Source organism: Gossypium hirsutum, chromosome D01 (assembly GCF_007990345.1).
Source record: "Gossypium hirsutum isolate 1008001.06 chromosome D01, Gossypium_hirsutum_v2.1, whole genome shotgun sequence".
Lineage (NCBI taxonomy): Eukaryota > Viridiplantae > Streptophyta > Magnoliopsida > Malvales > Malvaceae > Gossypium > Gossypium hirsutum.
In genome coordinates this window covers 61,839,442-61,911,530 of record NC_053437.1, presented here as the reverse complement: position 1 = coordinate 61,911,530, position 72,089 = coordinate 61,839,442, and the positions used below count along the sequence as shown (strand labels likewise).

General features: G+C 29.8%; 4 protein-coding genes, 1 long non-coding RNA gene, 1 other non-coding gene and 1 pseudogene across 8 annotated transcripts; 4 read left to right on the top strand and 3 right to left on the bottom strand.

The window, feature by feature from the left end:
* The first annotated feature begins 22,404 nt into the window (after positions 1 to 22,404).
* Positions 22,405 to 24,832, top strand: LOC107928168 (HVA22-like protein j). Of its 2 annotated transcripts, XM_041087622.1 has the most exons (8): positions 22,405 to 22,523; positions 22,612 to 22,695; positions 22,817 to 22,895; positions 23,018 to 23,116; positions 23,882 to 23,938; positions 24,023 to 24,086; positions 24,169 to 24,378; positions 24,465 to 24,832. In XM_041087622.1, the coding sequence occupies exons 3-8, from the start codon at positions 22,864 to 22,866 to the stop codon at positions 24,600 to 24,602; spliced, it is 600 nt and encodes a 199-aa protein (XP_040943556.1). In that variant the 5' UTR covers positions 22,405 to 22,523; positions 22,612 to 22,695; positions 22,817 to 22,863; the 3' UTR covers positions 24,603 to 24,832. The 2 variants fall into 2 exon arrangements, with proteins under 2 accessions (XP_040943556.1, XP_016714838.2); XM_016859349.2 differs by having other exon boundaries at positions 22,421 to 22,695.
* Positions 24,242 to 25,761, bottom strand: LOC107928137 (uncharacterized). The gene has a single exon (XM_016859324.2). It carries the CDS (start codon positions 25,479 to 25,481, stop codon positions 24,960 to 24,962), a length of 522 nt encoding a protein of 173 aa, XP_016714813.2. The 5' UTR covers positions 25,482 to 25,761; the 3' UTR covers positions 24,242 to 24,959.
* Positions 25,762 to 42,602: 16,841 nt separating this feature from the next.
* On the bottom strand, positions 42,603 to 45,720 carry LOC107928192 (cytokinin riboside 5'-monophosphate phosphoribohydrolase LOG7). Of its 2 annotated transcripts, none has more exons than XM_016859371.2 (7): positions 45,478 to 45,720; positions 44,642 to 44,739; positions 44,256 to 44,286; positions 44,066 to 44,165; positions 43,890 to 43,960; positions 43,144 to 43,287; positions 42,603 to 42,998 (listed from the first exon to the last, which is right to left on the bottom strand). In XM_016859371.2, the coding sequence occupies exons 1-7, from the start codon at positions 45,583 to 45,585 to the stop codon at positions 42,903 to 42,905; spliced, it is 648 nt and encodes a 215-aa protein (XP_016714860.1). In that variant the 5' UTR covers positions 45,586 to 45,720; the 3' UTR covers positions 42,603 to 42,902. The 2 variants fall into 2 exon arrangements, with proteins under 2 accessions (XP_016714860.1, XP_040943555.1); XM_041087621.1 differs by lacking the exon at positions 45,478 to 45,720 and adding an exon at positions 44,881 to 45,427.
* An 8,083-nt stretch (positions 45,721 to 53,803) lies between these two features.
* On the top strand, positions 53,804 to 55,389 carry LOC107928146 (probable aspartyl protease At4g16563). The gene has a single exon (XM_016859333.2). The coding sequence runs from the start codon at positions 53,901 to 53,903 to the stop codon at positions 55,305 to 55,307; it is 1,407 nt and encodes a 468-aa protein (XP_016714822.1). The 5' UTR covers positions 53,804 to 53,900; the 3' UTR covers positions 55,308 to 55,389.
* Positions 55,390 to 59,464: 4,075 nt separating this feature from the next.
* Positions 59,465 to 63,190, top strand: LOC107928147 (uncharacterized). The gene is made up of 2 exons (XR_001692562.2): positions 59,465 to 59,754; positions 61,288 to 63,190. It is a non-coding gene; the product is annotated as an uncharacterized lncRNA (long non-coding RNA).
* A 3,392-nt stretch (positions 63,191 to 66,582) lies between these two features.
* Positions 66,583 to 66,654, top strand: TRNAM-CAU (transfer RNA methionine (anticodon CAU)). Its single transcript has one exon. It is a non-coding gene; the product is annotated as a tRNA-Met (tRNA).
* A 909-nt stretch (positions 66,655 to 67,563) lies between these two features.
* On the bottom strand, positions 67,564 to 68,440 carry LOC107928134 (NDR1/HIN1-like protein 3; annotated as a pseudogene).
* Between the last annotated feature and the right edge of the window lie 3,649 nt (positions 68,441 to 72,089).

Genomic DNA, 72,089 nt, shown 5'->3' with positions numbered 1-72,089 from the left:
TATTTAAAACATCCATGTAGTGCTTATAGAAACTACGAAGATTGACTACAACATCCTCTTTCCATCTCAAGCTCAACCCTCTACGTGAGCCCTCCACCTCTACGTCAGTTCCACACATGAAACCTTACCCTCGTATTTTAAATTTTTATTTCCATACCCATTAGACTCGCATAAGTCTATCTCACTAGACCCATATGGACCTACTTTACGTTTGACTATTTCAACTAGACTACTATGTTGGTCAAACATTAAACCTCTCGTAATTCTTTTCCAGCTGGCCTTTTTTGAGTTATGAGATGTACCCTCAATTGGGTTTATAAGCTAAAATATAATATTCTTAATAATTACCATATTATAATGAATTCCAATGTAAGTTCTAGCAATTATATTAGTTTGAGTCACTTAATTCCATATACGACAACATTATAACTCAATATAATATGTCTTTTAAGTAACATACATATCACATCATGGTCACAATTAGACATGTTCATGGGTCAGCTACGATAGTATTTGCTCAATCTCGAAGGTCAGTCCAAAATTTGGGAGGGTTTGGGTAAAAATATTAGGCTCGTTTAAAATATATGACGAGCTCGAACTTGAACATTCAAGGCCTATACTCGGCTTGGACTTTTTTAAGTTTGTAATGTTTTATATTATAATATTTTTGTATTTTATGAAATTTATATACTACTATAATGTAAACATTAAAAAATGATAAGATGACCATATATAAAATTTTAATATAAAAAATATATTAAATTATTAAATTAAAAATAATATAAATATTTTATTTTATTTTATTTTTAAATAATATAGGCAGGCCTAAAATGGATTTTGGTTAGACATTAACAAATATAGACGGGCTTAGGTAAAATTTAAGGCCATATTTGGGTTGGGTTCGGCTTAAGTAAGCATAAAGTGTGTTAATATCATGCCTAGGCTTTACCCATCCCATGAACACCTCTATATATCTTATAATGAATTTCATGTTTTAAATGGTTTCAAATAAATTATGTGTAGAGAATAATAAATATAAACAAGAAATATGCAAATTTTATAATAGAAATGTTGTAATTGAGCTCAAGTGCGATGTTATCATACAATATCGCCCACCAATACAATCAATACACATCCTACATACATGCATGTTCTTTCATGTTGTGTTTAAAAAGCCACCCAGTAATTAGATTTGAGTGTAATTGCATGTAATTACACACTTGTGGCATGCTTAGGTAATCACTTTAATTAGTGAGTTCCACTGAATTGAGTGTAATTGGAGTACCGCAATTACACTTTCTAAATCTTAGGGTGAGAATTGGAGGAATTATAAAAGTAATTACGAAAAAATTATACTCAAATCCAATTGCCTTATTGCTTTTTAAACATGTTTCTACATGATTTAAGTTTAAAATTTTATTTCTATACAATAACAAAAGTATTTTAATTTTAGGATATATATCTTTTTTAATATAATTATATGTTATTTTATTGATCTCGTTTAACTAATTTGAAAATTTTATTGACGAGAGATAATTTTCTTATACGTTTTAACTTACTAAATAACTAACAAAATTATATAGCATTTATTATTAATTATTTATACTTGGTCAATGATCAATTGATGATAACAATAAGTATATGTTTAATGTTATAGAGAGAATAACTTAACAAATATATAATGCTAGAGTAATTAGATAAAATTTCTTAGCATGTTTATTCTTTGTTAATTTTATTAGCAATTTTAGTGTCGAGTACTATTTTAACTAACATATTTTATACGATGGTTTGATTCTAGGTTTTGTTAGTTGTTTATAGAATTTTTTTCTCAAATATTATTTATAATTTTTATTATAATTAATGGTTTTTAGAATTTAAAATTATGTACTTATGTAATTATAATTTACACTACCAAACATAACATAGGAAATTATGATGTAATTATACTTTATTAGTCAAACATGTCTAGGGAATTATAATTCTTAGTAATTACATTTTCATCAAATGTCCAAACAACCCTTACATGTCTTTGGGTGTAAGTGTCACGGGGATAGATCTTTCATCTCGCGATCCGTGCAGTCTTAGACGATCTGTTCGAATCAAACTCGCCTAAGTTAGCCTAAACACAAGTGAGGGTTCCTTTAGAATTTCTCCAAGGCACTAATCTGTATAGCGGAATCAATTTATGCCAAAAGAAGCCACAAAAGAACAACAGAAAGAACGCGCGATAGGTCTTTGAGTAAATGCTCTCTATATTCTCATATTCACAAAGAATAATTGTAACACTCTAAACTCGTATTCGCCGTCAGAACAGGGTTACGGAGCATTACCGGACTTATACATCAAACAATTATACAATTTATATTCATTTCTCAATCCAAATATAAACCATTTAAATTCATTCATATAGTCCCTAATACGAGCCCTTGAGGTATACAATAGACATTAGACATGGTTCGGGACTAAATCGAGTACTTAAGAAATTTTTAGAAAAACACTAAATTTTTTTTTAAACTGCAGGGGACACACGTCCGTGTGGTCAGGCCGTGTGAGGCAGTGTGGGCATTCAAATTGGGGGCACACGACCATGTCCTAGCCCGTGTCCTACCTCGTGTAACTCACTGACTTGGGTCACACAGTCAAACCACACGCTCGTGTGCCAAGACATGTACCATTTGAAATGGCCTCACACATCCGTGTGCCAAGCCGTGTGCTAAGCCATGTGAAAATTGGAGGGTATACTGATTTGTGCCACATAGCCAAGCCACACGCCTGTGTGTTAGGCCGTGTGAAGCTTCTAGCTTACTATCTATAGAAATATTAGAGGACACACGGCCGTGTCATCTAGCAGTGTGTCACACAAGGCTGAGACACCCCTGTATCTCTACCCGTGTTAACAAAAATAGGTCAATTTCCAAGTCACATTTCTCACCCAACTTGATATCAACCTAAAATTTACAATATGCATATGACTATGACATAATAGGCATTCAAACCCACCTAAAATCAAGCTTAAAACATGTAACATCATCATATACAACCATTGAATTTACTAAATGCACAACCTACCTATATCAATCCTATCCAATTCACAACCTAAGTGATAAGAATTTGTTTCTTTTTATCTATTAAACAACCAGTCTATATAAATCACCAAAATGATCAATTCATTTAACCAAACATTACTTCCACTATAGCATAAGACTTCAAACATGTATTTACAACTATTTACATTTACAAAATCATATACCCTAAAGTTCAATAAACAAAAGGGATGTTAACATTAAATTTACATCCTAGGTACATGCCAAATAAAACATAAAAATGAAACATCACCAACATTGAGTATAGGATTCTTGCGGGATGTTGAGTTTGTAACACTCCTAACCCATATTCGTCGCCAAATTAGGGTTACGAGGCATTACTTAACACAACACAGTCTAACACAGACATTTATCACAATTCAAGTCTACTAATCATATATCATATACAAACCATACTTTTTTTTCCGTGCAAACCAATTTCACAATACAATTCATACACTGAAATTTAACCAAGTCATAACCATTCTACTATTCAAATTTTGAACCAACTAACATAGATCGAATCATATTACATTATAACAAAACACATCCACCAACTAAATCATTACTCAAACCGAATCTTATAACCAAAATTAGCCATAGTCTATACACGCCAGATGTCATAATATCAAGCTTTTAAAATACCAAAATGGCGATTGATAGTGTGACGATAATCCTTGACGATCCCCGAGCTCGAGCTAGCTTTATATATATAATACAATGGAAGGATGCACAAAGTAGGCTTTGGAAGCTTTGTAAGCCATAAGCAAATAAATCATCTCAATGATATTTATAATTCAATTCAACTAGGTCAAATTTAAATAAATCTCAAACACATATACATTTAACTGTCTCATATAAATTCATATTCTCTCATTATGTACTCAACTTACCTTATTATTTCGTGAAAATATAAAATTCACACATACTTGAACCATTTAGCTCAAATTCATATTTGAAATTGTTAAGAACACATGAAAATCATATAAAGCTCGTACAATGTCATATCCCAGATATGGTCTTACATGTTAACGCATATTGATGCCACTGTCCCGGACAGGGTCTTATACGATTCATATACGATGCCAATGTCTCAAACATGGTCTTACACATTTTCTCACTTCGATGCCAATGTCCCAGACATGGTCTTACACAAAATCACACCTCAGAAGTCCTAATATTATGACATCAGTATCCCATACACTTCGTAAGATTCATTCGGAGCTTTTGACTTCGTAATTAAATCAATTCATGCAAGAAACCAGTCATCCAATGCTCAAATCAATTCGGAAATATATATCTATACATATACAAATCAATTTGACAATAAATAAAACATACAAATTTGAATTCAAAAACATTTATTTACTTATGAACTTACCTCGTACGGAAACGAATAGATCGGATCAACTACTCGTCAACTTTTAATTTCCCCCAATCTAAATCTGATTTCTTTCTTTCTTGATCTATATGAATTCAAATTTAACTCATTTAATCACCTCTTCATTCAATTTCATCCAAAAGTACCTATTTGGACATTTTTTAACTTTAGCCCCTAAAGCTTCACATTTATTCAATTTAGTCTCTATCTCACAAATACACAAAATTCACACAATTCTATATAACCCATGCTTATTCGAATTACTATAGTGCCCTTAGAAGCCCAAAACTTTCATTTATTTCACATATCAACCACTCAATTTGCATATTTCACAATTTAATCCCTATTTGACATTTTTGTCAAAAATCACTTTGCAAAACATATTAATCTATCAACAATTATTCATTTTCCATCATCAACATTCAAAAACATCAAGCTATCATCAATTACAACTCACAAATTCATCAATCAATTCAAAAATTAGGGCTTGGGCTAGCTAGAACACGAAGCAATGATCTCAAAAACGTAAAAATTATAAAAAAAATCGAGCTCAAACCGTACCTTAATCAAGCTATGTGTGTGCCGAACCCTAAGTGTTCATCAATAGTGTCTTTCTTCTTCAGTATTCGACCAAGGCAGAAAATATGGACAAAATTTTAGCTTTGGTTTTATTTATTTTATCATTAATTTAATTATTTACTATTTTACCATTAAAAACATTAGTAATTACACCAAATGCCACTCCACTATCATTAACTAACTCAAAAATGGCCTATTTACCACTTAAGGACCTTTATTTTAATGTTTTATAGTTATTAGACACCTTTAGCTTATAGAACACAACTTTTACGCTTTACACGATTTAGTCCTTTTTAACGAATTAAGCATTCAAACAATAAATTTTATTTACGAAACTTTCACACATATATAATCACATGCTATAAATACAAAAAATAATATTAAAATAATTTTATAACCTTTGATTTGTGGTTCTGAAACCACAGTTCTGATTTAACTAAAACCGGGCTGTTACAGAGTTCAATTATACTATTTATCTAACCTGCAACATGTAAATTAATTTATCATTAATAAGTTCCATTTATTAGTTAAACACAATTTCAGTCACCATTAATATGAAATTCTAACTTAACCAAATAAGAATTCGATTCTTTTGATAATTCAAGTGACTTTATCGTAAGATCTATTAGCGTCGTGGCACCCGGTGCCTAGCGGTAAGCCGTAAAGAAGATTGGGCCAAGCGCTAGTCGGATTTATCGACAGTATTGAATGTGAGCCCAGCTCTAGTTGGATAAACCAACACTATTTAGACCTAGTGCTAGTCGGGTATACCGACGATAATAATTGTGAGCCTAGCTCTAGTTGGATGAACCAATGGTATTTGTGCCCAGCACTAGTCGGATTAACAGACGATTGTGTGCCCAGCACTAGTTAGACAAGCTGACAAAGATTGCGCCCAGCGCTAGTTGAATATACCGACAAAATCCATAGTGAGTCCAGCTCTAGTCGAATATATTGACTATTGTACAATTATTTACTTCCACAAATTCCTCATTCATTTTATATCAAGAGCTAATTTAGCATTAATTAATTTAAATAGTAATTAGAAGATCAAGTTCGAGTCCACAAACTTACCTAAATATAACGGATATCTACTCAGAGATCTTCTCCTTTCCACGGCTGATACTCGCTTTATTCTTCTCTTGATCTATTTTTAACAACTTAGCTCAATTAATACCATTATTGTTTCCACTAAAATTAATCAAATTTATATTATAATGCATACTTTCATTTAACAACAATTGTAATTTATTCATCTCAACTATTAACATCCAAATTTGATTGATCATATTTCCTTCTTATTTCAATAATTCATTACTTATACATTTAATTTATTATCAAACCCCAATAATCCTAAATTTAATGAATTCATACCTTGCTAAATTTATTTATAGCATTGAACTCATTTGTAGTTATTGCTAATCAATTTCATATCACAAAATATTTTATATACTTAATGGACTTAGTAAATAAGTCCCAAATTTTCCAGAATAAGAACAGTCCACTAAAGCAGTCCCTTTACTTCACAAAATTAACAATTTAAGCTATGTTATTTTGAATTTACAACATTTTAGTCCCTAGGAATTATTATCAATAAAATCACCATCCAACATTACCAAATTAGTCTACAAAATTTATACTCAAATCATCACCTCAAAAACATTTAGTATTCAACAAAATAACCCCAAACCTTTGAGTTTCTCATGCATGGTAATTTTCACAATTTCCATTCATTCTTAAAACTTCAACATGGGTAAACTAGCTCACAACATTATATCATCAAAAACATAATTTCATGCCAAGATAACTAAACATTATTTACAATCCTATACATGCACTAAACACCCATGGCTGCACAGCCCCTTCTCCCATTTCTTCTATTTTTTGGCAGCAAATAGAAAAGAAAAGAAAAGTTTACTCCATTCCCCTATCTTCTTTTCACCTACTATATCTTTTATCTCTTATTATTATTATTTTGTTTTTTTACTTTATTTCTTTTATTTATTTCCCTTACATATATAATAGTTATCCTATTATAATTATTAATGATATCATCTATATATCTATATTTTTTTTCTCATACATAACCATTAACTCCATTTAACCAAAACAAAATGGACTATTTAATTAAATAGTCCTTGCAACTATTTGTTTCTTATAATAAAATTTAAATCCCTAGCAATTAAAATTATCAATTTAATATTCAATTTACCTCTAAAGTAACTCTTAAATTATAATATTAATATTTTTAAACTCGATACTCAAAGGTGTGGTCCCGAAAGTATATTTCCCAACATCCCTTACTTACGAGATGTTACAATAATGAAACAATAAATGGAGTGAGTACAAATGAGGGAGAGGCTCTCTATTTGTAGTTGAGCTCCCCCAAAACCAACTGTCAAGATTACATTATATTGACGGACGAGAATCCTCTTGATTCATAATACTTGGCTTCGATTTTCCCACAGTCCTTTAGCCTCCTTGCTCAACAACTTCGAAAGGGACCTTACGTTCTTGCCAAGCCAATAAGTTAGAACGCAAAACACTATCAGAGTGTTGAGAATCCATCTTCCTCATTGCATTTACTCGGGTCAGCTGTCCAACTTGCATCACCACTTTCCCGAAGTTTAATGCACACCCCACCTCCCTTATGGGTGGTAGTCCCTCCAATGTGTCAATAGAAATTAGCCTTATTGATCCTAGCTTCAAGGTTTCCATCACGACTTTTCCTTCTGAATCCGATGCCAAACTCACCTCTTCCATGGGTAAAAGTCTCACCGACAACTCGATCAACTCCGTTGCTTTACTCGATTTGAGCCTAATTGGTTCCATTTTCACTATTTTCATCGTAAATTTTTCCCTTAAGTTCGATGACAAACTCACATCTTCCTCATGTGGAATCCCTCTGATGACTCAACAAGCTCCGAAGCTACCTTTTTTTTACCACAACTAACTTGGATTACTTTGGATAGTTCCGCAACTCATGCAGACCACGACACAATAAGCATTTTACTCACTTCTTTTTGCTCCTCTTTGCCCTCCCGGCTTTGAATTTTCCTTTGCTCGAACCAAGCTTCTTGGGCTTCTTATTTGCTCTATCGTCCCCTTCAATAACAGACTTCTTCGGACACTTCCGCAACTTATGCGGAATATGACACAAGAAGCACTCCACTGGCTTCGACACCCCTTGCGCTCGAACCAAGTCCCAAGGCCTTACCTACTGGCTTCTCCTTAGAAAGCGCGAATTTCTTCAACATGTGTGGACCGTCACAAAGAAAGCAGTTCAACTTGTTCTTTTTCTTATTGGGTTTCTTCTTTCCAACTCGTGGTTTCCCATTACCACAATTGTCGCCAATGCCACTGTCATCAATATCCTCCTTGTGATCCTTTTCACGTAAGCCTCTTTTGTAACAACTTGATTTCGACCCTAATCAGACATAGTGGTTTTGGGACCACAAATCCGAGTTAGAAAAATATTTTAATATTATTTTATGTGTTTATTATGTGTAAATTTGATTGTGTGAAATTTTCGTGTCTTAATTTTATCGTTTAAGTGACCGATTAAAGAAAAAGGATTTGATCACGTAAATAGTAAAAGTTGCTAACTAATTGTTAAAGTGCTAAATTAATTTGTTCTTTTAGTGGTAGGTGTTTATGTTGTAATTATACCATGAGTTATATTGATGGACGGTTATGTATATTGTATATTGTATATAAAATGTGTATACTAAATTATAAAGGTATTTTGGTAATTATATTAATTATGATAATATAATAAAATATAAAAGAAAAACATCACATGCATGTTCATCTTTAGTAGCCGAAATTAGCTAAGGAAAAGAAAAGAAAAGAAATGCTACATTCGGCCTTTGTCTTGCTCAATTAAGGTATGTAATTTGTTCAGTTTTTGATAATTTTTACGTTTTTGAAATCGTTGCTAAGTTATCTGCAAAGCCCATGTTTCAATTTTTGAAATTTATAATGATTTTGTGTTTTTCCATTGATGGTAGCTTGTGATTTTTTTTGTTTGACGGTGAAATATTAAAGATATGTGAAAGATTAATATGTTTTGCCTTTGAATTTTTGGTGAAATTGAGTAATTAGGGTTAAATTGTGAAAATAAATTTTTGAGGGACTAAAATGCTAAATAAATGAAAAATATGGACTTGTATGGACTAGGGTAAAATTCGTCCTAAGCATGGTATGTGTGAATTTTGTTTATCTTGTGTTTTATGTAATAGGGACTAAATTGCAAAAAGTGTAAAATATCAGGGGCAAAATAGTAATTTCCTAATTTATGTGTTTTTGGATTAAATTGAATGAATTAATGAATAAAAAGGCTAAATTTGAATATGTTTAGATCAAGAACCGAATAAAACAGAATTGGATCGGGGGAAAATGAAAGTAGTCGAGTAGTCGATCATGTCTATCGATATCCGAGGTAAGTCGATAAGCATTTAAATTTTGTTAAATTCAATTGGTATATAGTATATATATGTGATAAATTGAATTATTAAAGATAATGTTAGTCTTGGCCGAATGTATTTGTTAAAATAGGTAAGTAATTGAGTTCAATTCAAATAGTATTTAACATCTGTAAGCCCGTATGAACCCTAGAAATGCATGAGATTTTTTTGATAAATGTTTTCGTGTAAGACCACGCCTGGGACATTAGCATCGACTTGTGTTTTCGTGTAAGACCCTGTCCAAGATAGCGGCATCGATCAGTGATTACATGTAAGACCACGTCTGAGACGTTGGCGTTGTATAAATCTCTTGATTATTCGAGTATCCTATTTAATTTCAAACGGTTCAACGGGCAATGACAAATGAAGATTGGATATGAAATTGAATTGCATATTCAGGTATGTGCTTGTTAAATGTATGTTTACAAATAGGTTAAGTTGTTATTTATAATTATGGAAAGTATGTGAAAATGGCATTTGAATTAACTAAATCCATATATATGTTTATAAGCTGTTGATTCAGCCCTTGTTGAATTAAATGTTGTTCAATGGAAAGATTATAATTATATATAAGTTTATTTTCGATTATATAGCTTGAGTTTGAAATTAAGGTATGAAATTATAATGGATGATGTCTTTATTTATGGTATGGTATATAATATAAGTTATATTAGTTAAATGTTATATGTTATGAATAATAAATATGCTTAAGCTTATGACTTACTAAGCTTTAAATAACTTACGGTGTATTTGTTTTGGTTGCTTTTGTTTTATAGATTTTGAGGTTCTTACGAGCTCGGGATTCGTCAGAAAAGCTCATCACACTATCAAATAACTACGGTATTTTAAACTGAAATTTCTTTTGAAACTATGGCATGTATAGACTAGCTTTGAAGGTTGTTTAATTCGAATATGTGTATATTAAAGCCATGCGAAAACGGCTTGACATCTTGTTATGTTTGGTTTTGGATTGAATTATGAATTATACATGACTTGATAATAGTTAGTATTTTATGGATAGTATTTTACATGCGAATATTATGTGTGGTTTATTTGGTTGGCATCAAAATGAATATATGATATGATCTATAAATAGAAGTATATTTGTAAATGTTGGAGAGTAAAAGAATGTTAAGTGTTCGGTTGTATATTGATTTGGTTTGAGGTGTGATTATAAAATTTTAAAGGGTTTGTATAATTCATTGAGATGTATATTTAAAAATGTTAATGTCTATGTACATGTTTGTGGTTGTTTATTTTGTTTGATAGGTTAATGAGATTACCGAGAGTTATAAAAGTGATATTTGTTTGGCATCTTAGATTAGTGTGGTAATGAAATGGAATGTGGAATTGGGAAGTGAATTATGTTTGAGTATTTATGAACATGCATGAAAATGGTTAACTCGGTTATAGGCATTTAAACCGATATATGATTTATTGTTTAAACATTGGTTTTTGATAGATAATTTGATTAGTAAGAATAGGTTTGTTTTGGGCGTATAATGTAATAGTGATAACTTATATACATATAATAGGACAGATGTAATTCGGTTGTATAATTAGAACATGTATATTTGTTTTACATTAGGGAGTGAGTTGATTTGGTTACAAGATGAGCTAATTACCGAACACCGGTTAAAATATTTTGGATGTTGTTAAAAGAGATATATTTGTGAATCGACATTAGTACGTATAAGGTACTTTTATTGTATAATTTGGTTTTGGTAAATTATAAGTTTGGCTATGGCATTAGTTTCTTTTCTTGTATATGTGCATATTTTAGTTAGTTAAGAATTAGACTATAGCTTGTTTTATATATATAACATATGTGTAATCAATGACCAAATTATATTTGGCTAAACATAAATTCAAATTATATGCATTTGTAATCGGCTTTATAGGTAAGTATCAAATTGGCTATTATGTGTTTGTATTTTTTTTTCTTTTTTTCGAATAGGTGAGTCATTAAATTCGTTAATTATATGACTTAATTATATAGCATATTTAGTTATAGTATTTAATTGAAATAGGCTTGGTTATATTAACATAAAGTGCTATTGATTAAATAATTTATGTACAATGATTGAGTTTGTTTATGTAAAAAAAAATTGATGGAGACTATGAAATTATGAAAAGTTAAATTGTTTAGGCTATTGAATTTGGAAATTTTAAAATGTACATTATTTTATTTTATTTTATTTATGTTTGTTTAATTAGTTTGGATAATTGAATTAAATTATCTTATTCGTTATTTATTTTTGAAATAAGCTTAATATTAAGTAATGCTTCGCAACCCCAATCCGGCGATGGATACAGGTTAGGGGTGTTGCATCTTTTTTCAGACTTAGAAGACCCAAGCTTGTCTTTCCCTAAACCAAGCTTGACCACAGACTTCGCTACCGTCATGGCTTCCGACAGCTCTTTGACACCTTTTGGTTCTACTTCCTTTCTGACCCACGACTTCAATTCATTCTTGAAAACAAGAAATGTCTCATTCTCGGTTACATCTTAAATTTAGAGCATAAGTTCCTTGAACTCTCGACTATACTCCCCCACTATGCCCTGCTGCATTGGCCATCGCGACTTTGCTCAAGCTTCTTGTAATACCCCTTACCCGTTTCCGTCGCCGGAATAGGATATGAGGCATTACCAAATTTTACTGAATTAATTTTTCTGTTATTACGAGTTTAATTACTATTCATTTATCGAATCATGTCATGACGTCCCTTGGATGGGCCTCCGAAGCCCAAAACATACATCGGGACTAAACTGATATTAAATTGAAGCCATAAGAATTTTTTTGCAAAATCTCAAAGTTATACTTACTCTAGCCATACCAACAGCTAAGTTACAAACATTCATTTCTATGTAATATTGGTATTTAGTCTATACATGACATTCTTTCAAAATAAGTCATTTTCAAATACCAAAAGATATGGGTTGATTGTGTGATAAAGCTTCGACTAAATCTCCAACGTTCGAGCTCCCGAGCACTACAAAATAGAGAAAAAAGAACGGGGTAAGCACATTGTGCTTAGTAAGTTCATGCAACAAGAATTATACTTACCATATTATACACCTATCATTTAATAACACAAGCGCACATTCAATTCACATAAACATATACCTATCACATACAAACTCAACTTTTGCATTAGTTAAGTACACATCATATAAATTCATTACAAAATTTTTCCATATTTATCTCGTTTAATTTTTCAAAATTTCGATGGATTTTCAGGGGTACACTTTAGTGTACAAATTCGAGCCCGTCAATTCATATTCATGTGCGCACATTTCTATTTCAGAGAGCACACTCCCGCGAACCTCATCCTTACAGCGGGATTACCAGTCCAGGCTAAATCCCCTGTAATATAAACTCATAGAGTATTGTCGGGATTACCAGTCCAGGCTAAATCCCTTGCAACGACAATTACTCTAATGAGCTTGGATCTGAATTACCAATCCAGGCTAAATTCAGACCCTAATTCGGATTACCCGTCCGGGCTAAATCTATTTTCCACATATTCTTCGGGAGGGTTATATCAAAATAGGATCACCCGTCCGGGGTAGATCCTTTTTACCGTCAATTCCTTTTCAGAGATCCATCGAATTTTCCTTTCATTCAACCGGGATTTATTTTCTCTTTTCATCAAGAATATCAATAATTCATCAATTATCATACAATAAACATCTAAATCATATTCACATCAAGAAAAATATATTTCAAGCATTTAAGAATATAATTCAAGTTACACGAACTTGCCTCGACACTTGTTCGTAACCAAAAATCTACTTATCCCGAACTTTTTCTTTTCCTCGATCTTGCTTCGTATTTGAATTTTTTGGATATAAATAAATAAATTTAATCCTTAATCTAATACTTTTCATGTTCATATGTAACATTCTCTATAATTCCATTATTATTTATAGTGCATTCAAAGCTATCTCACTGAGTCACAGTCACTAAATTATTTATATCTTGAGCTACAAAACTCCAAATTAATATCCTATAATTTTTCCCGAAACTAGACTCACATATATTCTTACCATAAAATTTTCAGAATTTTTGGTTCAGCCAATAAGTACATTTTATTCTTTAAAGTTTCCCCTGTTTCACTGTTCGACAGTTCCGACCTATCTTCACTAAAATTAATTATATCATTGTAAAGAATTTGAATGATGTTTACACTTGTTTATTATGAAAATATACTCATTAAGAATTCTAACCATATAAATTATAACTCATAATAATTTTTGTACAACTTTTAATGATTTTCCAAAGTCAGAACAGGGGAACCCGAATTCATTCTGACCTTGTCTCACAAAATCTATTATATCTTATGATTTACAATTCCATTGCTTACACTGTTTCTTTTATAAGAAACTAGACTCAATAATATTTAATTTAATATTTTATTCATTCTCTAATTCGATCTCTACAATTTTTGGTGATTTTTCAAAGTTAGACTACTGCATCTATCCAAAACTATTTTAGTGCATAATGTTAATTACCATTCTTTCCCTAAGCTTTCAATAAATGATAATTCCATCCCAGATCAATTAACCTTTCAATTGAGCTGATATTTCTCAACCAACACTTTATTCTATCACTTTAAACTACTTTATAACCTTTGGAAATCAGAATTTTAGCACTAGGCTTTAATTCCAAATTTTTTCACAATTAAGTCTTACAAATCAATTTCTATTGAAATTACCTAATAAAATCATCTCATAAATAAATTAAAGCTTCAATTTCATCCTATTTAATCATAAAATTCCAGCACATATTCATAGCAACTTTCAAATTCATTCATAAAATCAAAAAATAATGAATTTAGTAATAGGATTTAGTTGTAAAAGTCTTAGAAACACAAAAATTACAAGAAAAATGCAAGGATTAACTCACTTGGTGCAAAAATTATGAAAAACCAGCTTGAAGAAACCCTTAGGACGTTTTTTGGCTGATGAGAATGCAGAAAAATAAAGAGAATTCTAGATATTCCACTTTAGTCCTAACTTTTAAAGTAAATTTTGCAATATTCCAATTTTACCCTTAATTCTTCAATTCTCCTGATTTTTCTCAGCGTATGCCGCCCAAAATATCTTTTTTTGGGCTTATTTGCAATTTATGTCCCTCCTCATTTAACAATTGAGCTATTTAATCCTTCTAGTAACTTTTACACCTTTTTCAATTTAGTCCTTTTCACTTAATTAACTACCCAAACATTAAAATTTTCTAACGAAATTTTATTACCATATTACTAACACTTCATAAATATTTATAAAAATATTTTTGACTCGATTTTATGAGATCGAGGTCTCGATACCTTGTTTTACCCAATTTCTTCAATAATTTCTTTTTCTAACTAACCACTAAATCGGTAAAATTCTTCTATCTATATTTTCATACGGTTTTCCTATCATATCAATATTCATGCAAAAATATTAAAATAAATTTCTCTTTAAATCGGATTTGTGGTTACGAAACCACTATTTCGATAACCTTGAATTTGGGCCATTACACTTCTTCCTCGATAAATTCTGGGTAAAACTGTCCATTCAATTCACATTGGAACTCTTGCCATTAGGGGTGTGCAAAATTCGAGTAAAAATGAAAAAATTCGGTTAACCGAACGAATTCGATTAATCGGTTGGTTAACCGAATTAATTTGGTCAAGGGTCGGTTAATAATTTTTTGAGTTTTTGATTAACGGTTAATTCAGTTCGAAACCAGTCGATTAACCGAATTTTTTCGGTTTAACCAAAAAAATTAATAAATAAAATTATAATATATAAGTAGCCCACTATTCACCCAAACCCAATCCAACATAAACCTAATTTAATATATATAAATCCAAGTACCCACCCCAATTACCCATCCCAATCATAAAAATTACAAATAATTTAATAAATAAAAATAAAAATCTAAAATTAAAAGTAAAAGTCTAAAACTAAAATATAGTAACAGACGACAGAAATAAATAAAAATCCCTAACTAAGACCCTAACCTTCAAAGTTCCTAATTCAAATCTTCCAAAATCTTTCTATTGTCACTACCAAGCCAGCCACCTTCGTGAACCGTCCGGCGTCTATCAGGTCACCATCACCAGCGAGTTGAGGTAGACTTTTACTCTTGAAAAATTGGGCACTATTTTACTACTTGTTTATTCTACATCTTGACCAAGTGTCCTGAATTCCTTCCATCGCATTTGATCTGGTTTGCATCGCCGGATTTTCCCTATGTTACCAGTCATTTGTGGGAATGCCTTTATTTGTTTTTTGAGAAATGTCTCTTTCATCCAAGAGTAGCAAGTGTATATATAGTAGTAGTAATCTAGTAGAGAATTCAGTTTTATAGTTATTACAATCAAAAACTGAATCTCTAGATTTTCTATATGTACTTCCTTATAGATCGTTTTTCTCTAGAAAAAAAAATTTACTTACCATTTCTCTAAAGAAGAAGAAGAAGAAGAAAGAAAGAAAATAGTGGTAAATAAAACTGTAAAAGCATATCAGAGATCCATGTCCTCTCACTCCAACAATACAAAGTTTCCTATTTCCCATTTTATTTTCGTCACTCTGGAAATGTATCATAAACATATCAAATACTGAATATTATTGGTTCAACTTGTGCTTCTCACCTTTTTAACAGAAAGAAAGAAGTTTTATATAGATTTTTATTTGAAAGCTTTACTAAATCTAGCTTAGAAATTTCTTGAAAGTTTTACTAATTACCATAAAAAAAACAAGAAACAATGTAGCCGTCAGATTAAGACTTTAAAATTCACTACCCAATGGTTGACTCCACACAAATATAGAAAAAGGGAAATCAAAAAAAGAAAGCTAAATGGCATAGAACAATATAACTGAGAAGATCTTTAAAAAGTTCACAGCTTTTTCTTGCGTCTTTTAATTCTTTCTGCACCATTTGGAATGTCACTGTTATAACTTACATATAAGGCCTAGAAATGTGTTTTTAACTTAGTTATGTAATAATAAAAAAGGGGGGAAATGAAGTATTAGAAGAAGAGTAATATATATGGAAACAAAGATGTCCTAAATTAGAGTACAGAAAAATTTGTGAAAGTTTTGAAGGTTAGATGGAGTGTAGCGGTTGGATACTACTCCTTCTTGAACTTTAGCCTGGTTGGAGGCAGATCTTACTAAAGATATTTTGTGTATTTTGCAGAAAGTATCATAGCTGGAGCTACGGTTGGTGTTGTCGTTGAAGCAACTCTATACCCAATTGATACAGTAAAAACTCGACTCCAAGTAAGTTGACTTAATGGTTCAGTATTTAATCATTTCCAGAAAGGAATTTTATCTTGACATTTTTTTTTAGGTTTTTATTATGAAATTACAGGACGGTATTTCTGAAATACATCCACTATTTGTGCCTGCATTATCCTATTAACTATTTTATTAACAAATTGGTTTCTTGTCTGCCTTCCTCTAGTATTCTTTTTAACTTTTGGTTGTTTACTCTTTGAATACCTATAATCAAGCGCCCATAATCAATTGTTTCCTCTTCGAATACTTATGATCAAGTACCATGTTCTTATGGTAGGCAACCTTGGACAAAAAGATTTTTGTCTTAGTAATTCTTTTATCAAATCTTATAATACTCATAAAAAACAAGTATGGAGAAAATTCCTCCTCCTCTAACCCTTTCTCTTCTACTAGGGGTTAATTTAGTATTGCTTATCATTAGGTATTATTATTCCAAAATTTTCTTATTATCAAGTATATTAATTTAGTTTATTATTCCACACCATGACTTTTTTTAAGTCTAACTTTTAAAGTTTGTCTAGCTGATCCACTTGTGCAAACAATGAACCAGTCAATAATAAGTTATTAGACATGGATAAAAGCAGAATTTATTTCTCTAAAACTCAAAATCAAAATATGCTTAATATTATAAATGTATTTTAATTTATTATATAATTTTTTCTTGCAAAATGTTCACCGAACCAACATTTATTGAGGGTAGTGTTGCACCTCCTACTTCGATAGATTCTAAAAATTCGGGCGTTGGAGCTTCAAGCCAAACAAAGGGGACTACTAGGAAAAGAAAAAGCCACTCCTCAAAGGTCAGAAGTTTGGTGTCACTTCACTAAGATTATTAATAATGAGGGTGCAAGTAAGGCTAAATGTAATTATTGTCAAAAGGAATTTTGTTGTGATATGAAAAAAAAATAGTACAGGGTCATTGAAATATCATATTGGTTCATGTAAGAAAAATCCTAGCAATGTTGTTGACACTAGTCAAGGATAACTAGTTTTACCTAGAAAGGGAGTTGAAGGGGGGGAGGGCATCTTTCAACTTGGAAATTTGATCAAGAAGCATGTAGGAAAGGATTAGAACAAATGATTGTGATTGATGAATTACTTTTCAAGTTTGTTAAAAGTGAAAGCTTTAAGAAATTTATGTTTGTGGCATGTCCTAGGTTTCATATTCCTTCACGAACTACTATGACTAGGGATGTTTATCAATTGTATTTAGATGAAAGGGTCAAGATAATACAACTTTTGAGAAGTTCTTGTTCTAGAGTTTGCTTAACTACTGACACATGGACTTCTTTGCAATGAGTTAATTATTTGTGTATCACTGCTCACTTTATTGATAACGATTGGAAATTGAATAAAAAGATTTTAAACTTTTGTCCAATTTCTAGTCATAAGAGTGAGTCCATTGGGATGGTGATTGAGAAATGCGTGTTGAATTGGGGGGTTGATAAGTTGTTTACTGTTACTGTTGATAATACAAGTTCAAATGATGTTGCTATTGGTTATTTGAGAAAGAAATTTAACCCTCGAGGGGGTTTAATTCAAAATCGTAAATATCTTCATATGAGATGCATGGCACACATTGTGAATTTGATTGTTGTTAAAGGCTTAAAGGAAATGAATAAATCTATTGAACGTCTTAGGGGGCTATTAGATATGTGAGACAATCTCCAGCTAGATTACAAAAGTTTAAGGAGTGTGTTGTGGTGGAAAAGATAAAGTGCAATAAGATGTTGTGTCTTGATGTTTGTACTAGGTGGAACTCGACCTACTTAATGTTAGACATTGCTCAGAACTTTAAGAGAGCTTTTGAGAGGTTTGGGGAGCAAGATACAAACTTTAGGACTAAACTTGAAAAGGAAGAGAGTTGGCCTAGTGTGGATGATTGGGCTAATGTTAGAAACTTGAGGGATTTCTTGGAACACTTTTATAAAGTCATTTTGCGTATATCTGACACTTCATATGTCACGTCCAATAATTTTTTTGATGAGCTTTCTGAAATTGTTATTATTTTACGAGATGCTCTGTTAAATAATAATGTTGATTTCAATGTTATGGCCATCAAGATGAAAGAGAAGTAGGATAAGTATTGGGGTGATATTGATAAGATAAATTTGTTTATGTTTGTTGCTTGTGTTTTAGATCCTAGACAAAAACTAATGTATCTTGAATTTGCACTTATTGAAATGTCTAGTTCTGAAAAAGCTTGTGAAATGATGCAAAAATTGAAGGAATCCTTGTATGAATTGTTTGATCAATATAAACCTCTACTTCATATTACTTGTAGCCAATCGAGTGTGCCAACACATGTTTCTCTCGGTAAACCACAACAAAAAAAAATGAAAAGGCGAATGCAAGCTTCGTATAAAAAACATGAGTTGGAAAATAGTGGTGAGGATAAAACATCGGAGTTGGATAAATATCTAGCTGATGCTAATGAGAATTTTGTTAAATAATTTGATATTTTATTGTGGTGGAAAGTGAACAACCCTAGATTTCCCACTCTTTCAAAAATGGCCAGAGATGTGTTAGCTATACCGATTTCTACGGCTGCTTCAGAGTCTACATTTAACACCCAGGGACGTGTGCTTGATCAATATAGGAGTTCTTTAACTCCTAAAATTGTACAAGCTATTGTGTGTACTCAAGATTGGATTCGAAAATCATTATCACAAGAAGACATCAAAAAGATTGAAGAACAAATCCAAGAGCTTGACAAGATTGAAAATGGTATATTTATTGTTTCATTTTAATAGTTTCAACTTTTTTACCATATCACTCCTACTTATTTAATTGATTCAATGTTTAGATTTTTCTTGGAATGCATCAAAGCCTACCCTAAATTCATGAGCTTTCGTGAGTTGAAGGGTATGCTTACTATCTTATTCTTGTTAACTTACAATCTATTCATTTGTTTATATTATTTGATTTTTTTAATGCGTATATTTCTATTATATGCTAATTTTTTGCACATGTTTTTTTGTGGGTATAATGTAAATGGAGATCTTTTAGAGAGAAGAAATTGATACAAATGGAGAATATTAAATACTTACATTTCAATTATGTGTTAATTTCAAGACTTATGTAATGTTTTTAATTATGTTGTGATTCAATACTTTAATTCGGTTAATTTAGTTAATTCGGTTAATTTTTATACTTATTTTAACCAAAAATAAAAAATATATGATTTTCGGTTAATTCGGTTAATCGACCGAATTAACCGAAAAATTTTCGATTCGATTAATTTTTTGAAAAAATTTCGGTTCGATTAACGGTTAAAAGTTTAAAAGGTTCGGTTAATTCGGTTAATGGTATTTCGGGTCAGTTAACCGATTGAACACCCCTGCTTGCCTTAATCGCATCATCCGTGATGTCTTTAGCACAGAAGTAGCTTTCCATCACCCACAAGAATTTGTCCACATCGCATACAGACCTTGTCCTCACAAACTCTTCCGGCTTCGAGACATCTTTGTAACTAACTGCTGCACTTGACACTCCTTCCCCCAAGGTTGCTCGACACAAGGCTAGCTCTCATTCAAGCTCTTCTATTCTTGTGCTCAAAGTCATTGTCGTGACCATTGTTTCCTCCTTTAAAGTCATCACCATGGCTTTGAGAGCATCGTTCCTCTCCGTGAGCTTCTTTCTTTGGGAACCTAGCAATTTTTGCACATTATCCTTATTAAAAGTGAGACACATGGTCACAAAGTCCCTGGATTGCTCCTTTAAGTCATATATGCTTTCACCAAGCGCATTGTATGACTCCTTCGCGTCCTCCATGGACTCCTCGAGTTTATCTACGCGTTCCTCTACTGCCAACAGCATCTCCCTCAAAGGGACTGATTTTTTGGCCCACCTTCGTTCGAACTCTTCTTTCGACATCCCAACGATGCCTTCGCAACTAATAGCTCTGATACCACTTGTCATGAGGATAGATCTTTCGTCTCACGATCCGTGCGGCCTTAGACGATCCTTTTGAACCAAACTCTCCTAAGTCAACCTAAACACAAGTTAGAGTTCCTTTAGAACTCCTCCAATGCACCAATTTGTATATGGAAAGTAATTTATTCTAAAAGAAGTCACAAAAGAACAATAGAAAGAATGCACGAGAGGTGTTTGAATAAATTCTCTCTATATTCTCTTATTCACAAAGAATAATAAAACAATAAATGGAATTAGTACAAATAAGGGGGAGACTCTCTATTTATAGTTGAGCTCTCCCAAAACCAACGGTCAAGATTACATTATATTGACGGATGAGATTAGCCTATCCCTTGATTTTAGAGATTTACAAGATTACATCAAATCATATCAACTTTAATCTTTACAAGATGTGATTCCTTATCAATCTTTAAATATTAGTTCTCATACTTATCAAGATAGCCTAAGTTGTCATATATTTATCATCGGGCCAACTAGGCTTCAATTTGACAAGCTTCTCCAATAGCTTTTCAAATCGGGCCAGTTCTTGCGGGCTAAATGATCCCCATTTAAACAATAGACCTCTATTGGATGCATTTGGTGCGATGGTCACGGGCTTTGAACTTTGACCCGTGACATAAGCATGTACTTAAAGGACCTATAATCATGAGATCGACTCTAATATGCTTTATAGAAAATTTTTGTTTTTGAACTTCCTCCTTAACGATAAAATATCTTAATTTAACATGTTTTGAACGTTTAGAATATTTGTCGTTCTTTAAGAAAAAAAATATTTTTTTTTGAAATTATCATAATAAATTTTTAATGACCTAATAATGATGTTGGCCACCCCAATTCCTTAAATAAAATTTTGCAACCATAATGTATGAATTATTGCATCAAAACATATCACATATTGTGCTTCCATCATAGATAATGCAATGATAGATTGGTTAGTATTTTTTTTTTGTGATATGACTCCAGCAAGTAAAAATAAATATCTAAAAATTATATTTTTTATTATCAAGACATTAAAAAAATAATTAATTAGGTTATTTATACATGAGTAAGTAATCTTTTTTTGTTTAAACTGCCTACAACAGAAGCATAAAGAGTTTATTCCTTTCTTTTTCGTTGCATATCAATCTTTGGACATTGCATAATACAGAATTTCAAATTCTACTAAACAATTATTTATATTAAAATCTCTCTGAAACTCGTTCTATAGTTTTTTGGATACATCTTAATGATTTTTGTGATCTATAATGAAATATTTTAATTCTTATCTCATCTTTTGTTTCAAAATTATTTAAGTGGAAAACTTTTATTTACTCAATTGAAAAAAGATTAATTTATTCATTTTATTAAATTATTATTGTTATTATTTTGATAACGTTTTTATATTTCCATACTTTTATATAATCTTTAAATAAAAGAACTAAATTTAAGAACAAAACGCATCGCCAATTGAGTCTTAACTTGACTGGCATGAGCATTGTTACCGATGCAGGAGAATGTGAATTTGAGTGTGTTGAAGCATATTATCCTCTTAATTATGAGTTAGGGAGGGGCTATGGGTCAAAAAGAGTAGATATAATTCAGAATCTATAATGAGATTAATACATCAATAATCATGATTAAGTAAAATTTAAAAAACAAAATTGAAGTTTAAATATCAAGTTTTGTGGCTCCAAAAAAGGAGACGCTTCGAAAACCAACCCAAGCGGTTCCTTTTCTTTGTTTCTTTCTCTTTTCTTAAGCCCAAGAATCAAATAATCAGAAGGGATCCCTTTATTTTCTTCTAAAGTATATTTTTAATCTTTCCTAGATTTCTATTTATGTTCCTCTTTTTAATTATTCATTTCTTCTTTCTTTCTTTTTCCCATTTTTGTAGGTTTTTTATGGGTTATTTAAAGGTTCCTTTTTCCATGCCATAAATCAAGGAATTTCCATTAATTTCTTTTGGTTTTCGAAACAGGTTTGGAAATTCTTGGGTTGTTATTCGTTTTGCCAAATTTCAATGAATGAATGATTTAATGGAAAAGAATTTGAGTTTTTTTTTAATTGAAAACTATTCCTTTCTTTCTTTATTTTCCCAGGAAATATTAGCGCGGGAGATTGGAAAAACTAAGAATTAAATTACACAATGTTGGGTGATTTCCTTACCAGATTACTTGTGTAAGTCATTTACAAAAATTTGTTTTTTCTTTCTATTTGTTGCATTGAATGTTCTTTTATCTTTGCAATTGAATATTTATTCGAATTTCGCCATAATCTTGTTTATGATGTTATATATGAAGGTTGATTCTTGGATATGCATATCCGGCGTTTGAATGCTTTAAAACAGTGGAAAAGAACAAAGTCGGGATCGAAGAACTCAGATTTTGGTGTCAATATTGGTATCAATCTCTTTATTTGTTTATTTATTTTTTCTCCATCATAATTAGACCTAAAACCATGCATATGATCTTAAAAGATGATTTGATTGATTCGTTTATAACGAGAGTATGATCAAACTAATACTTTTAAAATTGAACAGATGATCAAACTGGTCAGACCACTGATTTATCGTTCCAACCAATTCGATTCAAGAATTATAAAAAAATTAATTAAAAAAATTCAATTATCAATTTAAGGGTTCTTGATCTAATTGGCTCAAAACCATTCTCCAAACTGATAACTCAACTGATTCCTGATCCGATCTACTAATCTAATTCGATACAATATCATCGAACTGGAATCAAACAGCACTGATGAAATAGGTTATAATTTACTTGTAAAAAAAAAGTTTATATAAAGAATACATACATGAAAAAGCAAATATTCTAAATGATCAGAATGCCAAATACCCATCAATTTGATATATAGATTAGTTTGATTATAGAATTACAACTTTTAACTGATCAGTCACCATCATATTGAATTGGAATATGCTTGTGTTCACTTATTCATGAAAAAGGCTTTTATGTTAACTACACAATCATTAGAGTAATAAAACTCCACAAGCTGATCTGAGTTAAACGCCATTTGTTTTTAGAGTATGATAAAAAGGGAAAAAATTTATTCCACTTGGCATCAACTCAAAGTCCACATCTGAATTTTTTTACTCCACTTATGTTAAATCCAAAAATTATGTATGCAAATGTAATTGTTTTTTTCCCCAGGATCCTCATGGCTTTTCTGATAGTTTTCGAACGAGTAGGGGAAGTATTCATTTCATGGTACTAAAAGACCCTCTTTGAACATTTCATAGCTTTAAATCTTTAATAGTTGATGATACTAAGTTTTTGAACTATATGATGAAGGTTACCAATGTATGGTGAGATGAAGATTGCACTTTTAGTTTACCTATGGTATCCTAAAACTAAGGTAAAAAGTTACAAATGGTGTACTACAATTTGACTTTTTTATGCAGCTGTAGAACAAAGTTGACAATTTTGACAAAATGTAGGGAACTGGATATGTATATGATACCTTATTTCGACCATTCATGGCGAGACATGAAACAGAAGTGGATAGAAAGATACAAGAGGTAAAAGCTAGGATTTGGGATTTTATTTCCAAGTACTGTCAAAATTTTGCAGAAATGGGACAGGGAAAATTCTTTGAAATGCTTCAATATATCGCAAATCAATCTAACAAGTTTAAACAACAAGCACAGGTATAATTCTTGAAGATTTTTATAACTTGAAAGAGAAACAATCAGCATTCAAGTTTCAAGTTATTTGAACCAAACCTGTTTTGCAGAGACCTGATAATCCAGTTCCGGCGGCGGCAAACGGTCACCGTAGTCAATCTGGGGGAAGTGAGACTCGAACTTCAACAACGATCAATCGTTCCGCTCTGGATTCACCTCGTTTAAGACCTCGTCCGGTCCAAACTTGAGGGCTGATTTGAAAACGATTAATCGTTCCAATCCGGAGTCGTTGCCTTAAGCTCCGCCGCCGTATGGAACCACACAGATTAACAATTTCTAATAAACAAAAAATTGTACAAAAAATCTAGAAAGAAAAAAAGAAACCCAGAATAAACAAAAAAAAATTGTACAAAAAAATCTAGAAAGAAAAAAAGAAACCCAGAATTGTTTGTTGAATACCAAGGCTGAAATTAATTCATTGATTTTTTTTTTTGTAATATAAAATATGTTTATATATATTTGATTCCGTACAGTACAAGAGTTGTTATTGGATATTCTATCCCTTGTTTCCTGCGTGTGAAGACGCAACCTTTTTTTTTTATCTGTTATCTGGTGAAGATGATTCGAATGGATCGGATGATCCGATCAAAAAGTCGGGTCAGACCGGGGAGGAGTTTGAGGTGAATGAAGCGGAGGCAAGAAGAGAAAGGGTTTTGAGAAGATAACCGGAGCCAAAACCGACGGAAGAAATGAGTACCGGAAGAGTCAGGGGAGGCTGACATGGGCTGAAGGTAAGCCCAAGCCGCTTGTTTTACCAACCGGTTACGTATGGAGATTTCGTACCCGGAATTGGTAGCGGATCCCGCGGCAGTCGGAGAGTTGACGGCGACAGCGGGGGAAGGGAGGATGTCTTTGAGTGAAGTGTAGGAAGCGAAGGAAGCTTTGAGAGAGATAAGCTCGAGGTCAAGAGGCAAAGGGGCGGTGGCGCTGCCGTTTGAGAGGCTGGTAGCGGTTTGGAGCGGCTTTGGTGTGAGTAGAGTTAGCTTTGTAGGGATTTGTACTGGGGTTGTGATGGAGTTGCGGCGGCGGATGGTTGATGTCGGCGATTGCCCCAAACCGTCTTCCATAGTCGGAAGAAAACCAGGGAGGAATATTTTGGAAGTGGGAATATGAAGGGCGGAGAGGCTGTGTGTGTCTTTTGAGTAAAGACTTAGCGGCGGCTGACCAATTGGTGACGAAAATGGAGTGGAGTGCAATTATTAAGAAAAATATAAACTGTCTTCATTTTTTGGCCCAAAAATAATCTTTTTCTTTTTTCTTTTTTCTTTTTTTAAATCTCATCACTTATGTGGTGTATTCTTCATGTGCCTATTTCTATTGTTTTTGTTTTTACCCTTGAGTTTTCCTGGATTAATTTTTAGCATCATTCCATAATTGGTATAGTAAAATTGTACTCATCGAGGAGTTGATCTAATAGTTGATGTTGGAGATTAGAGAAAAATTTATTTAAATTTTGATTTATAGATTTTTTTTCGTTCAAAGTTGTTTTATGGAAAAAAAAATAACTAAATTATATAAGAGAAAGTATAATAACAATTTTAACACTCCAGTAATATAAGCTTATTAATAGTTCAATGATAGAATTAAACGTATCGTAAATTTAAAATTTCAATCTTGTGTGACATCTTTATTTATTTTATATAAAATTATAACATCTCGTAATAATATAAATTACTTTATAAAATTAATAATTTTATAATCAAATTAATACTTAATTATCTCGTAATACAAATTTAATCACAAATTAAATTATAAAATAGATGCACTTGGACTTCTTTTCGTTCTTCTTTTTTTTCCTTTCTTTTATTAAAGATGATGGTTAAGAAAACAGTCGATTAGATTCCATAAATAAAAAAAGAAGAAGCTAAAGTTGCTTTTTGATGTGGATTAGTCATCCAATCTCATTAAGATTAAACATTTTTAACAATCCAATTTGCTATGATATTAATTTACTACCATATTACCTTCTCGAAAACATAAAATAAAAAATAAAAAATGACAATGAACTTCTTTCCTAAGTATTTGTATTAAGTTTGAATCTTAAAATTATTATTGTTGAGAAGGCTTTACCTAAATATTATCTCTGATCTAAATAGAATCAGACTCCGACCATAAAACAAATAAGGACACTTATGGTTATACCAAAAAAGAAGCGAATAAAAAATTAAAGGTAAGAGAAGCAGATGACTTGTTCAACAGCATAAGTACTCCAACATTCGGAAGGAAAAATCGAGTTAAGGCAGGCAATAATATGAATCACAAGGTGTAGCCTAATGATTACTCATCTCATTCATTAATTATGTGGTTGAAAATTTGATATCCGCTCATGAAAATGGAACATATTTAATGATCAACCGTTTACCTCGATTAAAAACAGCTAATGAATTTTATTTTATTTTTACTAAAAGAGAGAGAAGGGCAGGCGCAATTAGACACAAATATAACGTTCGACCATCCCCGATCGGATCTACTATTTCTTCAAAGATGGATAATTTTAAGTTGTTTTTTTTTTGTTCAATTTATATTTGTTTTAATTATAAGTTAATTTTTATATTTAAAATATTATATAACTTAATTTAGTAAACTAAATTACATAATAAAAAAGCATTTATAATTAGTATGGATAAAGTTTTATGATGTGTGAAAGTTGAAGTCAAGTTACAGATATTAGGCTTAAACATTTTTTAAATACAAACGCAATTTTTATAATAAAAAATTTCAAATACGACTTGATATAAATACACAACATATTTTAAGTCTAATATCCATCTTTAAAATTTTGCTTAGTAATTATAAAATGTATGACGTCAAATTTGAGCAATAACCCATTCAAAGACCACTAAAATCAATCATCAACTTTATATTAGTTAAATAATTTATCATTATTAGCCGATATGAAACCATATAATTAATCTATTTTGAAGAAAGAATCGTACGTACCTTATTGACTTTTATAGTGTTTTGTTCATCTAATCTAACTTCCAAGTTATTTGGAGTATTTGTGAACTAAATAACCCAATTAAAATAATAATAATAATAATAAGTTCATAAGTGTTAGATTTAATATAAATTTTATCTTGACCTGATCATCTCAACCCGCCCCAAAGGTCCATCCGAAAAGTGAGAGTTTGGACAAAAATATAGGTCCGAAAAATAGATTTCAACAAAAAACTAGGCTTGTTTTTTAAACGGACCGAGCCTTGACTAATCTTTTTTCGCCCGAGCTCAATCTAGCTTGAATTTGCAAACTGAAAACTGTTGCTTTTTTATGTTGTTTTGTCACTATTTTGGTGTCGTTTCGCTATTATATTGCTACTATTTTTATTGTTATTGTTTGGATATTATATAACGCTTGTTTTATTGTTAATTTTGTTACTATTTTAGAGGTATTTGCTTGTTAAGTTACAACTATCTTTGTATTATTTAAGTATAAATAATTTTTTTAATCTATTTTCAATTTGTTGCGAAACATTTTTTTTAATGTTTTTTTGTGTATTTGATGTATTAATTTTTTATATTTATTTTTATATAAAAATAATAATATAAAAATATTTAGTATTGGTGGGTTGGACCAAGCCCGAGTTTTAGCATTTTTATCCGTGTCGGGCTTAGGAAAAAATTTAGACTCATTTTTTGGGCCAGGCCGAACCCGAATCTAAAATTCTATTGAAATCTAACTTGGCCATTATCACTTCTAATTTTATCACATAACTTAAACATTTTTTTTAAAAATACAGATTATAATAAAAAATTTTGATTGAATTTTTTTAATATAAAATGTTTGAATGAATTTAATATCACGAGTTAAATAATGTTAATCTTTAAACTAAAAAAATATTAATTTAATTATTAAATTTATCAAAAACTTCTCTCATTCATCAAATAAATAAAAAAATTACCCACTCCCTATAAAAATAAACTTCATGATTACTCGAAAATTTTCCACTTTTGAGAAAAAAATATTTCTCCATAAAGATGATCATTATTTTTCTTTAAATATTATTTAAATTGTTACCCATATTATGAATGTGATACAATTTAATATGTAATATTTAATTATTTTAGTTTCTATTTTCATATTTGTAGCAAATCATATAAGATTCTCTCATTAAAAGTTTTTAATAATATAACATTAATTAATTGATTAAAAACATATAATTAAATTATATATAACATTTTATATCTAAATTTAACACTTTTTTTAATCTGATCCTTAAGTTCTTTTTCTAATTTGGTATCTAAATTTGACAGTTTTTTTTTTAATTTAGTATCAATTTTTTTGTCCAATTTTGTACCTAAACTTGCCGTTTTTTCCCCTAATGTGTAACAGATGAGATAGAATTTCATGGTAAGAATGATTACATTTATTTGGAGTTTCCTCTATCTCATTAAGTAATATGCTCAAAATTTACTTTTCAATGGAACTGTGATTACTTTGACTGTTAATGGCAAGAATGATTCAAGAGGGACTATATACATAAAGCATGGCTTAGTCTTTACAAAGCCCTCAATTTTACAGAAATATTCTAAATATAAGAGGAAATCCATGTTAAAAAATTTTGCTTTCAGCTATGTTTAATGAATGGATATTGAAGAAGAAAACAAAATTTTTAAAACACAAAATAAAATAAATTCATTATGTTAAATTTTAAAAAGTAAAAATAAATTGAACTAAAGTAATTAAATATTTAAAATATATATATATATATAAAAAGCATGTCTTTGTCACTTATTGATTGTACATTGGGTGTTTTTATTAAACGTTTCACAAGTTTTAGATACTAAATTAGAAGGAAAAAATCAAGTTGTGGTACTAAATTAAGAGAAAAAAAAACAGAGTCTAAGTTGAAATACCAAATATTATATTAAACCAAATTAAATATTATCATGTCAAATATAATTTAAATCATATAATTAGTTGCCAAAATATGCCATAGGTTTCTATACTTTTTAAAAATTTGTATTTTAGTCCTTATACATTTATTTTCAAAAATTTGGTCCATTTACATTTTAGATTCCAAAATTCAAGTCACTGTTAATTTTTACTTTTTGTTAAATATGTTGGTGTGATACTTTGAAATAAAAACTACTCACTTGCATTTGTAATGAACTTGAGTTTAACATAATAATCTTAACACTGTTAACAGTTGGATATAAAAATAGAAGGACCGAATCCTTAGAAATAAAAATATAAATAATAAAATTTAAAGACTTATAAATATATTTTAACCTAAAATCAAATTAGAGGAAACCACGCAGAAAAACTTTAAAAATATAATTAGACTTATAATTGGTTTTATTTTCCTTTTGTCGTCTTTCTTTGAACTGTTCGAAAATATAACCTATGGTTTTTTCTTTGTAAATATTTGCTACCAAACTACATCCATAATCACTGTCAAATCAACGTGGATTTTCCTTTGTACTCATCCGGTTTAGCCAACCTATCACCAACAATATCAACATTATAAGAGGGACAAATCTTAGTTGGCTTGGATTAGAGCCGCCCGAGTCAAAGTATAAATTGCTTTATTAACGTTTCTACGAATCTAATAGAACCATAAGAAATAGCTTGTCGAAATAGTTAACCATCGATCTCTAAAATATTATCACCCACATGTAAAAACCGAAGCCAAGAGAGCCTCATGGACTACCAAAATCTCTGCTATGAAAGGACCCAAAGTACTCTTCATAATAACTTAATTATTAAATGTAATAAATTTGTGGGATGAAAAAGGGAAAACAAAAAAACTAGTATATACAAATAACCAAACCTCTTAACAATACTCCTAATTTCGTCCTACAACTTATTATATCTAACTGCAGAATTATGGATAGAGTGGTACCGTTAAAATTAACAAAAATATTATTTATATTTGGGTTAAAATATGTTGTTAGTTCCTATATTTATATAGAATTTGAGATTCAGTCCTTGTATTTTAAAAATTAAAAAATTAATTCTTATCGTTATTGATAATTTCTGTAAAAAAATATTTCAACTTATCATGTTTATTTTCTAATCATATGTTATGTCATATGAGGACAGTCTAATCAAAATTTCAAAGTGAGAAATTTTAAAGAAAATACTTATGATTTTAATGACAGGATTGAATTTTTTTTAAAAAAAAATAGGAGGACTTAATTTTTAACCTTTAAAGTAGATGGATTAAATCTCAAATTATGTAAAAATACAGGGATTAATAACAGATTTTAACCTTTATATTTGTGAAGTTGGCGATAAATGCATTCACCCAAATCAAAGAAGATTCTTTTCCAAAACACGGTTTATATAATTATATGGGTAGACTAGTCAACTAAGTCAAGCCCCTAGATTGCTAATCCCTTTAGTTGTACATTTACTTTTTAGCCCTTTGAATAGTTAACCAAAAATATGATAAATTACAATTAAATGACTACATTTATATTAATGATCACATTAATGATTTCATTATATATTCATAACATGGAAAACTTGTTAAATCATTACATCTAATACAAATTTTCCACTTTGGAAGAAATTAAATTATATATTTTTACAATAGTAAAAATGTAATTTCATCAATTTAATAGTCTATATCTTTATAATTTTTAAAGGATTAAATTAAATTTTTATCATTTTGGAGGAGCTAAAGTACAATGTTATCATTACTAATTTAAAATTTTATAAATTATAAAGAGATCTAAATAAAAAAATTTATTTTGAGAGAGTCGAGCGTCTGCCAGCCATTAGCTTCACTACTGTAATATATCTTCTTCTTTTTTTGTAATTTAAAGTAATCTATCACTTTATAATAAAAAGACTATGCCTATTTTAATTATTTTACTTAATATTAATTCTTTTAACAATAAAATTTTACATATACAATTTTACTCGTAATATTTAAAGGGTGAATATTTGGCACACTAATGGTGTATTTTTTTATTCCACAAATTGTCTTAAAAAATTAAAATGCCTCTTTTTTTAAAAATATTTTGCTATACTATTATATAACACTTGTCAACCACTTGACATTACTTGTGAAATCTAAACCTCCGCTGAAAATGTACCAAATAATTTCTTATATTTAAAAAATATTTTTTATTAAAAAAGTCATATTATTTGCAATATAATTATCATATATAATATTTGAATATAAAATTTATTTTATACTCGAATTGTTTACTGTTCATCAAGTCAAAACAAATAAATTTAATTGTTGGAATCTCAATTTAACCCACAAGGCTTTTGAAAATATTCTAATATTAGTAAATTATATATTACAAATTTAAACATATTTTATAAATATTTTGTAATAATTTTAATTTTAACTTTTTGATTCCTGAAAAACTCATGCAACTTTAGAGTTGGAAAAACATTACCAATAGAGCCATTTAACTTTTCTTAGCAAATTTGTTTTAGAGTTATAGAGTAATTGAATGGAAGTGTACTTGTTAATGTCTTTTGTAATTATAAATAATTGTAATAATTTAGACATGTATAATTATATTCTCTTGTAATTACAAAAAATTGTGATTCTCTAGACAAAAAATTATATTCTCTAAACATTGTTACATAATTTATATTTTAAAAAAATACCAATTACTATAAAAACTTATTAGTGTGCTAAAAATAATTTCTAAACAAGTAACAAAGATTGAAATCAAATAATCATACGTATTATGTTAGTCTAAAAAAGTATTTGTACATACGATTATTAACAAAGATAACAAGAAAAATAAACATCATATGCAATTTTATCTAATTATTTTAGTGCATATTTGTTGGGTTATTACCTCTTTAATATTTAACATATGATCCTTATCATCATTTGTTTGTCCTTGACCGAATTCATTATTATCTGAATTTGAATCTGCATCATTAAGATTATCAAAATGTCATTCTTCCATGTACTCTTCGAAGTATGGATCATGTTAATTCCACTTATGATTGAAGTTATAAAATATGCAACATGTTAGTACGATATAACCTTGTTTTTTTATGCTATACTGAAGTGATGTTGTTAATATGAGAAATATTTTTTTAGAATAACAAATGTCTTCTTAACCACATTTCGAATCCTTGAATGTCTCAAATTAAAGAGTTCGTGAGTTGTAAATGGTACATGTATCTGCACCATTCTCTCAAATGGTATCATATCTCACAATATGATGTAAGAAAACTTTTTCTATTTGCATAATTAGCACCGACCTTATAATATTTGGATTCACGGTCAAAATAGTCTTTTTATAATATGTAAGGTAAGTAAAAAATATAAAATTTATAATATATAACATTTATTAAAAATGTTTTATAAATTATCCAAAACTTCCATAGTATTTTTTTATAAATAACATAATTTTTGTCATAACTTTAAAAAGTTATTTTTTATAAATAAATTATGATATATAACATGAAAAAATAAATAAGTTATAACCATACTTCTTAGCCATAACTTTTTATAAATAAATATATTATAACTTTTTTATAACATGTACATTGTTTTTTCTAATAAAAATTTTGACCATAATCTTAAAAAAATTATAATTTAAATGATATAATTTTTTTATAATTTTATAAAATATAAAAATTATTTTTATATTTTTTGGGATTTACAATATAAGATTTTTTTATCATCATCATCCTAGACACTCATATGTATTCATGGTTATAATATAATTTGTATAAAAATAATTTTTTAGAATTGATTTTGGATGTAGTTACATGCGTAATTACTCCGATTCTCACACTCCCTCCTAAGAAGTAAAAAGTGTAATTGAGTTGCTCTAATTACACCCAATTCGGTAAGATCTATCAATTACAATAACTATTTAAACATGTCACTCTTCTATAATTACAAACGATTGCACTTATATTTAATTACTAGATGACTTTCCAAACATTATATTAAAGAAAAGAAACACTTTTGTTGGTAAACAATTAATAAAGAAAGAAAGAGAAGTGGTGAATGAATTGAAGAATACGACGGGCCGGGGTGCAAAATGTTGATAATAGGAGCCCATGATTTCAGTGAATATGACGGGGAGAAAGTAAAGGCTACTTGGAAGTGGTGCTTTGCAGTTTGCACCAAACGTCAACTTCCTAGAATATCCCTACAACATGTCTCGTGTTTAAACCTCATTGTTCCAATAGTGGTTTGGATTCTAAAATGAAAGCAATTGAACTATATAGTTATAACACAAAAGTTGGGGATGATTGATTATCACCATTTACACCGTGGAGTATGGAAAGTCACTAAGAAAAGGGCGATTCATATTGTGGAAAGTGTGAATAGCTGCTAGATATAGTGGTTGGAGAATATTGAGTAGTCGCAGAAGTAGAGTTTCAATATTTCATGTTTGCTTCTCCTTTTCGGAGGAGGTAATTTATGGAGGGGAGAAGGGCGTAGCTTGCGTAGTGGGCATGATGGAACTTTCTTGTGAGTTGGTGAGTTTGGATAGCTGGAATTATTAAATGAGATTAGATTGAATGTGATAGTTGTCCTTGATGGAGTTATGACGATGGTATCATGGCATTGCCTATTAAGTATTTGTAATGACATAGACTTTATGCCTACGGTGTAAGGGATGTTTTGTCGTAACCATCTTTCCACCTAAGTTGAAAAGGGGTTTATAAAGTGAATTCTTCTGAGATTGGTATGTACTGTGGCGGTCAGGAAACCTTTTGTTGGCAACGACAAAGGCTAGTGTTGTTTGAAATGCTGATGTTGGGATGCAAAGATTATTTGTGTCGTTTGTTTGAAATTTGGAAACTAGTGGGGTATAATTGTTTTTTTGTAATGTAGCGTCATTTGAGTGGTCAACAATTACATTGCTTTCGAGGGTTTCCTTTCTTCTTTTTCTTTCACCGTCTTGTTGTTTCTTTATAAATAGGAGACTCGGGGGTTTTTGGGTAGCACTTTCGTGTTTCTTGAACATTTCCTATGCTCCAAGTAGCTTTTCTCTCGAGGTTGCTCTTATTTTGTTTTTCATTAAATGAAATTTATATTTTTATTGAGCAAGAATAAAGGTGTTTATGGGTTAGATTAGATTTAAGTATGATATTAACACATTTTATACTTGATCATGTTCAGCCTAGCACGGATTATGTGCCTAAAATTTTGCCAAGCCCATCCATATTTGTATATTACTAACATAAGCTCATTTTAGATCCATTCATATTATTTTTAATTTTTTTTAATTTTTATGTTCTATAAACTACATAATTTATATAGAATACAACTTCAACCATTTACTCCTTTAAATTATTAGCAATTTTTTCCTTTTTTCTTGGACCGATGTTTAGATCAAATTTAACAAGTTATTTATTTATGTTTTTGGTGAATTACAATAATAGGGAAAAACCTGAATGACAAACGCGAGTTGAACCTAAGTCACACCTGGGGCGGTAAATACTCTTGATCATCAAATCATCACATGGGATTTAAATTTAACAAGATTTAATATCACTAGATGTAACTATTGAAGTACTTTGTTTATGAACAAAAAACTAGTTTATCTTCTAACGAGATAATAAAACATATAATATTAACTTTTCTTTGCCAATCAAGGGATAAAATTGACATTGCCTCTAGTTTAGTAGGAGTGTAGATGAATTGAGCCTTAGGTTTTATTTGTTTATTAAGTTACTTAAATAAATGTTTGTTTATAAAATAAACTGAATTTGAACAACATTTGTTCAATTCATTTATGTTCCTTAATAATCTTGTTTATATTCATTTAATAAATCATTTAAAGCTCGTCTATCACTCATTTACTATTTATAATCGATTATTATATATTAATAAAATTATTATTGCTTGTGTGTTTATTTTGTTGCTTTCTAATATACTTATTAATATTTATATTTGATTATTTTATATCTAGAAAAAAGATATCAATTTATTTATTGTTTGTTTGATTATTATCCATGAACGTTATTCGTGAACATGTTTGTTTAATGTATGTTCATTTAAACGAACATGCATGTTCATTTAAACGAACATGAACACACATAATTTTAAATAAATGAATACAAATGAACTTAAAAATAAATAAATGAATATGAAGAAATATTCATTCATTTAAGCTCGATTCATTTATAACCTAAAATTTAACAATTTAAATATCAGAATTCAAAATGAGTATGTATACCTAAATCTGATCGAACCTAAATTTACTAGGCGTTGGGCAAATCAGAGGTGCTGAAGGAGCGATGGGCATAGGCCCAATGGCTCAATTATAAGTTATAACGGTGGGTTCATCAAAATTCAAAACCCATTTCTGCCCAAAAATTGGGCGCCATTTCTTTATCTTACACTATTGGTTAAACTTATATTCAATTGAATGGGACGAAAATTTTTAAGTTAATCGAGTTGATGGTTTTATTTTATCATTTTAATTTGATTTGTAATTTTTTTAATCAAGTTGAGTGAAATAAAATTTAATTCAAGTCGAATTGAATTATTCGAATTAAATTAAAAAATTAAATATGTCAAATTAAAATTTTATTTAATGTTATAGCACATAAATTTGAAACCATATATATTTAAAAAAAAATTCAAAACAAAATAAGGAAAAAAAATACTTTAGTATGATAAACTTGAATCATTAATTAACTTATTTAGGTGCCAAAATTATTATTTTAGAATTTTTTTTACAATTTTTTAAACAATCTAAATTTTAGAATTTTTATAAATATAAAAATTATATTGAATTATTTTGTAATTTTTGTTGAGAAAGAGACCAATTTTCTCATTTCAAAATTGATAAGAACTATAGGCATATTTACACCAATCTATTATTCGAATTATTCAAGTTATTCAAATGGTAAAATTCAACTCGGAACTCAAATTACTTATTCGAGTTTACTCGAAAAAATCGAATAACTCAATTCGATTAATTTAAAATTCGATTTTTTTAATCAAATCGAATTTTACTCACCCTTAATTTTAATATAAATAAATTATTACCTTTAATCGTATGTTAGTTTTTATTTGTTTATATGGTGAAAGGTGAGATTCCTTTGGACCACATTACAAGTTTGTACCTATCGAGATTGAGAAGATCATGTAGCTTTCTCTAAATCTCCTGCCTTATCCCTTACATTAAAAAACAAACAACAACAACATTATTCTTAAATTTTTAACTCGTTCAATAAAAACATTATTTATAAAGTATATACAAATATTTATATAAAACATTTTTTTTAGAATGTTAATATTTGTATTTTTTTAATTTATTAAAAAAATTAAATTTGACCTATACATGTAAATTGGTGGTTCAAGCTATGATGTGTGTAAGTGTCTATTTCCACCGATTAAGATATCACCTTTTATAAACTGTTGACAATTTTCTACAGAGACTGAAAATATTCTATTGTTGAGATCTGGGTTAATTGATTTGAAGACTTTTTCGGAAAGGAGACAATTCCCACTCTACAACTCTTAGATCAGTTCTAATTATTACATATAACATATATATGATATTTATTTGTAAACTTCTTCGGTAAGACTATTTTGCACACAGTTTTTGAAACAAATTCTGTTGACTAAAGATTTTCTCTTAATGTTCCGAACATTAGGGCTTGACTAAAATTCCATACGCATAGATTAAGGGAAATTTGTGGTTTTCATTTGTTTGTGCTATCAATGACTTTGAACTTTAGAAGAAGAACAATAATGGAAAGGGTAAAATTTTCTTCCCAATAACATAATGTCCATGCTCCAAACTTAACACCTTTATAAATATATGGGTACACAATAGGTCACATCAACACGTTTTCATACTTAAAAAAAATCAAAACATTGAATATGTTAATCTATTTTTTTCTAATATAAAGTGATAAAGTGTAAGAAACTTTGATGATGGTTCATGAATCCTCAATTAAACTACATGAAAACGAGTTTGAAGTCCAAATATTTAGCTAGCTATCACGTTTTTCTATTTTTACATGTCAAACTTCCTTTTTCTTTTAATTCCTTTTTCCAACCTTTCATACTTTATCTTCAATTTTTTTAACTGGGGGCACTGTTTTTTTTTTTTGTTTAAGTTCAGTGGATTAGAGTTTTGATGTTGTTTATTTGGACTAGAAGTTTTAAAATTTTTGATGTTGATATTATTCAAATCTGCCATACTTTTATAGATAATATATTCAAACATCTAAATTCATTACTCTAATTCGTTATATTATTGTAGTTATGGATATTAAATCTGATTCTTCACTTTATATAATATTTAGATTGATATCCCAAGGTTTATAAAATTATATATATCTTATACCTCAAAAAATATATATCTTAAAATATAGCCTTAACCATATATATCATCTATAAATTATTAATTGCAATATATTATACATTGTAATAAAGATGTTATAAATGTCAATTGAGTTTCAACTCGATTCGCATCGATATTGTCGTTAGCGTAGAGAATGTTGGTTAGAGTGCACTTAAACATATTTTATCCTTCTATTTACTAGTTGAGGAGAGGTTATGAGTGGTTCTAGACAGTGTATAAAAAAGATGTTGTAAATTATTAATTGTAACATATTATGCATTTGTGATATATAATAACTTAGAGAAGAAGTAGAGAAGTTTGAGATAATTGAGTATTGTTATATCCTCCGCCATTCGAACACATGTCAACATCAAAAGTAGTGTTGACCTCCCTGTTGACCCTGCCTGAAATTGTGCCTTGATGAACCACCCGCCTGGATCAAGGGTGCACCAACATCCTGCGCCCTTAACCACCCGCTCTCAGCACCCTTGGGTAAGGCCATCACTCCTCTCAAAAAGGCCCAATCACCCGCCTTTTAGGTGTGAATACTCATCAAGTGTGAATACGCCCTCAAGGTCTTGTGGAGCCTACTTGAGCGTAACAACATCATACTATTTGAAAGAATCATGGAATCGGCCCCACGATGCACATCTTTCACGCATTGGATGAGGATAACTTTCCTTATAGCAATCTGTCACGTCACATTAATGGACAACGGGACCTCTCCTATAAATATCTTGATCAACAATGAAGTAGAGATCGATTTCCAACACCCAAAAGTTACTATAAGAAATTATCCTCTCAGTTAGCCTGTTCTCTTGTCATTGTTCCGACTCTCGACCTTTTTGGGTGAACTGACCTCCACAACACCACCTTTATCTCCTCTTTGTTCTCTTCCCTTATTGTACACTATATCAACAAGTATCATTATCCTTATCTCTTGGAAGAGTTTTGAAGCTGACAAGAAGTTGATTTACGAAGAAATTTATTTGAATATTATTCAAGATAATTTAGGTGATAAAATTCATATTTAAAAGAGATTGATTTCAAATCCAAGTGGGGCGACAATTTTGATGGAATTCAAAGTTCAACTTTGACTAAGATTCCTTGTTATCTTAAAGGATAAGCTGCTAATTAGATTTAATTCAAGTTGGAGACTTATTTACCATAGAGCCGATTATGTTTACTTCAACTAGGATTCAACTTGTTGATGGCTGCTGACCTATCCTAGTTCGACTTGAAGATGAAGTTATTCAAAGCCTATTTACATATAAGTTGTTGGTTCAACACAAGGGGTGTGATTTTGTGTTTTTCTTTTTTTTTAATTTGAGAGTTGATTATTATGCATTCGAACACTTTTTGCTTAGGCATTTATTGGAGAGTTATATCATTTGTACTGTAAGATTTTGGGAAAGTGATTTGTAATAAATTGGGTTCGATTTTGGGCTACAATTATCCATTTTTAAAAGGTAGATTGGGCTTAAGCCAATAGTTATATCAAATAAAAAAATCATCTTGTATGTGAAGCTCTACAGATATAAGATTAGTGAATTTGAACTCTATTTAACAAATATAATGTGTTTATTTCTCTAATTTATTTGCTCCAAAAAAAGTTAAAACAATAAATTTGAAATGAGTGCAAATCGAAAGACTTTTTCAAATATTAAATCTCTAATTGAGTTGGTGTGTAACAACCCGATTTTCAATGGTATCAGAAACAATAGTTTCGGAACTCCATTTTAGTAATTCGATTTCGTAAATATTAATATTTTAATATTTACGAGACTAGTGTAAAAATATATTAAAGTTTGGTCCAGTAATTTTGTCGAATTGCTAGTTAATTAAGGTACAAAGACTAAATTGTAAAAAATTATCACTATAGATTTTTAATTAGCCAAAAGACTTGATGAGCAACTAGACCTTTGTAAATTAGTAAATAGTGGTGAATGTTGATAAAAAACCCACTAACTTTAAGTTAAGGTTTAATTAATTAAGTTTTTATTAATTAATTAAGACAAATTAGGGTTTGGAAGCTTTCAAACTTTCGACTAAAATTAAGTTCTTTTCTTGTAATATTTATGTTTTTGAGGTCATGTGAGCATGATTTAGCTAGCCCATGTACCAATTTGTAAAACTATTAAAGTTTTTGAAAGTTTTCATTGATGATTTCTTGATGAAATTGATGTTAAATTAATAGACTTTAAGCTTAGATATGTAACATGACTAGATTGTAAAGTGAAATTATAAATTATGAAATTGATGTAATAAAATAGAGGGTCATAGAAGAATGTGATTGAGATTTGTTTACCTCAAAATTGAAAGATATTGTTATTTCGGTTTTAGAGACTAAATTGAATAAAATACAAAACTTCAGGGACATTGAAAATATGAAATTGAACTGATTTATGCATATTATGGGATGTTATAAAATGTTTGATATTGATAAATTGAACCGGATTATTGTATAGACTGGGAATTGAACCAAATCGAAGATAATCGAGGAAAATTAAAAATTATTAATTAGTTCTTAAAGTCTCGTTTATTGTTTTTTTTTCTAGGTAAGTTCATATGGTATGATTTTATTTAAATTTTTATGTCTTTGAATTACGAATATGTGTATGTTTGGTTGTAATTTGAATTGTTTACTATTTGGTATAAAATGTGAGATATGGACTAAAATTTAAAGAAATGGTTATGTGTTTAAGAAGCTCGAGTGAACGTAGTAAAAGATAGGATACAATTGGCATGCCAATAGGGTTATATACACGCTTGTACGAGATATGTGATTGTACGAAGATTATTACAGATTATATCGAGATCCAACATTTGTTGCGAATCATAGAGTTTTATATGTCTCTACGAAGACGCTGATGTGGTGGAAGGACTTATTGTTATACGATTATATGTATGATTGCATACGGGCTTTGCACTCTGGTGCCTTGGTGTGGTGTAATTAATGCTTAGATGAGTAATTTAGTGTGGTTTAGTTAATGCTTGGACAAGCAATCTAGTATGGTGTAATTACTCATGTACCTGAATTTGTTCACTAGAGTTCATCGGGCTAAATGGTTAATAAAAAAGTGATAAATTGCAATGAAATGATATTGAAAGTTTAATTATAAGTGAATTGAAATGTTATATGTTTGTATTACTATGATATGGCTATATGCTAAAACTCACCTTGTTGTTATGTGATTTGCCATGTTTAGGCATAGGCAAAGTTTGCGAAGCTAAATAGCTTGTTGTGTTTAGTTGTAAGCTAAGGTAAGCTTTTGTTTAATGCCTATGAACTTACTAAGTATTGTATATGCTTACCCCGTTTGTTTTCTTTTTTTCCTGAAGATCACCTTGCGGAACAAGTCAAGCAGGATTGATATCGAAGCTTACACTATCCTACCATTGAATCAATAGATGTTTGAACATTTGAATCCTAAATTGTGGCATGTATATAAGTTGTCTTATAGATATGAGTCTTTATAAGTCAAATTTGGTGTTAAGCTTGATTTATGTGGTTTGGATGTTGATTTTTGTAATGTTAATGCTTGAATGAAATAGCTTGGTTTGGTATGAATATGAGGCATTTGAAATGGCATTTTTGGTTGTGAATTGATCAAGTTAGTATTTTATTAATGGTTTGACATGTATACTTAGATAAGGAATGATATGCCTAATGGTTGATTGGAGGTTATAAGTTGTTATTAATATGAATGTGATTGTTTGTACATGTTTTGGTATGTATTGAAAGTGTTTTGATGCAAGTAAGGTTAACCATTTATGTAAAATTTGGTGAAATGTGAGGTAACATTGAAATAGGTACCAAACGGCTCAAAATTTACCAAAAACTGAGTCCATGTCTTGACGAGCAATCTTACTCATTGCAATGTCAGCCGATTGTGATTCACGTCGCGACATCGAGTGGCCTAAGGTCACAATATGACAAACTGTTTGGTGACGTCACAATGTGGAAAAGGTGACGTCAGTCCTAAGATTTTGAAATTTTACAATTTGGTTCTATTTCATGCTTGGGTCAACAAAAGAGCTTTCGTAATCTCGATTAAGACTCAGATTTGATTGTGTATCATAATATAAATGTGTTTAATAGATAATTGTATGTTTGAATGATTATGTTACTGTATAATTGATTGTAGTTGTTCCGATAACGAATGTAGTATTCTATAACTCAGACCCGGCGATCGAGTCAGTGAAAGGTGTTACATGGTGTCATGATTTCATTGGCTTTGTAGAACAAGTTCATGCTAAAAAATTAATAAATATTATTAGAGGGCATTTTTGCCTTTTTATACTTTAATGCTCCTCAATCTTGGTTGTTGGATTTGTCAAATTTTGGAATTTTAATTAATGGTTGTTGATTTTTGAAATCTCAATTTCAGAATATATCTTTCTAAATTAGATTTATCAAAATACTAATAAGGTCACTCATCAACTTACTCGAATAGCCTTAATGTATGCAACCCATCAACAAGTTAATGTTATTGATTCTTATTTATTTGCCTTACTCTTCTACCAATGTAGAAAGGGGTTTAAGACAAGATGTACAGGATGAGCTGGCTGACTCAGGTTTAGATTGTATCCCTTTCTCTATGGCATTTTGTCTTATTTCTTTTTTATTAATGACTTTCACCTTTTTTTTCTTTTGAAAAAAATTTTGATTTAAATTTAAGAGATTAAATTGTCTAAATCCTTAATTTTGTCATTTCAGCTTAAACTTCATCATTGTTTTATGTAAAGTTTATACATAAAATTTGTTCAGTGTTAGTGTGCAGATTTTCATGGTAAATATATACCAAATAATCTATTATATATTTATGGCCCAACTTAACCAATTTCCATCATTTCGTTACTCATTTTATTTTGGGGTCTAGGGTTTGTATCCATTTCCAAGAGAAAGCTTAAACAATCAATTGCTAGAAACAAAATAATAAGAAGTTTTTGGATTATGATTTCTTCACAGTTTAACAAAGGGGTAAAGGGAAAGGAACATTGCATCTATTCTCTACCAACATGTATTATATTATATATAACAATTTTTTTCTTTGTGCGACACCGCCGAGTCTTGCCCATGTTCCAAAATTTCACCCAAAAGAGAAACTCCATGTACGATCTCCTTACATGATTATACGGTATAACAACCGTATATACCTCTCTATATACATACATACTTAGTAGGTAAAACTCTTCAAAATTTAAGATAATATTAATCGAACCGAAACAATACATTAGATGGCAATTTCGGATTCCGACACGTAACTAAATCTATCTACCTCTTCCCATACTAACTTCGATGTTATTTTATCTTGCTGAGGAACATATTCCTGTCAACCAAAAATAAAAAATAGTCAATGTGGTGAAGAAAAGAAACATCATTGCTTGAAGTATGGGCAATTAACAGGAGACATTAGTGAACCTTCAAACATGTGAATTACACACATATATATAAAAGGAATTTTAATTAATTACCTCTAATTGTCTAACTAATTGTTTCGCAGTTGGGGCAGACACGATAATTCGTCGTGCAAGAGGTGAAATAAAACCTTCATCGACCGCCTTGTCGATGAAACACAGCAATGAATTATAAAATCCATCTACATTCAACAGCCCCACCTGTCAAAATAATATGTAAATATAAATACGAATATAATATGAATATACGAGAGCTTTCGATCCTTCAATTCACCAACATTTATATTTAATTTTTCTCCCACTCAAATGGAGATGCTGCAAATCATTTCTCCCAAACCATGAAACACGAGCTTCATTATTTTATTGAACCATATGCTATGATTCCATGTGAATTCCATTATTGTAAACACCACATGCTTTGATTCTCTTAGTTTTTTCTTCCTAACCCATCATTAAGTTACTAATTTATCAAAACCGTGTCAACTTTGCTTTCGAAGTATCTATATGAAGCCTTAAAATAACATTAATGTACTCAAAAGACACGACAAGTCAAACACATACCATAAAAAACATACCTTAATCCCAAAATTAAAAACAAAAGAAAACAAACAAACTGAATTCCACAACACGGAAACATGATGTCTCGTGAAAGTTGTCAAAGGGGAAGGCGACATGTTTTCTCTGTAATAAGAAACCACTTGCCTTGATTTGATATTTTACCACCATTATTAATCGAACAAATCATTTTCAAGACCAAGTTATAACTATTAAACTCAATGATTGACATTAACAAATTTTCTTACAGGCTTATGATGGATTCCAAGTTGAGCCCAAGTTATAACTTCCAACAGTTCCTCAAGGGTGCCATAGCCACCTGATATATATATATATATAAACATCAACATATTACATGTAAGAACATAATATTAGAATAAGAGAGTTGGGGTGTGCGAATAGATCGATCGAATAGGACTTGTACCGGGGAGTGCGATGAAGGCATCGGCCTGTCGTGCCATTTCGGCTTTCCTTTGATGCATATCCGATACAGCTCTCACTTCTCCGACGGTCACGCCGGTAATCTGTGAGGCATTAAACTTTGTATCATTATTAATAGGCCAGATAAATTGACGGCTACGCATTATCCATTTCAAGGGTCTAAATAATTTTACCTCTCTAGGCATCAAGGTCCTTGGAATGACACTGCAATGTATGTCCGAAACATAAATTAGAATCATTGTAAAGCAAGGACCAAAAAAGTGATTCACCTTTCTCAATCGACCAAAGCTAGCTTTTTTGAAAAAGAAAACTTTACAATATGTTGCTTTATGGAGAAATCCAATTTGACCACTTAAAACATAGAAGAAATCATTTTGCACGTGAATTTTTTTTTTAAAACAACAAAACAAAGGGGACAAATCAATTATTTTGTTTAGACAAGCAGTTGATCCCATGATGTCTGCCTTTGTTGATAAACTCACTGCCACAGACAATTGGAAAAAAAAAGAATTTGCATGGTTGAAGGGGAAAAAAAAAGAGAGAAAGAGAAAGAACAAACCCTAGAACATGGCGCCCACCATCATGAACTGCCTGAGAAATAAGACCCATTAACCCCACGCTTCCTCCTCCATAGACCAAATCAATCCTTCTCTCCACCTTCAAGAAACAAGACACCATTTTTTTATTACATACAATGCATTGAAAACCAAACCCCATTAACATGCACGTGCCACAATGAACATAAACAAATTGTGTAAGGTTGAGTGGGAAGAGAATGATTTTAAAAAAAACCCCTACAAAATAGAAATGCCAAAGGGAAGAACACGCTGAAAAGGGACATGAGATCAAGGGGAGCACGTTTGTTTCCCTTGGGAATAGCAGGTGATTATTGATTATGATGATGATTATTATTATTTGTTTATATTAGTGTACTTTTTTTTTTTAATTTTCAAAGGGCTCTTAAGAAAGAAAACAAACAAACAAACCAAATGAAACAAAAGATCATGCAAGAAAGCTGCTCAACTGACAGGCAGGTTACAGCTAGCAAAGTCTCTCTCTCTCTCTCTCTCTCTCTCTCACACACACACACACACACACACATAGAGAGACACACATGCCTAACATAAACCCTAACCCTTCTCTCCTACCATTATACAGCTAATTCCCTTCTACAATCATAACCCGACGTCCATGGCTTCATTGTTTCAAGTTTCAATACAAATTGAAAACAATTCAAAAGAAAGACTCAATGTTGAAAGACTGTACTGACTGTGATAACATCCATAATCGCGATAAATGCATAAAAGGGTATGCAGTGAAATCGATTTAATTTTCCGCAAAACTAGAAATGAAAGGAAAAAAAAAAAGGGGATTTGATTGTTTGAATGGATTTACCAGTTCTTTGCCCAACTCCACAGCAGCTTCTTGGTAACTAGCTTTCTTCCCAGAACTGCTCCCGCAAAACACACAAATCCTTTTAAACCTAGACTTTGTCTCTTCCATTTCCCTTGCTCTTTGTGTTTTTTCTCTCTCTCTCACTTTTGTGGCCAACAATAATGATGTTGAAGAAAGTTGAGAAATGAGAACAAGGTGAGTAGTTTTTCTAGCCCTTTCAAGTTGTTTATATACACAGCGCAAAGGCCAAAAAACATTCAAGCTTCATCTATTTCTTATTAATATTGGGAAGTGGAAAAATATTGTTTTTATTTATTTATCTATATGGCGACATCGACTATTATTATTTGATTAATTTAATGTAACCAAAACAAAAACAGAAGGTGGGAACTTTAATAGGAAAAATTAATAATAATGAATCAGATAATGTGTTTTGCATTATATCCCAGTTTCACATTGTTAGCCACTAGTTTTCTTCCACGTGGATTCATGGCATGCCTTTTCTAATATTTTAATCATTGTCATTGGTCTGGACTTGGCTTTGGTTAATTAATCTAACATGGAAACTGTTTTTATAGAGTGAAAATGTGACGTGTAATAAATTATCATTTATGTCTAATTGAAGTTTCTAAAAATTTCATTTAAAATTATTGAGAAATTAAGGGTTGGCTACGGGTTGTTCGAGAAGTCTACAAAGTATTGAGAGTTGGTGGATCCCTTAATAGTGATTGGTAGTGTAAATGAAGTATTTATGTTCGGTTTTATCGTTGGGTTTTGTATCTTGACTCTGCAAAAAACCTTGAGGGGTTCATAGAGTGAGAATGTCTCACTCACCAAAAATATGTGAACATTTGTTTTTGGTGGGGTTTGAATTCATGCCATTATAAATAATATGGGTATTTTCGAGGCTCTTCACTAAGTCAAAAGATAATCTTGAGTATAGTACCGATTGCTATTGAGGGGTCCGTTAACTCTTAACAAACGACATTTCACGTATCTTTCCTAGAACAGGTCTAACCTCTCCTCAACAAAATTAAAATAAAGACAGCACCAAGGAGGCAAGCAATCTCTTAAAGGTTTTAAAATCATAATTAACTAGTTTAATAGTAAAAATATATTTTTATCTATAAAAAATTAAAAAATTTAATTTAAGAAAATTCTATTTTAATTTTTTTATTTAATAATTTAATTTTGGGATAAACTCTTGGGGTTAAAAAATTACTAATAAATACGTATATGACACGATGAATAACGCGTTAAAGATTCAGAGCTCATAACAAATAAAATAACAACACCCTCAGCTATCATATCTACTTAATTAAAATATTATATTGCTTTTAAATAAATAAGTTGCTTAATTATTTTAATTCTTTTTCTTTTTCCAAAATAATGGATTTGTCTCTCTTTATAATTAGAAAAAGAAGCATGCAGGTCACATGTAAACCCCAAAATTTTGGGTGCGCCTGCTGTTGCAGGTGATGCCTGAGGGGCTTTCTAGTAGAAATTCCTTAATATATATTTAATCAACATTCCAAATTAATTGGACAACTGTAATTAAGTATTAATCAACTTGTTATTCAAGTGTTTTCATCTAATTAGGTGCACAGGAAAAGTGTTATCCATGCCATGGATGAGCCCCAATTACAAATTTATCCCCCTAAAAATCGGTTTGGTCAAAGGGGAAGAGCATATTTCATTGAATGTTTAAATAATACTAATGTTGCCCACAAGAATTTTGGCCATATTTTGTTTGAGCAAAACATTTTATTTGAATATTTGAGGTGTATATACATATAAAGGATTTGAATTACATCTCAAATGATAAAGAAGTTATATTAATCTCGGATTCAGTCTTAAATAATGATTTTAGTATATAAATTTAAAATGGTATATTCTAAATTGTTGTGTGTATGCGAGATACTAGTTTGGTAATCAACCTTCGTAACTTATATGTAGATATTTTAGTGACTAATTTCTGAGTTATATATAATGGGTTGATTAGAAATTAATGCTAATGTATAAAAGTTATATATTAAGGCTATGATCTCTAAATTACACACACATAATTTTTCTCACATCTCATCTTCACGAGAGAGAGAGAGAGAGAGAGCCACATTCTTTAAAATATTTGTGTGTTAATTTGAAAGATCAAAACCGTAAGACTTGAAATTTTCAAGATATCAATAGATTTAGGTATGCTTCTCTATTTAGTTTTTATTCTTGATGATCTAACATGACAAATCCTGATTTATTTAATTTTATATCAAACTTATACGGTTCTAACATCAAATCCTTCCATCAACATAACTATCGGTTTAGATGTTAAATATTGATTCAAATATTAAGTGGAGCAATTTCAAAATATGCAAATCAAATTATAAAAACGCTTGTAGTTACAATATGGATAACTTGAATTTAACATGTTAAAAAAAAACAAAGAACTGTTTTTCTTTTAACACATGAGATTCAAATAGTTCATGTGATAGATACATACATTTACAATTTAACCCAGATATTTTAAATATGCTTTGCACTGAATTTAAATCAGTATTTAACACTCAATATAGTAATGGAATTAATAAAAAAAATATAAATAATATAATAATGATACATTAAATACTCAATTCAAACAGTTTAAAGTTAGGGACTAATTTCAAATCTGGACCAATATTTAAAAATATAATATATGATAAATAGGTAGCCCATTCTACATGACTAATATAAATATTTTATTTATTTATTTAAATATATATAATTGAATCAAAATTAAAATTTTATATATACATATTTGAATTACAATTAAAATTTTATTTATATAATCAAATTTATTTTCATATCTATCCATACATGATTTGAAATAACAATCAAAGAATGAATCGGTGATGAGTCGATCCATGAAAAAAGAAATTGCTGCCTTCACACTCAACATGATAAAGCTGTATGATCCAAAGTTCCGGTCTATAATCCGCACGTGTAATTATAATCAAACAAAAAATCAGAACAGTCGGTAATCGGCAACTTAAAATCTTCTGTTTCGTAATAAAGAAAGTGTATGAATTATTTCATTTATGTAACTATTTTTTCCGACAAATGGTGTGTGATTTTGTCAAGTAAGGACGTGGATTTAGTTTCCACCGGTAATATCGATTTCCCGACCACAGTGAAGATTTTAACGGCGTCCCATAAAGGCGAATGCGCCAGCCAACTCCCTTGCTTGGCCCCAACCAGATTCAGTGACAGCGACAAGACATGTAGTGTGTTCGGTCTGAGAGTGAGAGAGATGAGACACGTGTGGGACAAACCGCCGGAAACTAATAACCGACGCTAGCTGATGCAGAAGATAACAGATAAGAACCGGGCAGCTTTTGTTGATTGCTACCATATTTGGCAAATCAAAATGTGATCTCTTAAACTTTTTTATGTAAATTTAAATGGATAAAGCAAAACTGTTTTTTTTTGTTAGTGTTTTAAGTGAAGACTAAGACTTGATAATTAATAAGCCAAGATTAATATCTATCAATAAGAAGAAACATACTCTAAATTCAAATTAATTTAATAGTCAATGTTAAAATTTTAAAAAAAATTATTTAAATTTTGGTTCACAAATTCACATATTCAAACACTGAACTATAATAAAAAAAGGGAAATGAAAGTTTTTGATTGATGCAAATATTACGAACAGAAAAAATCATATAACAATAATTTTAACAGCCTAATAACATAAATGAAAACTTTTTTTTTATTAAAATCCTAATTTTTTATCACTCCTCCGTGTACTTAATAAAATGCTGATTAGAAATCATTTTCATATATGGATGCTTACGTGGATTACTTTTTTTCACCTAATTTTATTTCTTTTAAAATTTTAAAATCTTTTTTAAACTCCATAAAATGGGATTAAAAAACTACTATGTGTCATTGTCCTGTTCAAAGGCTAGTTGTCCAAGTTTAAAAGATTGTCATTTTGAGAGAGTTTGAATAAAAATATTAAGATGAAAAATAAATTTAAGCAAAAAAAATAGAGAAATAGAATCTGTTTAAAATATAGGTCGACCCTAGGCACTAATATAGACATAAGCCTAGGCCTACTTGTTATTTAAGGTTAGAATATGTTTTATATATATATATATATTATGTAAATAGTATCATATGAACATTAAATATATAATAATAATATAATATATATTAAAAAATATTTAAGTTGGTTATTTTGTAATTTTAATAAAAAGAAAATTATACAAAATTAGTAAAATATTAGATAAAATGTGTTATGTTTTATAAAAAATTAAAGGTTAAATTCTACTATTAGTCCTTGGACTTTTGCAAAAGTTGTGGATTTAATCTTTGTATTTTTATTTGGTCATTTTTAGTCAATGTACTTTCCCAATTTTAAAATTTCAATCACCAAACAGTAATTGTTAAGTTCATTAAATTTTGTTCTGTTGTTTTTAAATTTTGATGTATCAAATATATTATCATATTGTAATGACATGTTAATTTATTATTTCTATGTATTACTCACTAAAATCCAGTTAATGGATTAGCAACTATCATTTGCATCATGACTAGAATTTCAAAATCCAAAAAACATAGGGACTTAGAATGATTCAATTGGAAAATATGAATCAAATCTACAACGAAATGCAAAGTACAAGACTAAGAATTAAATTCAACTAAACAAATTTAACTGTTACTGTTTAGGTCAGCACTCAAAATTTCAAATTTTAAAAAGTACAATGACTAAATTTGATCAATTCGAAATGTATAATGACTAAAATTAATCAAATAAAAGTATAGAGACTAAACCCACAACTTTCGCATAGTACCAGGACTAATAGTAGAGCTTAACCAAAACTAAAACAATATAAGAGACCTAAACGAATTTGGGTTAATCATTTACCAATATAGATGGATTTCAAAAAAACTTAGAACTATATTTTAGGCTTGACTGAGCTTGGACAATTATGTAAGATGTTGATACAATCCTTAGACCTAACAAAACCTGACCTTGCTTTTAATTATCTATACATAGTAGGTTTTTAATTTTATTTGTAGAGTTGGAAAATAAGAAAATAAATAAATAAACGATAGGTTTTCCTATTAGACCCTAAGTAACTTGTAAATAAAAATTAATATTATCATATTTTTTTTTTCAATTTGACCCTTAGTTTGTGATAAAATCTAGATAATTTCAAGTTAAGAAGAATCCTCAATCCTTTAAAGAAAAAATAAACCCAAAGAATTAGATTTTTTTAATTCTCAAAATTATATAAAAGTATAAAGAATAATGTTATATATATATAGATAGATAGATATAGATATAGATATAGATATAGATAGATTTAAAGCATGCGCTTAGCCTTATTCTTCAAGCAAAAATAATCTTAATTCTTATGCTATGCTTATCTCGATTAATGGAATCACATAGTAAGCATAATTTTTTATCCTGATATTTGTGTAAATAAGAAATTGAGTAAAATTGGAAAAAAAATTAAATTTTGAATTAAATAGTTCGAGTTATTCGGATCAACGCTAATAAAATTTTTTTTTTTTGATTTAGCACGAATATGAATTATACTATTCGGATAATCCCAAAATCCGAATAAAAAAGGATAAAACTACGTTGTTTTAATAAATGTTTACACACTAAGTTAAAAGTAAAATCATTATATTGTTTATGTAGTTAAATAATCTTGTATTTTGTCTATTGGTTAAATAATCGATCCATATAAATGCAACATTGAGTATAAAGAATAGAATCCGTTAAGTTGACTCGACTTAACTCGAAACTTTTTGACTCGATTCAAAAAAAATTTAAATTAAGTTTGATTACTAAAATAGTATCCGTCAACTTGACTAACTCGAAATATGTTGAGTCGATGGAATGCTCCCAATTTAAACATGTATGATTAATTAACGTTTTTCAATTTGTATTTAGTTTCTTGTGATGATGTTGAAAGAATAAAATGGTGATTGGTCCATTCATCTAAAAGGGATCTTTGAATGCCAAATAAAATTTCTAAAGAAAAACCCAATAGAAAATTTTACATATCTCCTACAGTGAAGGATCTAAATTTATAATCTTATTGAAAATAATGTCAACAACACATCAAGTAAGGCTGAACAACCAGCTTGATTAAAATTCATGAAAAATCCACAAATATTATGCTATTTAGTATTTTCTTAATCAAATATATGATTAAGTTGACATTGACTTTAAAGTTTTCTACTTAGATTCCCACCAAATAATTTATTGTAAAACACGATTCTGGACATTTTTTTCAGGATTTGATATTGCTCCTCTTTGATATTCCAAATCTTCGTGACCTGCAAACTTCAGTTGACAAATTCATAAATTAATGTTGAAATTGAATTCAGGCAATGCTAGATCTAGCAATCTCGAATCAAAGAAATTGAGGCCTAGTGGGTGATTATCAAACTCAACATAACTTAGAAATAGGGTATTTATTATCCGAATCTACGTTATTTAATAAGATAACAAATTTGGGTATTCATATTCAAAATCCAAATCTTACTTATTTATTGGATAATTTTGTGCATCAACTAGACCTGTCCATGGGTTAAGCTACCCGCTCAGGCCCGAAGGCTCGCCCGAAATTTGAGAGTGTTTGGGCAAAAATATTAGGCCTGAAAAATGGATTTGGGTAAAAAAATTAGGTTCGTTTAAAATATGGGTTGGACTCGAGCTTTAACATTCAAGGCCAAGCCCAGGCCGGTCTGTTTTAAGTTTATAATGTTTTATATTATATAATTTAGAACACATTAAGAAAATAAACCTATAATAAATATATAATACTACTCTAATGTAAACATTAAAACAATATTAAGATGACTATAAAAAATTTCAATAAATTGAAAATGTAAAAAATTATTAAATATTAAATTAAAATAAAATAAATATTTTTAAGAAAATTTAAAATAATATGGACGAACTTAAAATAAGCTTGGGTTAGCCTTTTGCAAATATAGGCGGTTTGAACAATATTTTAAGCCCAGATTTCGGGTCGGAACAAGCATAAAGTATGTTAATATTATATTTAGACTCAGCTTTACCCATAAACACCTATAGTAGAAAATAAAACTTAAATAAGAAAAAGTTAAAACATTACATAAGCATTAAAATAGCTTGACATAACATAAAAAAAATTTGTATAAATTTAAACTTGAAATTAGAGTGAACACTAAAATTTTAGTGGAAAATAAAATTTCTTCAAAATAAGTAAAAAAAAATTTTTTTACTTGAAATAAGCCGTATGAATGACTAAAAATAATGAAATGAAAATATATTGCTAACTGTTATATTAAAACATTGATGAAATAGAGGTGGAAATTGAAAGGCAGTAGAAGTCCAGCAAACAAAAACACAAGCTGAGGCAATAATCCCAAACTTGAAGGCTTGGAAGCCAAGATTTTGGGCTTTTCTTCAGCACCATAAAGAGACATCATTTTCCAGTACTTCAAAATATGGGCTTCTCTCTCAGCAATTTATGTGAAGCTACAAATACTGTACTAAAATTTCTAATGCTATATTAAGATAAGGAACGAAGTTGGCATAATTTAAACTCGTATCAAATGCATATTTAAAAAAAGTTTTAACTATTATTCCGTATAAATTTTTAAACTTTATCAATTAATTATGTATTTTTGTTGTATTCAAGTTATTTATTTTGAATTTGGTGCCATGCTCATGTTAGTTTTAGTATATGTAATGTCTCAACTCATCCCATATTTAATATACCTTTGTGATGTAACTCATGTCCATGTTTTCTGCATTATATATAATTTTCACACATTAAAAATTAACTGTATGTATATTTTGACACATTGTACATATTTTTCATGCAAATAATATTTTAAATCAATAACATTTTATAAGTCAAAGAAGTTGGGATAATGGTACAATATTATTAAATTTAATTTGTGCAATATAAACCAATTATTATATATTTATTATAACTGAAAATATTTAGTTATGCATCTTACAACTTTTATTAACTATAGCTCTTAAGATAACTTGTGGATCTTAGTAAACTTTGATGATAATGGTAAAACGAAAACGGCATTAAACTTGAAATTTTTTTAAAATAAGCTATGGTTCTGTTTGATCCATGAACAACTTTAATTTACAGTTCTCATATTAATATAGGTTAATGAAAAATTTGTATCTAGATAGCGCGAAAAAAATTGAAATAAAATCATTTTATTAATTTTTAATTTACATGATTTACTTGAACAGTTGATATCAATGTAAATTAGAATTTTTTTATTAGATTACTACATTTGTTAACAGATGGATTTAGCATTTATACTTAACCCTAAATTGAACAAGATTCCTTTCCAGGTGTCCACCATTGCTATTGTCTTCTTTTATCTGTAAACAAACACGATCAAAAGCAAAGAAAATGGATTCTTCTCTTCCTTTCTTCTCCTTCGTCTCGTTTCTTATCATCTCCGCCACATTTCCATTCGCCGCGACTTCCGGCACCATCAAAGTCTCCCTGTCTCCTTCACACCACCACCACTCTTCCTCCTCCGACCCTTACCAAATTCTCAACAACTTGGCCACTTCTTCAGTCGCCAGAGCCCATCACCTCAAACACCACAACCCCAAAACCAACATTACATCTTCTCTTCTCAAGACTCCACTTTTTCCTCACGGTTATGGCGGCTATACTGTCTCTCTCAGCTTCGGAACTCCGCCGCAAACCCTTTCTTTCATCATGGACACTGGTAGCAGTCTCTCTTGGTTCCCTTGCACCTCTCGTTACCTTTGTTCCCAATGTGCTTTCCCTAATGTCGATCCATCAAAAATCCCTACTTTTTCGCCAAACCTTTCGTCTTCCGGTAAGCTCGTAGGTTGTCGAAACCCAAAGTGCAATTGGCTGTTTGGTCCCAATGTTGAGTCTCGTTGCCAAGACTGTGATGGTCCAACATCGAAAAACTGTAACCAAACTTGCCCTCCTTACTTAATTCAATACGGTTTAGGTTCCACCGGTGGACTTTTATTACTAGAAAACCTTGTCTTTCCTCCTCACAAAACTTTCCAAGATTTCCTTGTCGGGTGCTCCATTGTTTCCAACCGGCAACCCGCTGGAATAGTCGGGTTTGGTCGGAGCCCTGAATCTTTACCATCCCAATTACACCTCAACAAATTCTCTTACTGCCTCGTTTCCCGCCGGTTCGATGACACCAAAGTCAGCAGCAACATGTTGTTAGAAACCGGGTCGGGTTCAAATCATACCAAGATCCCAGGTCTTGGCTACACACCGTTTTACAAGAACCCCAACCCAGCTTTCCATGAGTTCTACTACGTAACCATACGTAAAATCCTTGTCGGCAACAAGCAGGTCAAAGTTCCGAACAGTACTTTTGTCCCAGGACCGGACGGTAACGGAGGCACCATTGTCGATTCAGGGTCAACATTCACTTTCATGGAGAGACCTGTTTTTGAGTTGGTATCTAAGGAGTTTCAGAAACAAATGGGAAACTATAGCAGAGCTCGTGAAGTTGAAAACATTTCAGGGTTAGCTCCATGTTTCAATGTTTCAGGCCATAGATTAATGGACGTCCCTGAAATGAGTTTTTATTTCAATGGAGGAGCCAAAATGGGGTTGCCTTTGGCTAATTATTTCTCAATCGTCGGTGATGATAGTGTCGTTTGTTTGATGATTGTTACTGATAAAGGCGTCGGTGAAGGTGCCCGTAGCGGTCCGGCGATAATATTAGGAAACTTTCAGCAGCAAAATTATTATATTGAATTTGATTTGGCAAATAATAGGTTTGGGTTTGCCAAACGAAACTGTGCATGAAATGCAAGTTTTCTTAAAGTATTTGTATTAAATTATGTTAAACAGTATATTTTATAATGAAATAAAAGTTTGTTTAAAAGAAGTTTAAATGTGTGATTTTATTTATTTTATATTAAAAATATTTTTAAATAATAATATAATTTATTTTATATAAATAATAATATTATTATTCTATTAAGTTAATGTTTAATTAACTTTTCACACTATTTCTATATAAAATTAAATAATGAAACCGATATAATAATGATTTATAATAATGAAAAGTTTGAGAAACTTATGTGATGGTTTGAGTTGCGTTAGTCGCATTTGTTGTTCGGGTTTTACCCTGGTAATTCACCAAAAAAAACAATGAAAACTATTTATGATTGTACTTCTAACAACGTCATTTTTAAAATTTAAATCTAAAATATTGTCTTACTGCATCAACACTTTTAGTATTTATATTATTATTAGCTCCTTGACTAAAGTGGTGCTAAGTTAAATAGACACAATTTAACTAGAAAAAATGTTAAATGATCTTTTTAAAAAGTAATATTATACAATATTAAAGGTGGGAGATAATGGTCATACCGTTTTGACCCGTGTTTGACACGAGCTTTAACTATCACTCTATACAAATCAAGTATGAGTGTGGTTTTGTCAAAAAAAAAACAATTTAAACCCAAAAATAAATCTAGAAAAAGAATTCCTCACTTGATGCAATTTAAACATAAGACTTTAAAATCTCAATTTTTATCATTTCAATAGAATCTCATTAACTTTCACATATCTTTTAAATATAATTTTTATATAAAAATTTTCGACGTGGTATAATTAAAAAAGAATTACAATTTATATTATGATTAATAATGATTTTTTATCAGAAATAATAGTAATTCTTTTAAAAAGTGGAAAAAAGAATGTGTAGTAACAAAAAGGAGGGAATGGAATGCTTTTCTTTGGAAGTTCAATCAACTCATTGCTTTCTAGCTGTTCAATTGGGATGTTTTTTTTTATCGCTTTAGCAATTGCAATTCCTGGCTGTTGCTAATTTCTTCCTAACTAAGCATTCCTTTGCCTTTGCCTTTTCCTTTCTCTTTATTCACTTTTTTTTCCCTATCTTTCATATTAGTTTTATGAATTTTTTTTTGAAATTCAAAAATTTCAAATCAATATTTTACTTAATTAATTTATATAAAAAAAATCTTAAGCATTAAAATTCAAGTATGACGTCTTGAAATCATATGTGGAATGCATTAATTTGAGTTGAGCTAGTTTGTTAAACTAATTATCCTAATAGTAATTGTTGTCGATTAAGTTTTAGTTCAATTAGCATGAGTATTATTGTCAATGGCAATGCAGGAGGATGTAGGTTTGAGTACGCTGAAGCGCATTATCTTCCCATTTATGAGTTAGGGAGGGACTATAGGTAATTCTAAGTATTGTGATCAAAACTTATAATAAAATTATTTTAAAAAATAATAATTGTTGATATACTTGTAAGTTATAATTTTAGTAAAAAAAAATTAGAATATACCCTACACTACATTTTTCAAAAATTAAATTATTAAAAATAATTTTTATATTCCCTTCAAAAGGATAATTTTTTATGTTAATTATATTAGTCCAAAGTTGACATAATAGTATAATTTTTAAGTAATCGAATTTAAATTTGAACCATCATCTGTATTAATCTATAATAAATTATATACGTAAAATATGGGATAATAGAGAAATATTAGGAATAAAACATGAGAAAATAATTAAGTAGTATATGTACATTAAAATATTTTTATTGAATATACTGTAAATATTTTTATTATTAATAAAATTATTGAGTTTTAGAAAAACCGTGTACCAAAAATAATTAACAAAATCAATTTCATTAAAAAAACTGTTACTTAAATGGATTTAAACTTGATAATAAACAAAAGAATCTAATATTAATTTAAATTAATTTTTCATAATTTTAATTACTTGATTTTATTTACATATTATTTAAATATTAATATAAATATAAAAGATATTTACCTCTCATAATTTCAAAAATATTCACTTTTCTTCGAGTTTAAAGAAAATCGTTTTAAAATCTATTTGCAATATAAATTTTATATAAAGAAAATTATACTATTTTTTTATAATGTTTGCTTTGACTTTTTTTTTATTTTTAATTATAAAATAATAAAATTTAATTATTTTAAAATTTGATTGAAGATTGTATAATATAAAATTGTAATTAAATTATATGTGTTTTTTAAAAAGTTGCTAAACATTCCATTAATCCAAGATACAGAAGGACTCCCCACTACAAGTTTCTTAATAGCTAAGAAATATTGTATATGTTTTTACCTATTAATAAACTTAACCATCAAGAAATCTCTGAACAATAAAATTACCCACCCAATTAAAATCTAGGTTTAATATAATAAAAAGTCTTTGTAAAATAATCAATAATTAATTGAATTCTCAATGAAAAATAATATCTAATTCACTCTTTAATCGAATATAAACATTAATTAAGTTTTAGAAAAATCAATTTTTAAGTAAGCCCACGCGGTATGTTAAGATTATGCCATGTGGAGAAAACTTATAAATTCTTTTTTAAATGTTTAAAATTCATAAAAAAAACTATAAAATTGCAATGTATATTATAAAAATTAATAGAAATGAAAAACGTAACATACTATAAAATTAAAAATATATATTTTGAAACTATAAAATTATTTAAAATGTTTTAAAAAATATTAAAAATCACAAAAATTTTATTGAAAAAATTATAAAACAAATTTAACGCTTAATTTAAATTCTAAACTTAACTTGATTTGACCCATAAATGCTTTCATATTGTGGGGTCGGGCCTTGATAAACTTTTAGGCATGTTTGATAGGCCCGAGCTTTGGCTAAAAAATGGGCTTAAAATTTTGTTCAAGCCCAACTTAAATAAAAATGTTAAAACCTGAGCTCGACCTGACCGTATTAAATTTTTTTATATAATTTTAAAAAAATATATTATACATCAAAAACACTAAAAACATTAAAATAAATATTTCCCGAAAAATTGAAAATAATTTTTTTTTAAATTATACTTAAATAGCACTAATATAGGTGGAACTTAACAAGCAAATGTCTCTAAAACATAGTAAAATTAACAATAAAATAAGAGTTATTCAATATTCAAACAATAACAACAAAATAGTAGCAACACAATAGTAAATGATAGTAAAACAGTGAGAAAACAATAAAAAAACAACAAGAAAACAACAGACTTTTTTTCTTTTTGCAAATTTGGGCTGGGTCCGGGCCAAAAAATCTTATTTGAGGCTCGACCCATTTTCTAATTAAACTTTATTTTTTTGCTGAAACCTATTTGTAGGTCTATATTTTTTTCAAACTCTCCCATTTTTCGAGTAGAACTTCGAACCAGTCCGAATAACCAATTAACAGGTCTGCTTACCGGTTAGCAACATTTGGTTTAATGCCAACATAATAGAAGACCAAACTGAGATGAAAACTTTGTTACTTTCCAAGAGGCTTCTTCCAAACTGCATTGGGATTGACACCTTGCAGCCAATATTTTTATGTCTTGATCACAGATTTTTTTTGTCACATACCTTAAGTTATCCTAATTCAATCAAATTATTAGATATAACATCTATGTAGAAAAACTTTGGGTTTTATATTTGTCTTTAAATTTTTTTTTAATTTACTAAATATTTTTATATTTTTATAATGCATTATAATATTTTGTAATTTTTAATAGCTTTTATAGTTTTAAATATTTTTATAGTTTGTTATGCTTTCATAATTCTTAAATAATTTTTTATTATTTTTAGTAATTTTTATATTTTTATAATTTTTAAAAATTCTAAAAATTTTAAGTTTTTTTTAGCTTTTATATATATTTTTAATATTTTTATGTTTTTTAATTTAAAGAGAATTTACCAATTTTTGCCAGGTGACAAAATCTTGACATGACACGTGGTGAATGTAGCGACGGTCAAGGGCTTACATTGAAGTTGGTTTATTTATTTATTTACTTCCTTTCATATGATTGTAGTATTACGATTCTTAATCATTGTTTTTTGATACAATGCTTAGAACTATCCATAGTATCGACCCTCCTCAACCTTTTATACTGACAACAAGGCCGATGTCAATTGAACTAAGGCCCTGTTCTCCTTTGCTTTTTAGAAGGACTTTTGCAATAAAAAGTCTTTTTCTCTTAAAAGGAAGGAAGAACGACCTCCATTTCAGAAAAAATTTCTCCATCAGAAAAGTCCTTTTCTCCAGACGAAGAAGTTAAAAATTTCTCCTTTTCTTTAGCTTGAAGTGCTTTTGGCTGATAATTGATCTTTTTAACCTGGTTAAACGTTCTTTCCTCTGCTATTGGTTTTTTGGAGCTGTATACCCTTTTTTTTCACATTTTCGCTTTCAAAGCTCTTTCCTGTTCTTTGCTCCTCTTTCGCAGGTGAGTTTCTTTTCTTCTTCTTCTCTTTATTTATTCATTATGCTTTGTTTTTAGTTGCTTTTTAGTTCCTCATCCACAGGTAAACTCTTCCAACAGAAAAAAAAAAGAGGGAAAATTCTGGCTTTTGTGCCTCTTTTGCTTCATTGTTATAAAATACTCTTAAGGATGATACCTAGGTTGGACATAAATTGCTTCAAATATGTGAGTTTATGACCATTTATCTGCCTCATCTGTGAATTAGATTCTGTTACGATAGTAAATGGTTGAGGAATGTGTTTATGGAAGAACTGGAATAAAGGTCCTAAACAGGCATATTATGCGTAGGGTAGCAGCTTCTTAATTTCCTCTGCTCATCTATGATCTTATTAAGAGTTTCAAGCTGTTGATACTTAAGCTGGTATTTCTTGAGACAAATGATTTCAACTATGGCTATTTTTAGCAGTTTACCCGGCATTTTTTCTTCCTCTAGGATATGTGTAGCTTTGACATTTATACTCGTATACCATATGTGCTACTGGCTCAAATTCCATAGACTTTGAGGTACCCTTTCAAGCTTGTTGTACCCACTTGCTTTTATTTACCCTGAACTCTTCATGGTGTTGTTACTTAACAGCACTCAAAGTCTGCATTGTATTCTCCTCAATCGGAAAACTAATTGACTATCTAGCCCTCCTAAAATTAGATTTGTAAGTTGAGAACACCAGGGGATATAGCCCTGTCTGGTTTATCAGGCCATAGTTTTTTGATGTTAGTTGATGATAGTTCCAAGTGCCGCAACCTGGCACACAAAACCTGCAGACACAACCCTCATTGCCTGAATTATGCATGTTTGTGATGATAAATACATACACTCATTAATGAATGCTAAAGAATTTGTTATTAATGTGATTGATAAACTTCAAGTTCAACTAATAGAAACAAAACAATTTGAATTATCCTTAAAAACAATTATATAATTAGTGGTCAGACTTTTTTTTTTCTCAAGATTAAGGAATTATCTTTTCTTAAGGAATAAAATTCTTATTTCACTGCTCAAAGAATTCTAGAAATTGACATGGAGAATTACACAAATTTCAAAAGGCTAATTCTAAATGTGATTTCTATTAGAACCTTGGCTGTAAAGCTTACAATGTTACAAAAAATTGTAAGGTGATAATTTCATCAAGGCCGATGATGTACTGCATAAACAACCTCTAGTCTTCGTTACCATTTATGCTTTACTATTATTTATTACATTTTTGCATTGTCATATCATACTCTTACAATACTAGTTATAACATGCAATTAGAACAGTCTTTAACATAAGACATTTCTAGTTTCTTTATGTAGAAATTATGTTTCTTATTCTATTATCTAATTTAAATTTTCACCCAAATAAATTAAAAAGTTAAAGCACTAAGCAAAAGAGAAGGGACTAACCTTATGGTTGAAAAAGGGTGTCTTTTCTCTGCCAACTACCTCTATCTCCTCTTGCTCCCTTTTAGATGTCATTGCATACATCTTTCAACTCTCAATTCATTGTTTTTCTCTTAGATGAGTGGACATCCTTGAGTTTTGTACCATTGATCTGGTTTTCTGGACAGCATTGAGACAACCATGAAGCTAATTACACCTGTGGCTCATTCTTTTTATGACGTGAATTATATTACCGTTATAATCATAGCACAATTTGATGATAATGAGGCTTATATGCCCAAATAAATTGCCAACAATAATTACTTTGCAGGTCTTATGTTATTCCTCTGGGTATTTTAAATTAAATTTACAAATACATTAGGCACAGTTACTTTGGAGTTGATGCCTGGAAAGCTTACATATCTCACAAGGAAAGTAGCACAAGTATGTTTAAATGGAATCTGGACTATATAGGAGGCTCTCCTATCCCTCACAGTCCTTGAAGAAGTTTTGATGCAATCGATCGTAATGTGTCTGTTAATCGTCAGTTAAGGAGCTTCTTCTAATATCAAAATTCAGATGTGATGTGAAGATGGTTACAACATAAAAATAAAATGCTAATATTATCGAGTATAATTTTTTTTTAATTTATAAGGTTAAAAGAACCTCCTAATGTATCATTCTTTATTGTTTTTTTTAAAAAAAGAGTAGAGAATTCAATCATTCACATTCATCATTACGTAGTGTGATTGAATGAACTTTTGGTGTTTTGAAAAAAATGAGTCATTTTAAGGGATATGTGTAATCACTGAATTTAATCCGGGAATAATTGTGTTTAAAAAAAATACATTTTGACCCTTAAACTTTTCTAAAACTATATTTTGACCCCTAAACTTTTTCAAAATTACATTTCAACCCCAAAACATTTTGAAATTACATTTTGACACTTGAACTTTTTTGAAATTATATTTTGACTCCTAAACTTTATAAAAATTACGTTTTGACCCCAAAAGTTTTGCTGCCATTACATTTTGGTCCCGCTGGCAGCAATCAGCGCAATTTGCGCTTGCAACGGCGGCGGCCGGCGTAGCCCTCCCTAGCCACCTACAAAAAAAGAAGAGAAAACATCAAAATAAAAAGGGTTTTTCAACCCCTAAAAATGAGCAGCCAAGAAAGGAGAAGCAAAAAAAAAAGATTTTTTGAGAGAAAAATTTAAAAAAAACAGCAACCCCACCGCCGGCTGTCGCACCATCACCACGACACCACCGTCACCGCCATCCCAACGCTTAGCAAAACAAACCAAGAAGCAAAGAAACAACAAAAAAGAAAAAAAGAGAAAAGAAAGAAAAAGAGCAAAGAAGAAAAAAGAAAAGGGGGAAAGGGGAGACCACCGTGCTCGCCGCCGCCAGCCGCCGCTGGACAGCAGGTCATCGTCGACGAGAGCAGAGGAAGAGGAGGGGTGAACGGAGAAGGAAGAAAAGGAAGAAGAAGAAACGAAGAAAAAAGAAGAAAGAAAGAAGAAAAAAATTAAAATCGGGCCGACTCGACCCGAATCCGGCCCGAACCGACTGACCCGTGACCCGACCTGGCAGCAATTAGCAGGCCCAACCGTAGCAGATCAGCCCAAAAAAACAGCAGCAGCAAAAAAAGCAGCACTAAAAAAACAGCAGGCCTGTCCAAGCCCAGCAGCTCAGGCCCAGGCAGCAGGCCATTTCAGCGCAGGCCCAGCAGCATAGCAGCAGCCCCCTCAGGCCCAGCGACGCGGCCCAGCAAGCCCAAGTCCCACAGGCCAGCCCAGTAGAAAAAAAGAAGAAAAAAAGGAAAAAAAAAAGAGAAAAGAGAAAAAGAAAAAAAAGATTCAATTTGCGTAACCCGTTCGACGAAGTTAATGTTTCGGGATCTTTTCGGTAATTTTGTTTATTTCATTTTTAATTTAATACTCGTGTTTTTATGCTATTTCGTTTTAACATTATTAGTACTTCATGCATTTTATATTTTTTTATTTATATTTTTAATTTAATTCAATTTTAATTTTACTTTATTTTAAATAATTTTAATAAATAAGGCAACGAATCGATTTAACATAAAATCGTTGATTTCATCGCTACGTTGGGTGAATATCACCGGTTTGCGTTAAACTCGATACGCACTTTTGAAAATAAAAAATATTCAAAAAATTTTCGTGTTTTCGAAAAAAAATTCCCGTGTTTCGAAATTTTCGTGTCTTCAAAAATTTTTCTCGTGTTTCAAAAAATATTCGTGTTTTCAAAAATAATGCAACGAATCGATTTGACACTAATTCGTTGATTTCATTGCTATGTTGAGTGAATATCACCGATTCGTGTTAAATACGATACGTGCTTAATAAAAATCAGAAAATTTTTCGTGTTTTCAAAAATTCCCGTGTTTCAAAAATTTTCATGTTTTCAAAAAAATTCCCGTATTTTCAAAAAATTCCAATTTTCAAAATTTTTTGTGTTTTCAGAAAATTCCCGTGTTTCAAAAATCTTCGTGTTTTCAAAAACTCCGGTGTTTCAAAATTTTCATGTTTTCAAAAAATTCCCGTGTTTTCAAAAATTTTTGTGTTTTCAAAAATTTTCGTGTTTCAAAAATCATCCTATTTTCAAAAATTCAGGTGTTTCAAAAATTTTCGTGTTTTCAAAAATTTCGATAATAAAAAAAATTCGTGTTTTCTAAAAACTTTCGTGTTTCAAAAATTTTCGTGTTCTCAAAAATTCCGATGATCAAAAATTTTTTCGTGTTTTCTAAAAACTTCAGTGTTTCAAAAATTTTTGTGTTTTCAAAAATTTTCGTGTTTTCAAAAATTCTCGTATTTCACAAATTTTCGCGTTTCAAAAAAATCGTGTTTTCAAAAAAAAATTATCGTGTTTCAAAATTGTCGTGTTTTCAAAAATTTTTGTGTTTTTAAGAATTTTCGTGTCTCTAAAATTCTCGTGTTTTAAAATTTTTTCGTGTTTTGAAAAAAATAATTGTCTCAAAAATTTTCATGTTTAAAAAAAATTTGTATTTTCATTGAATCGCGATTAACTATTAAATTGAACTTGTATTTTTGAAAATTAAGACAACGCGGTTTAACGAGATACCAATTTTGGGCGTCGCGAGAGTGCTAATACCTTCCTCGCGCGTAACCGACTCTCGAACTCTAATTTTCTCTGGATTTTCACATAGACCTAAAATCACTTCTTTTTTAGAAAAATTTAAAAATAATTTTTTCTTCTAAAAAGAGAATTTATTAGGTGTCCGATCACACCTAGAAAAAAGTTCGGTGGCGACTCCTTTTTCAAATAAAATCGAGATTCTGTTTTCAAATTTTCAATAATTACTTCGACTAGCACCCGTGCTAAAATTTTTAGGTCGCTACAATATGCCAAGTTATAGCTTTGAAAAGCAAACGATGATCGTTGTTGCTACAATGACGATACACAATTTTATCCGAAAATATGTCGGTCGAAATGATGCAGATTTTATGGAATACGAAGATATTAACTGGGTATATGAGAATATTATTGATTCAGAAAATGCGCATGGTCGAGAAAGTGATGATGACGACGACGACGATGATGATAGTGATGATGACGGTGAATCAAACAATTCAAGTGGTTTTAAAATGGAATTAACAAGAGATGCTATAACTTCTAGTTTAATGAATTCACTTTAAATTATAAATGCTATTGTAAAATTTTTAGTATTTATATTTGGTATATAAATATTATCCCTTTTTAAAACTTTAATCCAAATATATGTAATATTTTAATTTATTAGGTTTATGTTTTCTATGTTATGTTAATACATAATATGAGCTATATATCCAAATACATTTTAAAATAAAATAATACAAATGTGTTAAAAGCATTAATTAAAAATAAAAATAATTTTTATAATAATACAATTGTGTCAATATGTAATTAAAAATATTTAATTTTTATATTTAAATATTTAAATATAGTTTATATATTCTAATTAAATTTAATAAATAATTAATATTAATTACTTAGAAATATTTAAAATTAATATTATATATTAAAATATTAACAATAAGTTAAAATAAATTATTTTTTATATTTTTGCTAAAATATCATAATATTAACTAATTTTAACATTATTTAAATACATATTTGTTACTTTATAATATCATGTCTAAAATGGACATTTTATTCTTCAAAAGCACTTTTTGACAGCAATACCAAACACTCAAAATTTTTCAAAAGCACTTCTCAGAAGCACTTTTCCGCAGCAATTTTCAAAAGCACTTTTCAAAAAAAATGAAAAACTGACCCTAAAACTCCATCGACACACTAAAGTTGGTTTTTTTGAGGATTTATTTGGTTGCTTATATTTGATTAAAGGCTCAATTCTGTATTGTTTTTTAACAAGTATAATTTAGAGTACTTAATCTATTAAATGAAATAATCATCAATAAACTTCATAGATACAATTCATCATTCAATAAATTCAAACTCAACAAGCAACGAAAAAAACATTACATACAATAAACAACGAAATCGTTTCATGCAAAGCATATAACAATCTAACATTAATTAAATCCAAAATTATGTCTCTATGGGTATATCACATTCTTGGCATTACAAACCAAATGCATTGATATAGGCTTTTTTACATTATTAATAATAAATAAATAAATACATATTAATGAAATTAGGTAAAATGTATCGTGACTATTTGGTGCCGCCTGAACAATCGGCGACACCGAACTGAAATGTGATGGCCTAAAATGCGACACTGATCTCATGCGGCACCAAAGTTCAAAAGCGTAAATTGTTTCATAAGCCCTTCTTGTTTATTATTTCTTTTTATTTCCCTTCAACACAAAAAATAGAGAGACCTCTTACCAATTAGTCCAAAATATTTATTTTACTAAAAAGTATTTTGTAAAAAAGTTGATTCCAACTGGAAATAAATTTTATTTATTTTACAAAAAAAATTATTCAAATAATTTTTTTTGTAAAATTATTTTTTGAAAAATTATTCGAATTGGAATAAAATAATTTGAAAAAAAAATTCGAAAAATAAATAAAATTTATTTCTAGTTGAAATTAGTTTTTTTACTAATATACTTTTTAGTAAAAAAATTTTTTTAGACTGTATCGTAATAGGCCTCTCTATTTTTAGTGTTGAAGGGAAATAAAAGAAAATAAATAAAAAAGGCCTATAAGCAATTTACCCTTTTGAAATTCGGTATTTATTTATTTATTTTATATTATTAATGTAAAAAAGCTTAGTAAAGATCAAAATTTATAAAAAATAATAGGAATGGAACCTAAACTTTTGTGTTTTGATTAATTATGGAAATGAGGGTACTACTTGATATGGGATTCATTCTCATGATCCAAACCATTTTCTATTTTAATTCTAGCTTCTAATATTAGATTTATTTCACTTAATAAACAACTAATCAGAGTGGCGCAGCGGAAGCGTGGTGGGCCCATAACCCACAGGTCCCAGGATCGAAACCTGGCTCTGATAATTATTTTGTAATTTTCGTTTTTGGTTGATGTGGTTGTTTGGGCCGAGTGCAAGTACAATGGTTTTCTATTGCTATGTCGTGACATGTGGGCTATGTGTTTTGGGCCGACAGCAATGGTTCCTCTTTTTTTTTTTTACTCAATTTCTTTCTTTTTTAACAACTAAAAATAGAAGCTATTCAATTAAAAATGAATAAATAATATAAGGAAATAAGAATTACCCAATTAACAATTACTGAAAAAGAACATCATTCACAAAAAAAAAAAGGTGAAATTGGAGCCTGTTCCTTAACAACACAATCGACTCTTATATACCTTATCTCTCACTGCTCTACTTATACTATGCCCCATATGTTCCATAGCAAGAACAAGTAGTGGATCCCTTGATAGATTCCACGAAATGGGTCAAACTCTTATGATGGTAAGCCAACTTCTGATTGAAAGAGTCTTAAATGAAGTTTTAGCAAGAACGATCATACATTTTCTGGAGATCTAATGATATGTTGTCGGTTATATTTATGAGTAACAAAACTTACTTATTTGTAGCCATGAAGCAAGGCATAATTTCCTTCTCTGGATGACTACTAAGCTTACCTGAGTCAAAGTTTCTCCAGAAACAAGCTGCCAACAACTGTTTTCAATTATAACCCCACATTTATTTTCTAATACCATATGCTGTGATTACGAACGCCATTAGACATTTACAATAGTTGAAATGATCATCTACTTGTATTCTTAAATTGGAAGAAATAAGCATCCCTTCACCAATACAAAATTGAATGTCATAATCAAACAGGAAAACCAAAACCAACGTTACTAAAAAAGAATCATTATTATTTATTCAACAAACCTAACCCAAGAACACAAAAATACTCAAATACATAATAATAATAATAAAAAACAGGGTCCATCGCCAAAAATCAACATATATTCACATACCTATAGCAAAAACAAGAACAAAATGTATACATCCCTGAATGAAGATAGAATCACAGACTGGACCAAAGCATGAATCAGATTCATACTAGAAATCCAAATCACATCTAGTGGTTTTAAACGTACCACCGAAGCTACCATTCCCAGTGTTCAAAGGAACCTTCAAATCACATGAAATTCTAGGCTTAAACCTACCAGTTTTGACCCTCCCAAGCTTAAACCTAATCCTCAAATACAACTTCACATCGATATCATAAACCCCATTAACCCTGTCTTCATTAAACTCCGATGTCTCATCAGCACCAAGTCTAACAAATTGCTGCCCTACGAAAACAGGGTTTAAGTAACTAGTGTTCTTATGTCCTTGATAAAACGGGGTCAACGTTTCGGTATCAAGTCTTTGATCCTCGTAGTAGGCTCGAGCCTCGATACGATCGTAGTATATGCCGATCCTACGGTTGGGATTACGTATTGTCATGTTAAGTGAGTGTTGAAGTGAGGTTGAATTGGGTGAGTTGGACGTCGGTGACATGGAACTTGACCTTGTTGGGACGGAAGATGAGCCAAAAGATGAAAACGGCTAGGCCGATGATGACGATGGCGGTGATGATGATGTTGAAGAGGCATTTGAGGAGACAGCAGCCACAGCCACAGCCGGAGCCACGGCCGGGACGGTGGTAGGTTCTTGTAGGTGGTGGGATTGAAGGGCCGTAGTAGGCACCATTAAGGTGAGCTTGTTTGTCAGACATGGAAAAAGAAAAACAAGGACAACAACCCAACAATAGAGGGAACTTGTTTGGTTTGGAGAATGAATTAATGAAAGAATAAGATAGGATGGAGAAGAAGAAAAAGAAGCGTATATATATAGGGAATTAGTGAGGTGGTGGCCGCGTACGTCGTCAAATTAACGCGGTTGCTTTGGGCATTTGCTTCTCCATATGGTGGAAATGTACCTAGCAGCTTGTCTTCATTCATATTATTTTCTTATTTTCTTTTTGCCGCCTTATTATTTTCTTATCTTATAATTATATTTTTAAAGTATTATATTTGTACTTAGTGTCTGTACGTTTGACATTTTTTTCTAATGTCAAATATGTGTTTTTTATATAATTTGGTATTTATATTTGACAAAAATTATATATTTTGATAACTACGAATATTATTAATTTTAATTTTTTTATAATTTTGTTAATAGAATAAATTTAGCGTTAATTATAAATTTGTTTAATTTTACTTTTAATTTGTCAAATATAGTCCAATTAACGTGATTTAATTCAGGTTTTAGAGTTAATTTTGTGAAAGTTAATTGCTAATATTAATTATTAGCTAATTATAAATTTTCATCAACTTAATCCTAAAACCTGAATTAAGCACTAAAAAGTTAACACAATTACTTTTGGGTTCCAAAATATATAGGTTTTTTCAAATATAGATATTATATTGGACAAAAAATAACATAGGTACCACGTTAGAAAATAAAATCAAACTCAAATACTAAATAATATATTAAACCTAAAAAAGGTGAAATATTTTTATCATTTCAAATTGAAATTTTGGATTCAAAACACCATAATGTTCTAGGTGTTTATCATTTCAACTAAGAATTTTATTTAATCCTTAAATTAATTTTTTATAAATATTTTTGTTATATAAATATTTTACCCGCATCATAAGTGTGTGATAATTTAGTATATATAAATGACTTTGGCTTTCAAGAAAAAATGTATTACCTACTTATACTAATATAATTTTTTTATTGACTTAGTAGTACAAATTAACCAAACATAATTTAATTGTGAAAATTTTAAAAATTATTATTTTTAAAAATAATAAATATTATTTACGTATACCATGGCTTAAACTTAAATAAATAAAAAACCACTATTCTAACTCAATGGTAGCATTTATAATCTTATAAATAAATATATCTATTTTGCATAAAAAAAATTTCACCTCATTTAATTTAATATATATATAGATATAAATTCAATATTCATTCTTTAATTATTCCTCTTGTATCATGTAGATTGTTGCTTTCAAAGTTACTAATCTACCCAAGGTTTTATGAGATAAGAAAATGGAGAAGTGATTGTATGAAATTGTGATTCCACGTCATTTCTATTCTTTTCTAATATGATAAAGATAAATTAGATTTTTCCTCTTGATATTCAGCTTTTTCCTCTTGAAAAAAATTCAAATCCAACTAAAAATGTTAAATATCTGGAGAAAAAAATATGATTTATCATTCTTCTATTGAAAAGGGATAAAGTTGATGTGGAATTACAGTTTCAAATAATCCTTTTTCTAAAAATATGAAGATGCCCAATATCTACTTATTCAATGTTTTTAGCTTATTATGAACTAAAAATGATTTATGTTTAATTTAAAAATACATATTTGATGTACATAATACTATATACACAACAAGGAAATTTAATAATAAAAGCTGCTAGTGATGTAGGTGCTGAGAAGCTTCCAAAGTTTGCTTTCATTGACTTCAATATTGCTTTATTATTGGTTTAGAGGAAGGTAATGTATTGTTGGATTAATATCAAGTTTTGAGAATGATGTGTGACTATTTAGTTTGAATGAATGTCATTATATTATTTTATTAATGTGTTTGAGGATTTGTCTGGATTTTCGAGTTTTATTATGTGCAGTTGTTATGTGTGTGTTTTAGTTCAATTCGTCAGCTTTACTCTAAATTGTAATAGATCTTAGGGTGAGTTTGGATGGGCGATTAGGTGCGGTGCGGTGCGTTTAGCTTACTTTTTGTCTTACGCTACAGTATCTAATCTCACCGCCACCGCTGTTTTTACACTAACCGCAGGTAAACGCACCACCCATCCAAACCCACCCTTAGTCCGTTTGTGTTATAATAATTTGATTTTACTTTATGATTACTCGAACAATTTATTTGTAGCAGTGATTACATTTATATTGAACGTTGATTATATTGTACTTATAACAATTTTTTTAAGAAAAAATATTTTCTTTCATTTATTATATGAACAATTTTATAGATGTGTAAAATTAAAACGCTTCTTCATTTTGTCTCTCCTTTTCTTTTAAATTGAGGATTATTTTTTTCCCTCGTTAATAAACATACAAAATATTAATCTTTGCTCTCATTTTTCTCTAATCAAACAAATTTAAAATTTATTTTCTTTCTAATTGTTCACCTAACACACCTTAAAACATTAAAAAAAATAAAATGTTATGTCACTTTATGACGAAAATGTTAGAAATTTGAGTTGGAAAATTTCAACCAAACCAAAAACCTGTACTTGATAATTCATAAGACTTTAACCATCAATAATATATCTCTAGTTCATGAGTTTTTATAACTGAATAATTAAAATTTTATTAGTATAGAAAATGACAATTCTTATTAAAACACAAGAGTCAAGATTTTCACCTAGTTTTTCTGAAAATAAATCGATAATCAATTCAACCCTTAATCGAAAACAATATTCAATTCAACTAACTTCTATGTAAGCCTCTGCCAAAGTAAACCATGAATTAAGTCTATTTAACACAATTATAGGATGTACCAACAAATTAAACACACAGACAATTATAGGGATTTGGGGTTGAATGTACAATTGTATGGCCCGCGTTTATCTTACCCATATAATTGTTGGTTTATCAACCTCGAGTAAGGCTAATTGTGGTAGACGGCTGACCTAGCCCAATTCATACTTTGTGGTAGAGAGTGAGGGATACGAATTTTAATTTTTATGTATCGTAAAGTAAAATGAATATAAAAAATATCTTAATTTTATAAAAATATATATATATATATAACAGAATATACGACAAAAAAAAATCATCATGCTTAATAATTGACGGTATAATTTATAGGGTTAATGTATTATTTGGGATTTGAATTTGGCAAGTGTTTTCAAATTAAGGTTTGAACTTTTTTTTGTCTAGGTTAGTCCCTGAACTTGACAATCGTTTCCACATTATGACTTGAACTTTTTTTTTGTCTAAGTTAGTTTCTAAACTTGACAATTATTCGCACATTGGGTGTAACACCCTAAAATTATTGCAAATCACGAAATTCCACATCAAATTGACCCTTAATTACATATGATTAAGAAACACACATTAAACGATCTTCCAAGCACCAGGAAAGCACCTCCTCTAAACCGATTTGAAACTTAATACAGGAGCACACAAAACTTATAAGGATTTGATCGAAATCATACCTAAAAGAATCGAAAAGACTAACGTAAAACTTATCATAACTTACACTCACTCGATAAAAGTTGTTGAACAATAATATGAAAGAACAGATGAAACTCTAACGAAGCAATAGTAACCAAAATTCGAGCACAAGGACGGAATGGAACAAAACCAATAGATTTCAAGGCGCTTTAATGGAAAAGAGAAGAACAAATTTTTAAAGGAAAGAATAAACAAAGGAAGAACAGAAAAAAAATGAATTTCAATGACAGAGAGAGAAAAGAAAACTGTCAACCAAAGAGTGGGAGA

Excerpts from the sequence above, each read along its gene's own strand:
- LOC107928168 (XM_041087622.1), top strand. The coding sequence starts at position 22,864 with ATGTTGGGTGATTTCCTTACCAGATTACTTGT. Across the intron at positions 23,939-24,022 it reads GGGGAAGTATTCATTTCATG|GTTACCAATGTATGGTGAGA; the intron begins GTACTAAAAGAC and ends TATATGATGAAG. Across the intron at positions 24,379-24,464 it reads AGTTTAAACAACAAGCACAG|AGACCTGATAATCCAGTTCC; the intron begins GTATAATTCTTG and ends CCTGTTTTGCAG.
- LOC107928137 (XM_016859324.2), bottom strand. The coding sequence starts at position 25,481 with ATGGAAGACGGTTTGGGGCAATCGCCGACATCAACCATCCGCCGCCGC.
- LOC107928192 (XM_016859371.2), bottom strand. The coding sequence starts at position 45,585 with ATGGAAGAGACAAAGTCTAGGTTTAAAAGGATTTGTGTGTTTTGCGGG. Across the intron at positions 43,961-44,065 it reads TGCCTTCATCGCACTCCCCG|GTGGCTATGGCACCCTTGAG; the intron begins GTACAAGTCCTA and ends TATATATATCAG. Across the intron at positions 42,999-43,143 it reads AATTAGTTAGACAATTAGAG|GAATATGTTCCTCAGCAAGA; the intron begins GTAATTAATTAA and ends TTTGGTTGACAG.
- LOC107928146 (XM_016859333.2), top strand. The coding sequence starts at position 53,901 with ATGGATTCTTCTCTTCCTTTCTTCTCCTTCGTCTCGTTTCTTATCATC.